Source organism: Dreissena polymorpha, chromosome 15 (assembly GCF_020536995.1).
Source record: "Dreissena polymorpha isolate Duluth1 chromosome 15, UMN_Dpol_1.0, whole genome shotgun sequence".
NCBI classification, from domain to species: domain Eukaryota; kingdom Metazoa; phylum Mollusca; class Bivalvia; order Myida; family Dreissenidae; genus Dreissena; species Dreissena polymorpha.
The window spans coordinates 21,655,252-21,724,693 of record NC_068369.1 but is presented as its reverse complement, the minus strand read 5'-3'; the positions used below and the strand labels follow the sequence as shown (position 1 = coordinate 21,724,693).

General features: G+C 38.2%; 1 protein-coding gene across 50 annotated transcripts; it reads right to left on the bottom strand.

Moving 5' to 3' along the window:
• Positions 1–14,287: 14,287 nt before the first annotated feature.
• Positions 14,288–53,184, bottom strand: LOC127860601 (fibropellin-1-like). 50 transcript variants are annotated; one of them, XM_052398747.1, is made up of 32 exons: positions 53,108–53,180; positions 48,557–48,608; positions 47,512–47,619; positions 46,738–46,851; positions 37,890–38,102; positions 37,461–37,658; positions 37,130–37,261; positions 36,365–36,502; positions 36,081–36,194; positions 35,512–35,625; positions 34,941–35,027; positions 33,933–33,959; positions 32,798–32,911; positions 32,217–32,330; positions 31,056–31,169; positions 30,487–30,600; positions 29,504–29,617; positions 28,966–29,079; positions 27,985–28,098; positions 27,447–27,560; positions 26,693–26,806; positions 26,109–26,222; positions 25,227–25,340; positions 24,192–24,305; positions 21,966–22,085; positions 21,490–21,635; positions 21,236–21,384; positions 20,814–20,947; positions 19,675–19,765; positions 18,291–18,459; positions 17,091–17,229; positions 14,294–16,459 (listed from the first exon to the last, which is right to left on the bottom strand). In XM_052398747.1, exons 1-32 carry the CDS (start codon positions 53,126–53,128, stop codon positions 16,404–16,406), a joined length of 3,690 nt encoding a protein of 1,229 aa, XP_052254707.1. In that variant the 5' UTR covers positions 53,129–53,180; the 3' UTR covers positions 14,294–16,403. The 50 variants fall into 50 exon arrangements, with proteins under 50 accessions (XP_052254755.1, XP_052254723.1, XP_052254754.1 ...); XM_052398743.1 differs by having other exon boundaries at positions 14,295–16,459; positions 33,933–34,046; positions 34,914–35,027; XM_052398751.1 differs by lacking the exon at positions 27,447–27,560 and having other exon boundaries at positions 14,292–16,459; positions 33,933–34,046; positions 34,914–35,027.
• Positions 53,185–69,442: the final 16,258 nt, after the last annotated feature.

Genomic DNA, 69,442 nt, shown 5'->3' with positions numbered 1-69,442 from the left:
ATAATCCTAGTATTCTATTTATCCCATTGATTTTTTTTTTTCAACGTGACATTTAACATAAATAGATCTAATAACCTTAAAAATAATTTTTATTCATTCTTAAAAGGGCTTAAAATCTAACGAATGTAACCATGCGTAGTGATATAAATGTATTTGTTCTGGTACGCAAAATAGTCTTACAAAATTTCACACAAAATCTGTTAAACGAGAAAAAATATCACCATATGTCTCGATTCAATTTTACGCAGCATGCGAATTTAACACATTACGACCGCGGAAAGAAGATTTTACTTTACTGTAAATGCATCCACTTACCCCTAAATACTTATTCAAAAAGTTTATATTTTCTTTGCAACAACTGTTTTAGTCTAAATTTGATTTACTTGAAAACGAAAGTAGCCATCGCTCTTGAACCCGGCTTACCAGTGAATTATACTGACAGAGCCTGGCACAGAAATATCCAATCAACAACAACAACGACGTTGACGGTTTAAAAAATATAAATAAATGAAAAATACTTATCATTCTGATTGTATTGGAATTAGTTTTTTGGGGTAAGTGGTTGCATATACATGGATTATTTTTCACGCCTCGTTGTTTTAAAGAAATATGACGCGAGCTATCGATTAAAGGGCAAAAACTAAAAAATATTGTTTGAAAATCTGTCGAAGATTTATTCGGGTTGACAAACGGACTGGAAATATTGCTTGGTTATCGACCGACTGTGAGTTAATGGCTGGACAGATTATTTTGAAGTTAACATTTTTTGAAAGGTTGTTTAATTGCCCGTAGGAGGATCAAGGGATGCTTTAGGATTAAAGCTATTTTTGACCTGTTTGCGGCCCTGCGAAGACAGGTCTGTGATAAATTCAAGTTAATGACCTTGTAATGATTCCAATATCAGAGGTTGGGGATTTTTTTTTTCATGGCTCTTTGTCAATTTTTTTCTCAGTAAACATGATTTTATATATTTATTTGAATATATTGGGCTCATAAAAAATACTATCCAGGGTACGTTACTTCCACCTGTGATTTCGACCAGTAAACAGACAATTGCAGCGACTGACACTTTATTTGACTTAATATACAGGGATATACGTTTACGACTTCGGACGACGAATTTAAGGACGCGCAGAACGTGTTTTTTTATATAATGTGTGGTGAAATTTACTGGTGTGTAACCGGAACAGTCAGGCTGTGGATAATCGATTGACCGAAAATCGGGGCGTAGAATCGTCAGTCATACTGCAGCGATTCTACTTGACAGACGTCTACATTTTGCATCCATAATCATCTTGCGTATTTGTGTCTCCATACCTTTCCTGAGGGATCTTGGGAACAGAGACATAGAGAATAACAGGTTACTGCCTGATCGTTTTGTAATATATCAGGCGAGGCTTAGAATAAAATAACGGCGAGGCTTGCCACTGACACCACTCACCCCGTTTTTCAAGAAATAATGGAAAATAATCGCTACGCCCTGGAGCCGCTGCATTCGTTGATCGCGCATGAATTTTTCTAAAAATAGCAATGTTCCTTGACACGAAAAGTAGCGCCATTTATTGTAAATTAATAACGCTGTTTCTATCTCTTTCTTCTTTAATTCTGCAACAAAACTTTAAGCATCAATACCTTATTACACAAAATGAAAGTATAAATTATACATTTTAAAGGCAAAACTTGATAACCGTTGTAACATGTCAAGGCCAGTGCAGTCGCTCACGTCTTCGCAGTGTGTCCAACTCGTGTAAAGAACTGAATTATGTTTTTATTAGAATTTGGAATATATACTGCGCGTTTGGTTTACTGTGGTGGTTGTGCGCAAATATTGAGGCTCTGCACGTTAAGTACAGCTCCAAAAACATGCCATTTATTGGATTTTTGCCAGGAAATTGTGCTTGTGAAACCATAGGGATCCGGCACAAAATTGTATATGATATATAATATATAGAAAAGGGGTTGAACATGCCAAATAGGAAGAATGTCACACATTAAACAAAAGTTCAAATTACACTGTCATTATCGTATAAAACTTATAAACCTATTTATAACGTTTGCAGATGATATTTAGCTACAATTGTATATATAGGTTTATAAATTTTAAACGATAATGACTTTGTAATTTGCACATTTGTTGAATTTGTGACATTCTGCCTATTTGGCATGTTCAACGCCTTGCCTATGTGTGAAACTGCCGGGTGGGTGGGGATAGAAATGTATATTTCGGAAGTGTTGACAGAAGTGCATGAAACAGATGGAGTTGCAGTAGAACATGATGCCAAACGATTTGAACATCTTTTTTGTGTTTATTCGGAAATTTCTGAAATGATGAACAAGCTCGGTTGGACAACACTTGAATCCAGACGTCAAACAGCTAAAGCCCCAAAGATGTCATGATGTATAGGATCATTAACAACTTAGTGGACATCAATGCCAGAAGTGTACTTATACCAGCAGGAGTGCACACAAGAGGCCAGGCAAACTACTACATAGTGCCATTAACCACCGTCAACGCCTACCAGTTTTCCTTTTTCCCAACTGGAATACGCCTCTGGAATGGTCTCCCAGAACAGGTGGTCACTTCCACGTCCATAGAAGGCTATGATGGGAGAGCTATACAAATAAATCTGGACATTAACCGAGAGATAGAGATAGATATTTCACTGTAATTGATTATTGACTGTACGTTTTTGTGTCCTGTTATTTGCATGATTTCGGTGGGTGCGATATTGGAATCCCTTAGTTTTTTAATAAGGCGTTTTCTAGCAGAATGATAACTTATGGTTTTTCAAAACCGGCCATAGTTTTCAACATCTTGGCAATTTTTTTTTCACCAAGTTTCTGCCATAGGTACCACTGATCAGAACTGTCAGTTAAGGGCACGGTTCTTGTTGCCAGGTAGAATGGGCTATCATCATTGCTGAAGCCGGGTGGCCTTTAATCACTGTACTGTTTGTAAATGTAAATAGGGCCCCTATTTCTTAATTGTGGGGAGGAAAAACATCTTAGGATGAATTTTTCTGGCATCTGATGCATTTGCTCCAATTCGAATCTTTGTCTGTCGTTAATTGAACTCCAGAAATTCATTTCCTGAAGCATCTGTCTTGAGTTTGACATCACCCCATCTTAAAAAATGTGTATAATAATCAGAAGTTGTGTTTATTATATTTAAGTAAGTATTCAGGACGTTTCATTTAAAATTCAAGATGTTGAGGTTAAACAAATTAATTTGGTTTAATACGGGATTATATAAAGATATGCATTCCCAAAAATTTATCAAATTTTCACTCTAATTTTTAGCACTGAAAGTCTGTCATTTAATAATTTAGCTAACCTTAAATTGTTCTGCTCATGGGTTCCTCGTAGGCCGAATTGCACGGAGTTTTTTAACCAAATGGTATTCAGGAGTGATTTTGGTATTGTTGCACCCAAAATGTTGTCTGTGTACAGTTTTTGTATTTCTTAGTCAGATAATGCGGCAACCTTAAAAATTATTTATAATTTAAAGTTAAATCATTATTAAATGCATATTACATTGGGTTTTATTTTGAAGTGTGTTTCTATTTTATTTTTACTACTTTTTATTGTTTGGTTTATTTGTTTGGTCTGTTTATAATAATTGCTGAACTTTTGACATAACGTTTGACATTTGATGTTTGCATATGAAGGCGTGTCAAAAAAGTAGTCCGTTTGTTACATGACGTCATCAGCATGTACTTATTCATTCTTAATATTTGAAAAATACGTTTTTTTCTGTTTTTGTTGCTGTTTGTGGATTAAATGTAATATCTCTTGGTATCAAATTGTTTGCTTTAATAAATCTGATTCAGTTTTACAATAGAACAAAACATTTTAATTAAGTTGCCTCCATACATGACTGATGAATGAACTTCCTGTTGACCGTGATATAAAAAAAGATATCAGGCAAAAGGATATCAAGCAGATATCAATGTGGTGGTATGATAAATCCCTATTTACAGGTAAGTACTACAAGAATTTACTTCACTGGCGCTGCGAGCAATATTTTTGCAACTTTCGCAGTTCCAAAACTTAAACCTTTGCGGGAACATACCCGTCATTGTGGTTTGATTTTATAATTGTTTCCGCTGTGGTGTGACTCGCATATTTTATCAAGATTGTGCAGAAACTGCACAATAGTGACAGTAGTTTTTGCATTTTCTAAAAGTTCAACATTAATTTGATATTTTTGATATTTTAACGGTCGCGGGAATATTGTCCGCCATCTTGATTTTGCAGTTGTCGGTAGTTACTATTGACGATTGCATTGTACAATTTGTCATATATTTTGTTTATTTTGTGAAGTAATATTTTATTTCACTAGTCTGGATTAGTTGCATTGTTTCAGAATACTTTCTGGACTTAACTCACTATTGAACAATAAAAGTATTTGTATTTTCATTCATTTGTTACAACAATCAAAAGTTTATCTCAAAGTTTGCGGCATTATTCTTTTAAGACCTGTTTCCATTGGAAGCTGTGATATATCACTGGGAATTTTTTAATTTCCCGGATTAAACAACATCTATTAATAGCTTGGGACACCCCGTGTTTCATTGGTTGTTGCCATGAGCTAACCGGAAACGGAAATCGTTCAATTGTTTACATTCCGGTGAATGGAATTTCGGCAATAACTTCTTTTGTTCATTTATATTTAGTGTAACTAATAATTGTAATTAGTTGCACTAGTTGATATTAGATTGCAATAGCAATTTCAGTTTATTTCAACCGATATTTTTTCTGAAACAGAAAATAAATACTTTGGAAATTGTGTCATTTTTATTTCATTGTAAGAATATTGCAGATATTTTATCATGATTTGTTGTTACACCACTGATAAGGATTATAACTTGGTTAGGCATACTTGAAATTGGAAATTTTCTGAACGACGGGATATATAACAAGCATACTTTGGTTTACCGTAAAGCTTTTCCACTTCACAATAAGCGTACCTTGTGCAATACCGTAGTTACTCTTAAGCAATTGGTAAATAATAAAGTTCATTAAAGCAAAGTCAGTGTAAAGGATTTAAGATTTCGTTCTTACTTTCAAGCTAGTGCTATCAGTGTAATTAAAACTTTGGCATTAATTATTTATGAAAATAATCATTTATTGTCTTTATTTTACATCAGTTGTGTCCTAGCCTAGCCAGCTTCCTGGACCTGGTATTTCTGGGATCTGAGGGGATAGAGGGGACCGACCTGCAGCGCGGTTGGAGCAACGACAGTTGCGGAAAGACATGGACGCGGTTCTCCGGCTTTTCTGGGGATCAGATCTGACATTTGCCAATCAACTTCACCGGCTCTAGCTGGTTTAGTGGAGGTTATAGGTATATACCGGTCCCAATTTAATATATTGTTGTCGTTTAGATAACCACACAATTGAACAATAACTTTACTTGGCCCTTATTAACAATCACAATCATTAACGACCAAATACCCGGTACAATATATTGGGTGTTACATTCCTAAAATATATTTGAGTTGTTATGGCCATTTGTTTGACTACACCATATCCATTTACTCCCAGTTTATGCTCCATTTGTTGATTGTGAGGAGAAAGAATATTAATTAATTGTATGGCGGGGTGTGAGTGTGATAAATTTAGAGATAAAAAGCGTGAGCCAGAAATATTTAAATAAATACTGGTTTTAATATCAGTTTAATATATAATTGCATTCAAATTGCAAGTGTGGGTGTGTAGTATACTTTAAGTGAAACTTGACCTGAACAGTAACTCGACATTCCCTATGTTTAAATTGACATTGACCTTCTTATTTAGTACGTAGTGATCCTTAATTTTCCCCTTAACATCTTGTGCTTCTATTTGAAATCATGGCAGGTAGAATTATTGATGTAGATACAGCGTATTTTTTGGAACTGAAATCGCTCCCTGGTGTAAGAGACATAACAGCACAGGCAATAATCAACTTAAGGGAGCAATTTGGTTATGTACCAAAGTTGCACCTGTCTTCGTTAAGAAGTTTCCAACCAACTCCGGAGTTCTGGAATTCTGTAAAATTCTCGAACCAACCACCGGAGGAGTCTGAGGACGCCTAACCAGAGCAAACACCCTCTGAAACATTTGCGGAGCAACCGGATGAAACTCTGGTCGCACAACCAAGGCAAACACTGACACCATTGGAGGATTTCTCCGAAACAGAAGAAAAAGATGCAGAGGAAAAAGAAGTGGTGCCCATTTAAAAGGGGCATTGTTGGTGGCATAATGAGGAAAATGCAAAGGAAACCATGGAGGCAGACAGTCATGATCTAAGGACACAGACTCCGGAAGACAAAAGTCAGGAAATTAAGCAGTATTGGCATCGGTGGAACAATTCAACAAAACCGAGGTCACCGACTCCTGAAGACAGAAAACCGGCAGATAAAGCAGTGGGTGCAATCTACAATCAAAACCATTAAACCAGCTGTTAATAAACTATCTGGACCTTCTCTTTCAGTAACAATTAAGCAGGGAACTCGACAGAAGGCTAGTAAACGAGAAGACTCCCAGATAGTCGATACAAGGTTGCAGCATCTGATACTCAGCGACACTCAAGGGATCGGCAGCGACAATATTCGAAGAAAGTGAGTCAAGTGCAGACGCAACCAATTTCGGAACCACAACAACCATTGTCATACCATTACCCATTAGCGCAACCAACTCAAGTACAGACCCAACCAATTACGCAACCACAACAACCATTGTCATGCCAGTACCCGTCAGTGCAACCAACTCAAGTACAGACACAACAAACTACACAACCACAACAACCATTGCCATACCAGTACCCGTCAGCGCAACCAACTCAAGTACAGACACAACCATTTACGCAACCACAACAACCGTTGCCATACCAGTACTTGTAAGCGCAACCAACTCAAGTACAGACACAGCCATTTACGCAACCACAACAACCGTTTCCATACCAGTACTTGTCAGCGCAACCAACTCAAGTACAGACAAAACCATTTACGCAACCACAACAACCGTTGCCATACCAGTACTTGACAGCGCAACCAACTCAAGCACAGACACAACCAATTGCACAACCATTGACATACCAGTATCCGTCTGCGCAACTAATTGGTCCGTACCCCCTATCCCAACCAAGTAAACAGCCATACCAGGGGCAACTAATGCAACCAATGCAGTCCCCACTATGGCAGCAAGGGACAAATGCGTCTTCATACATGGGGTATCCTTATCCACATGGGTACCCGGCCCAAGGACAGGTCCAGCCTTTCACTAATATGGAGAAGCACCAAGGGATTGGAATACAAGCAACAAACCATGGATTTGCACCGGCAGTTACAAATGTTCGACCGGTGGGTACGAATGTACAACTTAATGTCTTACCTGCAGGTACAAACAGACGAAACATACAACCAAATGTTCAACCGGCAGCTCAGGGTGTAATCGTTCCCGAACGAGAGAATAATGCTGGTCGAAATCAAAGACCTGACGACAGGAGACAAAGGCTAACCCAACAACCAAAGACACTGTTGTATAGTGGAAAGGGAAGTTGGAAGTCTTTAAGAAGCAAGTTTTACCGCTATGTGGTGGTGAATGATTGGAGTGAAAGGGAGAAAAGGGATTATTTGTGCTTGTATCTCACTGACACGGCGAGTGATTACCACACACTTATCACGGATAAGACACCAAATATAACTTACAACGGAATCATTGAGAAATTGGAAAGGCGTTTTGGTTGTCAGGAACTCCCCGAAACTGCCATGATTAAGTTCTCGAATGCATGTCAGCAGAAAGACGAGTTTTTGGATGATTGGGCTGACAGAGTGATGACCTTGGCGACTCATGCTTTCCGGGACCTGCCAGATGAACACATGAATCGTCAAACCATACTGCGGTTTTGCCATGGACTAGTCGATGAACATGTCGGGGAAGGAGTGGCTAATATGAGGCCTACTACCATGGAGGAAGCTATTGATAAAGTAAAGTGGATGAAATACACCCGCGGCTTTATCTATAATAAGCAAGAGACGATAACTAAAGGCGTGGTGGCGGAGGTACAAGTGGCAGCAGTCACAGCACCAAAGTCACCTCCAGGAATATCAAGAAAAAGAGAAGAGGACAGAATGGAGGACTTTGAAAAGAGGTTCTGTCGTCTCGAGAATAAATTAATATGATTGCAGAAAAACTGGGAGAGAGGTGAATATAATGGCTGAAAAACTTTATCTTCAATATCAAGACGAAAAGCTTCTCCATCACCTACCAGAAGCCCAGCGGAGATGATCTGTTATAAATGCAATCGGAAAGGACATTTGCAGAGGAACTGTCCAAATAAGCAATCTCCATCGGGAGAAAACAGATCACGTTCTTCTGAGGGTGATGTTTCAACTGCCAAAACACTGGGCACTGGCGGAAAGATTGTCCGGAATTGCAATGTGTTGCGAAGAAAGACAAACAAGTTTCGTTTGTGGGAACTTGTCTGTCCAGGAGTATCTAGTAGTAACTGGACAGGCAAACCTCTCCAGGAGTATCTAGTAGTAACTTGACAGGCAAACCTGAACTTTTAGCTGTGGTCCGCTTTACCCGGCAATATCGTCACTATCTTCTTGGTCGTCATTTCACTCTGCGCACTGATCATAGCAGCTTGACCTGGTTACTCCGCTTTAAAGAACCACAAGGACAGATTGCACGATGGCTAGAGGAACTTAGCCAGTATAACATGGAAGTTCATCATAGGGCAGGTGCAAAGCACGGCAATGCTGATGCTCTGTCCAGGGAACCCATCGTTGATGATTGTGAGGGGTATCTCCTAGGTCGTGGTTTGGAACACTTGCCTTGCGGGGGTGTAACTACTGTCCACGGGCAGAAAGAAACTGGGGACAATTTGTTGAGGATGTAGATGACGTAGTCCCTTTGGCGAAATCGATAGCGAAAGAGCATGAGAGGACACGGGAAGTATGAGATCCAGGTATAGACAATACGGATGAGGTTATAAACACTGTTCGGGAAGAGGAATTGAGCAAAATATCTGCGACCGAGTTCTGCGAAGCTCAAGCAGAAGAACATGAAATTAAATTGCTGCAATGCAGGCTAATTACCCAAGTTACTCCATCAGAGGGGAAATTATTTTTAGCTAGTGCTACAGAGAAGTTCTATTGGATCAACCGAACATGCTTCACTATGAAAGACGGGTTAATCTATCGGCTTGATCCGGAGAGCGGTCTGGAACAGCTGCTGGTGCCAAAGAGTCTTCGGTCACCGGTTTTGAGTTACCATCATGATATACCTTTAGCTGGTCATCAGGGAATCGACCGGGTAAAAACGAAAATCAAAGAAAAATACTACTGGAAGGGAATGGCTAAAGACATCGAACGTTACATTGAAAAATATTCCGAATGTGCTCGTAGTAAGATGCCAAATCGAACAGCCATATGGGAAATGCAAATTTATCATTCTGGGATTTCTATGGAAAGAGTTCATTTGGGTTTCCTGGGGCCGTTACCGAAAATACAAGGAGGCAATGAATACATTTTAATGATGGTTGATCAATTTACAAAATGGGTTGAATGTATTCCGCTACCGTCACTGTCCGCCGAAGTTACAGATGAAGCAATGGTAAATCAATTCTTTTCCCGGTTTGGTATTCCGCTCGAGATATTCACAGATAGGGGCACACATTTTGAAAATAAACTGTTTAAGGAAGTATGCAGTCTTCTGGGAATACATAAGAAACGGACTACGCAATACCGCCCTTCTGCGAATGGTCAAGGGGAACGTTATAATAGAAAGTTAATGGAGGCTGTACGGTGTTTGCAGCAAACCGTCAGGACTCTTGGGATGTGAATCTACCTCAGATAGCAAGTGCGTTACGCTCCTCTGTAAATCGTAGTACTGATTATACTCCAAACAAATGAATGTTAGGAAGAGAACTGTATAGCCCGGCCGATCTAGTATTTCCATCATCGAAGATCAAATTTTCAGCGGAATATGAGTATGTGTCTCAATTAGCACGAAAAACGCTGAAGGAAACGCAGAAAACAAGGAAAAAAGATTACGATCTTAGACTTAACAGCAAAAAACTTACAAGGTGGGTGATCAGGTTTATATGCTGGATACCGCACACATGAAAGGGACATACTCAGTACTACAAACTGTCATTCAACTGGGACGGACCAGGGATAGTGAAACAACAAATATCTCCATATCTGTACCGAATACGACATAAGAATTTGGTCAACACAGTAAATCATGACCGTCTGAAAATCTGTAAGGAAACTGATCTACCAAAATGGGAAAGTCAAGAAATTGACCGACTGACTGGACAATTAGGTGTTGACAGTGACGAAACCTTGTATTGTGTGTGTAGACAGTCTGATGACGGTTCTTTTATGATCGAGTGCGATTGGTGCGATGAGTGGTTTCGCGGGAGATGTGTGAATGTGAGTGAGGAATAAGGTGTTAGAATAAAGAAGTATAAGTGTCCGAATTGTTGTAAGACGTAACTCGCTCGTGTGGCTAAAAATGCTTTAGAATTAAGTTTAAAAGCGGTTATTTGTTTCAGCATGTCTGACTCCGGCTCCGCAACCGATAGTCCTAAACGAGGGTAGAGGGAGTATTTGAGAAGACGGCCCGGGTAGTACAGGAGATAAAACAGGCCAACGCAGAAGGCCGACTCCAGTATGGCACGGCGAGAGAGCTGGTGCATGCCCTGGGTCAAGTCCACTCTTCAAGGTTTGGGCAAGACAAGCGTCAGGAGCTACTGAAAGGGCAATACGACATTGCAGTGAGGCAACGGAAGCACCGCTTTGTTGCTGACCTGCGCTACAGAGCATATGTCATTTGCTCCAAGGACTTCGTTGAGAAAGCGTTCGGAAAGCCTGCGGCTAAGAAATCTGGTCTAGGGGTGTCGCTGAATGCGCGTAGAAGAGGTGGTCAGGCACTTAAGACAGCTAGACGACCGAGGACCTTCTCGGATTTACAGTCCGGGTTTCCTGCCTTACCCACCATTGTATCTTAAGTCCCGGCAACAGTTTCGCTGGGAGTGATTTAGATGGAGAAGACTTCAGAGGACGACGAGGAGCTGCCCATGGAAACCGAAGTGTCGTCGGTAATAGCGCCAGATGAAGATGATCCATCAACGTCTTCTGTCTTCACGGCGTTGGATGAAGTGGGACAGTTCTCCGTCGTTGATGAAGTGGGGCAGTGTGAAGATACCCCACTGATCAAGGCTGAAGTTATTTCTGTTTCAAGCGACTCTGAAACAGAAGACAGAAGAACTTGCTCCGGTGGAGGGGTTTCCGATCTCGGTTGGAATCTCTAATACTGGGGTAACTAGGATCCCGGTCGAGGCTGGGAACCTTGCATCTTCGGTTATTTCCACGAAGTCCTCACCAACAGTTCCTATGTTGAGACGGGGCAACGGAAAAGGAGTCACCAGATGAGGGAGGAACCAGTAAGACCCACGCCAACACTGCGAGAGTGCTATCCGGCGAGGAGAGTATCGGTTTGGACCAGACTGGGAAGTCGCATGGAACAGACCAGACAAAAGAAACGAACGTCCCGTTGTCCGTTGATGGTATATACATCTGAATCTCGCCATTTAAGCCGACATGTCTATTTGAGGCATCTTCCTCGGCGATTTCAGTTAGCTAATTTGGCGGATCCGGCTTGGCAGGGAGCTCGGTTGCGAGGGCTCAGATGGCTAGCCTTACAGATCGTCGAAACCGACAGGCTGGGCATTCTGCTGGATTTTGCCCAGAATCACGACTTGGGGATCAACTCAGAAGTATTCTTATCTGAAGTAGATAGACAATGGTTGTCCTCGTTCGCCCGTCAATCAGGATGGCCGGAAGTGGACTTCGACATTCAGCGCCTGATTTCGCAGGCTCTCCTTGCCCATTGACGCGTTCTTGTCGGTCTGCTGAAACACATTCCAAGGGATCGACAAGTACACTTCTTCAACTTGGACAATCAAGGTACCTCTAGTACAATCCCTGCTGTGGCTGGGTTAGAAGTACAAATCCCCAACGTGGAGCATTCAAGTACCTCTACACCCCCGGTTGTGGCTGGGACGGAACCTCCAAGAAGTGAACCGGCTCATGCTGGTCCTAATGTACTGAACATAACTGTCCAGGAGTATCTAGTAGTAACTGGACAGGCAAACCTCTCTTTGGTTAGGGGGAACACATCCCAAGCGTCAGTGCGACCGGTAACAACGAAGATTTCGGCCTTTGATTCTCACTTTCATCTGGACTATTCTTTGGTGAAATTGGGAATGTCATATTACTCCGATATCCGGACTGTTCTGGATGCAGATGTAGGGACCAGACTTCAAGTTGAAGTGGATGTGGTAGGAGGTGTCCTAATCTATTGCGACCCCGAGACCTACCCGACATCTTTCCCGGCTCAGGCTGGGTTTGGTGTCGCGGTGGGATTACATCCCCGGAGAGTGGCACGGTTCAACTCTGAGCTATACCGTCGTTTGAAGCATCTCCTTAGGAACGAGAGAGTAGTGGCACTGGGAGAATTGGGGTTGGACCGAACAGAGCCATCAGAGACTCGGGGGCTGCAGGAAGAAGTTTTGACGAGGATATCACCTTGTCAACCAGTAATCCTACATATCCGAGATGAGGAGGATCGGCAGTCCGTTGTACTATATCTGGAGTGTCTGGAATTAATGAAGACCAATGCTGCTCGGACGCAAAAGGTGGTGCTGCACTGTTTCATCGGCGCACAGGAAGTAGTTGTTAGCTGGTGTAAAGCGTTTCCTAATTGCTACTTCAGCTATTCAGGACAGGCCCGGCATTTCACAGAGTCGCAGAAGCAGGCAGTCAGAAGAGTCCCGGCAAATAGGCTGTTAATAGAAACAGTCTCACCGTATTTTCGTCCAGCTGGGGCTCGGATGTGTACTCCATCCTTTTTAGGGGAGGTCGCCAATGTCATAGCGTCGTATCGAGACAGCGAGGTCAGGGACGTGTGCCAGCTGACCTTTAGGAATTCAACTCAATTGTTTGGGCTATAATTAGTGTGAATATTTAATGTCATTTGTTTGGCCAATTATTAAATTTTGAATATGGAGTATAAATATTTTAAAGTTAAGGACAATTATGTTAACGGAAAGGAAAACCTGGAGTGCATAGAGTATAACTAGTTTCACAATGAATTGCAATGAAAGTTTGGAAAGACTCCGTTGTTAAAATAATTTTAAGGACATAGAACTATATGCTGAGCCCATTTAAAACTGACACTTCGTTAATATCATTTATGTAAATCCTGTTTATTGATATGGTGTCAAATACCATACTTTTTCTTACATCAGTTATGGATTGTATGCCTTGAGCGTATTTTCTATTAATATATCAATTACGAATCAATTTAAGGTGAATTTACTTAAATAATATGAACGTTATTTTTTCAAGTCTTCACAGGTCTTCCAAAGAGATGTTTTCTCATAACGTCTGCAACGGATTTGTTAAGATAACTACGTCATTTTAACAAATGTACACTACGAAAGCGAAAGTGCGTTTTTATTTATGCCCCTTACATTGAACTACAATAAGCGCTTAATACTTATTAAGTACCTCCTTATCACCCCACTTTTACTTATGATTTTAAATATAAACATCAGGTAAGAGCTACTATGAACATTTTACGCCACAGTATACAAATCAGTGTTGACGAGTATTTTGCGTGTGCATTTAATCATTAAATTAATGAATACACTATCTACTCATGTACATGTAACACTCTCGTCTGGAGTTAATATGTAAATGTAAACGAACGTGTGCAAGTGGTATGTTTTGCACTAAAGAGACGGTCATAAGATTTCAACTGTGCCAGAGATTCATAGAGTTCTTTCAACGATAAGTGTTTAATGGCTTTTTTTTATAAATGTTTTGGGATGTTTAAGAAAAAATGATTTGCGAATAAACGTGATAGTTTTTAATAATAGATTATATCCATGGGCTCTCTGTTCTCGACCAAGATTGTATATAAATGAGCCACGTTCTGAGAAAACCGGGTTTAATGCATGTGCATAAAGTGTCGTCCCAGATAAGCCTATGCATTCCGCACATGCTAATCAGGGACGACACTTTCCGCTTAATAGTATTTTTAGTTTCAAGGAAGTCCCTCTCTAACGGAAAATCAAGTTTAAGCGGAACGTGTCGTCCCTGATTAGCCTGTGCGGATTGCACAAGCTAATCTGGGATGGCACTTAACGCACATGCATTAAGCCCAGTTTTCTCAGAACACGACTCAAGTAATATGACAAAATGTGTTTATATTCAAATTTTGAAGTTTATTTAATAACACAACATTTAAAACCGAACATTGAAAATTCGTCCTTGTTAAAACAATAACTTTGAAACAAATAATGAAAAATATTTTGAAAAACAAACACGTTATTTATCAGTCAATAGTGTTAACATTGAACGTTTGAAATATTTATCATGTCGCTGTCTAATTTATGTGCATAAAAAGTACATTTCTTTGCGATAAATCGTTATTTTATCCTCGATTCTGTACACATTTGTACAGGAACAACACTAACTTTCGTTCAGTGACAATCACAATTCTGCTATTAAAACATATGTAATAATTGTGCTATTCCATTAAAATCAGTTCAAAGGCATTATACAAAAGCTTTGGATTCCATCGTGTGCCTTTTGTTAACCCAGTTTTGGATTTCTTTCCGACGCTTTAAACATCATAGTAGTGTCCGAATGTAAAATTGGCACAATTATATTGCAGCACATCGTTATCAAACCATCACGTTCTTAGGTGCATCGTTCCCATAAATACCACTCATGAACTACTTGCCGTCGACTTTTATTACAGATCTTAAGAGGGAGACGACGGGAATCTTGTACGTAGAAGCCAGTCCCAAGTATTGCACATTCTTGTATGCATTAGATCACTTAACGACGTGGTAGAAAATAGCTATATTCAAAAAATGCATTTAATAAGTTTGAATTTTGCATGTGCATGCAGCTGCATGACTTATTATTCTAACTTCGTAGCTCACGAACAGCTTTCATAATGCGATGTTCAACTCATTTAAATAAATATTTAAACACGACCAAAATTGTTTTTCAAACTTATCGCAAATTAAGACCCAACCTACGAACATAATAGTTAATGTATAGTTCCTATTAAACTTGGACAAATAATGATAGTCGAGTTGGAATCGAGATGTTTTATTATTTATCGTTATGTACCGTCATTTTAAACAAGTTTTGCCTCTTGCGTGTGTGTATGTGAAACAGTTTCGACTAATCCCCTCATACTAATACTGGGCCCGTATTTACCAAACTATTCTTAGACTTAACATTAAAAAAGTCTTTGACTTCAAAAACAACCTCACAGTGTGCTTTCATACATGCGCAAGTGGATTTTATTTTCTTACCCGAGAGTTCTAAACGAAGAATTAAAAACTTTAGAAGTGTTACCTGCAAGGCTAGATTTGATTTTCAAGTAGTTTTAGTGTAGTATTATGTTTATGAAATAAATTATTGTTCAATTTAAACGGTTGGTGAAAATGAGCCCCGATCTAAGTCGAAGTCATTCAATCTCCAATCGTTGTTGATTTACTTTTACTAAACGACAAGTTCACCGTTAAGTCTTTAAATTGCACACTCAATGTACGAAATATCAACTGTGTTTTATTTAAACTTTTTCAAACAACTTAAACTGAACATAACAAGAATATGACTGCAACAACCAGTCAATGAATTTTATATATTGGTAAACATGTATGAATACAAATTATATGCAAATATTCAAACATCTGTATATCAACTGAACAACACAACAAAACAACAACAATGAAACATAATTTATGTATATGTTTTTACATACATAGATCAAATTTGACAACACAACAAAACAACACATTACAAATTATCATGTAAAGGGATGAAGCTTTTAATTATGCTTTAACATTAAATATATCTAACTGAACAATAAAACAAGAACAAATGAATATAATTGATGTATATGAATTTGTTTATATAAATAGATCACATATGAATTAGTAAAAATATAAATAATTATATTAACAATTTATGAATATGAAATAGATTAAACTGGACAACAATACAAATCAGCAAATTACCAGCGAGAAGGTTCAGGGATAACGCATGTGGACATGTCATTAACAAGGGTATTCATAACTGAACAATAAAAATATGTCGAAGCAGATCACAAAACAAACCAAATCATTAATAACTATCTCAAACATCAAGCATGTGAATATGCTTATGACAAACATGTAAGTATATCGAACTGAACACCAAAACAATAACCACAACACATAGATCAAACCGGACAACGCAACAACAAAAGCAAGAGATCAAGGTTGTGTATATGCTATTAACATGTCAATGTCTTCATTTCGAATGAGAGTCATGAAGTTGTCATTCGATGAGCAGTAAGCCGAGGCACGTAAGAAAATTCCACATATATCTTGCCTCTGAAATTAAATGTATTGTCATTGACAACATATGATCACTATTTTTATTCATATCATTAAATAAAAATAATACTAGATTAGTATTATCTGTACAATACCGATCGTTACTGCTTACCACAGAAAGTGCACTATTTCCCTTTTTTTATTGTTTAATGTGAGTTGCAATATTATGATGTTAAAATGTATGTACACTTATAGGTAACATGAATATTGCTGGGCCAAGTGTGAGGCTCAGCGCTCTCAAACCGGTTTAAACCCCCAATGCTTTGCATTGACCATTCCAAGGCGGTGATCCCAGATTTATTCTTCTATATGTGTACGTTGTTTCGTATTGTGTTGTTTCGTACTGTTTTGACAATTGGTCACTTGCCTTAAATAAAGGACCAACTAATTGTTTATAATGAGAATGCAATAATGATCAAGCAGCTGGAGTTTCACTTCTTTATATTGACTGAGTCTCCAATAGCGCATTGACATCGATCGCAGTTATCTGATAGCTAACATACCTTAATTTCAGTTTTTTATAGCACAATAGCCTTACTTGTTTACCATTGAAAGCGGTCATGCATTGATTACCTGGTCTCTGATAGCGCATTGATCTTTAATGTGTGGACCTAGACAGCGCACTGACCTTTTTTGCTGACCCCAGCTAGCGCATTCCACTCCTGATACTTGTCAACCACTTTGATACTCGTCGTAACAGACATCAGTCGTTCTGTTTGGAGTTCAGACATTGCGTTTTCAGCACGAGGTTTTCTGTTACTGCAAGACTACAAAAGGTTTCAGAATCTGGTTAAATATAAACGTAAATCATACTGATATGATTATAGCAAGTGCTGGCAAACGACAGTGTGCTCGACCTTTCTTGTACTACTTAGTGTTTCTAATTTTCTCAAACTCTTAAGATAGACCAAAACATTTTTGCTTAACCATAATTCAGTTAATATACTGTTTTGCAAAAAAGCTATCTCGAGCGTACCACTTTGAATGACCTTATTCTTTTTTCATCAATCCTTTATGCTGATCGAGGCAACATCTTGATCGTTAGTGTAATTACAAGTATGTCTTGGGAAATGAAGTAAGACACTCGTTTTGAAAACTGTTTCATATTTTGAGCATATTTGTACAAATTTTAAGAATATAAAAAGTATGCATATGTTAAAGTCAAAGTACTGGTACCAAGCTTTAAATTCAATGAAATTCTTTAATAAAGCAAACAATAAAATTTCAGAAAATACGCTGACAGAACTAACTATATTATACTTACAGAAAAAAACAATATGGTTGAATACAATTTTCACATTTTTGAATAAAATCACTGAATTATTACAAAACTTTTGAAAAATCAAGCTTTTCCTTAAACATTATTGTAAGCCTGAACCCGAGCCCTCACGCAGACACGAATGTCGAGGCGAAGTAGAGTATCTGATGTACATTAACATTTTTTTAGTTAACCGTTTGTGCTAAATTAATGTCAGTAAAGGTTATTCCAGCACCTAGTTCAGCTCTTTTTAATATTGTCGAGGGATAACAATAGTCTTTTTGTTCATCATCATTGCTTATAACTTTATAAATGTATACTGTAACTGAAATTTAGTTACTTGAATAAATTAGATTACATCCCATTTGCTTACTACTTTATGAATGTATATTGTTACTGAAATTTAATTATTTGAATATATAAGATTACACATGTTTTACTTACATTGTCATTACCATGTGGACACAAGACCTTTTGTATCATATGTACACATACTATGAAGACGATGTACTATGTGCAAGTCTTAATAAATAATTTGTTCTGTTCTGTTCAAAAAGTAAAATTTCTTACAATCACACAGTTGTCTGGATGATCCATCAGGCACATTCGCATAGAACACACAATAGTGATGAACTCGGATCCGTAGAACTTGAAACCCTTTAGCACCATGTTAACTTTGGTGCCGTTCTTAGGCGACTGCCAACCGAAGTTGAGGCACAGATTTGTGTCCAGGGAACATCTGCAAAACACAGACCCATAGTCAAACTATACTATCACTGTTGCCTCACTAGACATATATTTTATATAAAAAAAACCTTCATGATCAACAAAGCAAAACAGTTAAAATTGTTTCCAGCCTGTATTACTGCCAAACATGTGACTTGAAAACCGCAACTTTAAAATTTTAAATAAAGACACTCATATAGTGTATTGAAAAGTCTGTCTTAAGTTATGTAGACCAAAATAAGCAATATAATTTTGCAACTCAAGAAATTATGAACAAGGTGATTCATATGGTATGACCACAGGGGCACCGTATGAACATACTACGTAGAGTACATTTATAAAAAGTTAATTATCACATATAAAACATCTATGCATTTTCAGAGCAGTTCTTTTGCTATTTAAGTGTGATGAATATTGTGGCCCTGCGATATGGCATGTTTTCCTCAAGGGCCATAATTTGAGCAACGTTAGTTCTGTATGGTACCAAACATCAAAGCTATTGGTTGGTTCATTTTATATCAATTAATTGACCACTGACGTTAGTTAAGTTTTGACCGAACAACATGCTATTTCTGTACCTTAGTAAAGGACTGAAACATCATGCCCTCCGCATTATAGTTTTGGAGATTTTCTATTTCGTAAAGGTAGACATGTTCGTCCAATCTGTAGCCAAGGTAGACATGTTCGTACAATGTGTAGCCAAGGTAGACATGTTCGTCCAATGTGTAGCCAAGGTAGACATGTTCGTTCAATGTGTAGCCAATTTTAGCACCAGGTGCATTATGTGAATGCAGTTGGTAGATGAACACTTAATTATGTTACAAACCAATTACCAGTTGCAGGGATAGGATTCCTGCTTGTAAAGCTTCTATAAACAACGGGATCAGAAATGACTGCCATTGGTCGCAGGATAATAATTTTAATGAACTTTTCACACGACTACTGTATTGAGCTTCATATCAAGTGCATGTATCTAAGATTTGAGATGTATAATTTTTAAAACAATATACATATAAACAATTTTCCCTCATTACAGGTGCAATTTTAAACCCATGGGAATAAGCTGAATAACGATGGTAGAGGATTATAACGTTGTTACAATCCTAATACGAATTTCAATACATTTCAATACATTTTTCTTTCACCACGAGCTTGCACAATGGACAAAAGGTGATCCGAAAAAGCTCGCCCGAGAAGGTCAGAAAGAAAGCTCATTGTATTCACTCACCCTTGCTCTATGAGTTTACTTTTGGGTGCAGATTCATTGACCGCTTGGCCACCATAAGCCCAGCACGCCTCGGGCTTCAAGAAGTAATTCACTGCGGACAAATCAGTAACCTCAGAATACAGCATATTTCAATGAAAGAACAAGAATAATTATGCACAAGGGCACACTTGGAAATTGATGTTCGAATTCGGCGGCAACATAATATCAGTTATTTTCTGGTGGTTCATTTTTCTTAAATACTGATTGTAATTACAACGTTTTGCTAATATTCAACGTACAGATCGGCAGATACAGACTTTCTGTTTGTTAACATATAAAGCTAGGACAACATAGTAATACAAAACCACTGGGAGCTTATTTAATTTTAAAAAAATATTTAAATGCCGCTACCTGAATACAAATGCAATGATGCAACGGTATTTACATTAAATTTATGAGATGGCAGCTCACACGTATGTTAGGACGTGGTAAAGACAGCGCAACATTGACCCAATTAGAGCAGATACAACTATAAATGGCGCGGCAGAGGCCGTTTGCGTATCCCCATTCCGCATGTTCGACCCAGGGGCGCACCAGGGTTGGTAATGGAGACATGCATAGTTGAGATTGACCGTATTGTTATAAGAGAAGTTCAGTATCAATTAGAAATGAATCGGTGTAGAAATGAAGAAGTTATAGTAAAAGGCAATTTTGGGTGGGTGTGGCCTATGTGGGCGGGGCGCCCCAGGCTTGATAATGGGCCCATGCACAGTTGAGATTGACCATTATGTCATAAGAGATGTTCAGTATCAATTTGAAGTGAATCGGTGTAGAAATGAAGAAGTAAATGCAAAATAACCTAAAAAATTAGTGAAAATATCTGACCCGGTCCCACCCCAACACCCATAACTTTTGACCAAGGGGTCAGATCAAAATTCCAAATAGTGCAGGGTCGCACATATGCTCATAGCTACCATGTGTGTAAGTTTCAAGGTTCTAGTGCTAATAGTGTATGAGGAGATAGTGGCCAGGACGGACGGACAGACAGACAGACACACAGACGGCGGAGATAACCACAATATCCCCACGCTTTTTGAAAAGCGTGGGGATAATATAAACTAATGAAAACCTGTTTTAAGAGAAATACTGATGATACGTACTGGTTGTGTAAATGGTGAGAACGACGGGCTGTCCGATGCCCATGGTGACCGCTTTCACAGTCTCCATTGAGTTCGTGTATATGGCCGACCGAATGTCCACGTACGGATACTCGGCCTTGTCATGTATGACCAACCTATACATATTGCAGAATGTTTTAGAAGTTTGAAATAGAAGAAAGTTTGAATTGTTCGTGATCGACTTCAGCATATGTTCGTGTGAAATCTTCACTCAGAGATACATTATTCCTGGCTCCATGTTTTTGAACCTGAGCATTAGACAAATAAAATTCATGGACATGCAGGGGCTGGTTTGAAGATAAATAAACATTGAATGACATAACTCGTGAATAATAGAAATTAAAGATCAATAAATGAGTATGGTGCGGTCAGTCACCTGTCTGAGAAGACCTGAGTTTGCTTACGAGGAGTTGTAATAGACTAGTGTATTCCTGACGACACCTTCTTCTGGTATCTCCTTGCAGTTGACCACGTGGGTTTCGACGTTTTCACCACCAAGCAAATCAACGCCGTCGAACACGAAATTGGAGAACGTCACATACACGTAGAGATTCTGCAACAGAGAATTATGAGCCCGGATACGCAATGGTATTACGTAAGCCTTGGTGACTGAATTGAAATTCAAAATTTATGAATGAATGCTGTAGCGTTTCCGCACCTTTTCACATCCGGCGATCAATGCGACATTCTGGTCGTAGTCGGAAAACCCAGCGACACACTTGCCCTTGCTGTTGTAGGCGAACACACTTGCCGCAAAGTTGGGTTTCTGCATGCTTATTGTGCCGTTTGCGACACAGTTTATACCTTCAATGAAGGAATATATTAGGAACAGTTGAAATAGAAGTACGCATATTGATCAAATATGCATTATCGTTTATTTAAATCGACAAACACTGAATGAATAGATCCAGTTGTAAACGTTCAATAAACAGGTTATGAAAATACAAAAAATAAAATTCAACTCCCCTGTTTACATCTATGTTAAGTGTTTGCAAGCGTTCGTGCGTGCGCGTGCGTGAGTTTTACATTTTAAGAACTACATGATTAAAAAATGAAAAATAAGTTTGCAAATGTTTGCATGAAAATGTTTGCATTTAAATAAAACAAAAGTTGAAAACATATTTAAAGATTTACTTTGATTACAGTTCTTTCCAAACCAACCGGAGGGGCAGGTACATGAGTATGCATTATGAAGATTGCTGCATGTGGCGCCGTTTTTACATGGTTGATTGTTTGTCGCACACTCATCGATATCTGATACGAGAAACCATAAATAAGGAATGATTACATAGACCAGCGAAAATGGAAATTCAGCAATTGGTTAAACACTTGTGAGTTTATATTCCCATGTTGATTAAAAGCACATAAATTAATCATGATTATTTACCTCAAATCATTGGAAACTTAACATGGCACAACTGAAAAGCTGACCCTTTGTTGTTGGACTAATGGTTCACTGGGAGTGGAAAACATGCGACGAAATTTGAATTTAGAAGCAATTTCAACTAGAAATGGTGCGGCAGAGGACGACGCGTATCCCCACGCCGCATGTTTGACACAGGGGCACCCCAGGGTTGGTTATGGGGCCATGCATAGTTGAGTTTGACCGTATTGTCATAAGAGATGTTCAGTATAAATTTGAAGTAATTCAATGTAGAAATGAAGAAGTTAATGTAAAATAACCTAACAAATGAATGAAAATCTATACCCTAATTTCTCCTCCTCATCCTGCTCTCCTTATAAATCTAATAATGAATCAACTTCACTGTAGTAAATTATGTTCACGTCATCCTAATTGGAATGACTTATGAGATGGCTGAACATGCTCTCTTATAGCCAATCTTCTTGCTCCTGTTTTGGAAAAGTTATGTTTTGAAGTTAAATGGTTGACTAAATAATAGCGTCTCCGAAATTTGTTATCGCAATCTTGTACACAACAATGTCCATCTTGCTTTAAATTGTTTCTCACATTTTTCCCACTTGAACATTTTGACAGATTTTCAGTAACGAGTCTAAAATTTTAGTTGCACAAATTGAAAGTTTCAGCCCTTTTATAGATTCTTGAGGCTCTATTCCATGAGTTTCTCATGCTTTTTATGCTTGATTGCATTCTATCTCTTCCCTCATATACAGGTGTCCCTTTGCGCCAATTTTGTATAATGCCTTGTATAAACATTTGATGGATGAGCTAAACCATTTCACAGATGAGTTAACACAAACAATTGAATACTTAATACATCTCTGCGCCACTTCTGTGTACTCTATGCGCCACTTTGATTTATTTTAATTTTTTTATTATTTGGCAGGTTATTTACTTACCACCCTTTAAAGCTTATTACTTCCCTTGGATTTGTTTTTTTGACCTTTGACCTTGAAGAATGACCTCGACCTTTCACCACTCAAATTGTGCAGCTCCATGAGATACACATGCATGCCAAATATCAAGTTGCTATCATCAATATTGCAAGAGTTATGGCCAATGCACCATACCGGGGGCATAAAAATAAGTGAAAATCTCTGACCCGGCCCCACCCAAACCCCCATAACTTTTTACCCAGGGGTCAGATCAAAATTCCGAATAGTGCAGGGTCGCGCATATGCTCATAGCTACCATGTGTGTAAGTTTCTAGGTTCTAGTGCTTATAGTGTAGGAGGAGATAGTGGCCAGGACGGACGGACGGACGGAAGACGGAGATAACCACAATATCTCCACTTTTTCTCCGAAAAGCGTAGGGATAAATAGTATGACACATGCTACAAAAGATGTTACAATTTTAACTAGACTAACAAGAAACCGTCGGAGACGGGTGATGCTCCCCAAAGGTTTTTTTGTCACAATATCGCACTATATTTTCAGATAAAAGGAAACTTCTTGAGGGCACAGTAGTTGGGGGGACAATAATTTTTTTATAGAAAATTGCAAAGGGCCATAAGTCTGTGAAAAATTATCCGACCAGAACCCGCTGATAATATGCGCATCTCTTGGTAAAGTTTCATTGAATTCCGGTCATAAGTTTCTGAGAAATCGCCCGGGCAAGAATTGCACTATATGTACAGTTAATGGAAAATTTATAAATTTCAAAGGGCCATAACTCTGTGAAAAATCGTCCGACCATAACCCGCTGATAATATGCACATTTCCTCTTGGTAGTGAAGCTTCCCATAGAGTTTCATTGAATTGCGGTCATTAGTTGCTTAGAAATAGCCCGGACAAAATTGTGCACGGACGGACGCACGGACACACGGACGGACAGACGAAGCGGCGACTACATGCTCCCCCAAAAATAAATTTTGGGGGAGCATAAAAACTGACCATTTTCCTGAGAAGTTGTTTTTACAAAACAACAGACCGATACTCACCGACATCACATCGTGTCCCATGCCAACCCGGTGTGCAAGTGCATTCAAAAAATCCGGGAAAATTTGCGCACGTGGCCTCATTCTTGCAGGTTTCCAATGCACACTCGTCGATATCTTTAACATGTCATAAACAAGTTGAATAAGGTACTTGCCAAACACCAGGGTACCGTTTTACTAAGCTACTTACGCAATTCGTAGACTTACGCACATATTTTAAATTAAGTATAGTTCCTTCAAATGTTTGCTACATTGACATATGGTATGTTTTGATAGAATTCAAAATGTAATGTTACATTGCCAAGTAAAAATTAATTTGCATCAATCTGCAATGATATTCAATTATTTTAAAATATGTGCGTAAGTCTAAGACTTGCGTAAGTTGCTTAGTAAAACGGTATCCTGCGTTTGTTAGTTTTCTCATATTACGTACATATGACTCATCTAGATAAACCAATAAATTGGGGTGCTGTTATAAATGTGTTAGCTTATAGTAAAGAATGTTTATGAATTGATATTTCATAGACCATTTTAACCGTCTGACTAAAATAATTTATCCGGGATATAAGCATTGTAGCATTTGGTATTGAAGCCCCTAAGCCCATAAGCCCATCCTCAAAATCAACGATTATTTCGTTCAATAAAAAGTTAACACATAAAAAAACATTCCATGTTCTTTGTAGCTATAGCCATAATACTAAATGTGGTCTGGTAAGATAGATTTAAAAAGATACAAAATGCTCTTTTTTGTTTTTTATTGACAATATATTCAACACATGTTCATGAACCAAGTATGTGTTCGTGTCTCGTAGGAAGAGATATCATAGCGGGAAATTAAAATGGAATATACTGTGCCACCAAAAAGTAAAAACAATCAGTACGTATCTACACATGTAGTTAAATCTATGTTACTATACGACATCCAGCGTCTACATTTAGGCTATTTCTATAAGAAACACTGCTCTTTTATGGGTTATTTTATAGAATATTTGGCGATATACTCGTTGATTTTTTAGTATTTATTTTACTTTAAGTTACCTTCCTGGCAGTTATATCCGGTCCATCCTGTCACACAGTCACATGTGTACTCGTTCGTAAGATCCCTGCACGTGGCGCCATTTTTGCATGGGGCCGATGCGCACTCGTTCACGTCTTGAAGATAGTATAACATACATTAAAGAACATGTTGCATAACACCTTGCTTGTTTTTTAAATGAAAAATTTATCGTTTTAACAGTATTAATATAAAATGTTTGTGTTTAACTGCAATAGCTCGTATTTATTACAAAAACCAAATAGATAAATTATATATATATATATTGTATTGTACTGCAATGGCTCGTATTTATTCCAACAAGAGCACAACATAACGGGTGCCACGCTCGGCTGCGAAAGCTTTTTATATTATTTTTGTTTAGAAGTCACAGTGACCTTGACCTTTGACCTAGTGACCCAACAAGAGATGAGTTTGTCAGAAACACAATGCCCCCCCCCCCCCCTACTGCGCCGCATTGAAATAAAATTTCTATTTATCATTTGGCCGGTAAAGAAATCATCTCTTTTTAAAGGTTATTACTTCCCTTGAATTTTGTCCAATCTAACCGGGGGGGGGGTCTCACAGTCAATTATGACCATGTCAGACATCACTGACAACCAAGGCCAAGTATATATATATATATATATATATATATATATATATATATATATATATATATATATATATATATATATATATATATATATATATATATATATATATATATATATATACTTGTGAAATAGAAATACAAATCGCAATTTTATAAATTAGACTACCCGTTCACAGACTATTTATGAAATAGATTTGCTACATGTTTTCAAAGGAATTGCTTAAAAGGGAATACAAAAGTATGTTTTTTGTAAAGTAATTTATTTACATACCCTGATCACAATGTTTTCCTTGCCAGCCAGGTGCGCACATGCACGAGTACGCGTCCTGCAGATTTGTGCACGTGGCGCCGTTTTCACAAGGAGCTGGTGCGCATTCATCGATATCTAAACGGTAAACCGAATACACTCGAATATCTCAAATAATCAGCGAAGTTTCTTTATTTTTTAACAAAATGTAACATATTGACACAGCTAAAGATATGTGCATACATTCGCCTTAAAGGTGTCATCTTGAACTGGCGACAATACCGCGCCTTCACGCGAAATGCCTGCAGGATTTAAGATTGTGTGGGGATCTAATATTATAATTGTTACTCAGATAATCGAAAATATGTCCACATGTCCTAATTGAGTGTCTGTTCGATTTCTACGACTGAAATTATAGGCAGAAAACACATCAATGATATAGTGCAGCTCATGTTCTTTTGAAATTATTGTCAGATTTTAAATTAAATACAAAACTGGAAAGCGATGTCTTTTGAATCCCTGAAACTTTGTAAAAAAAATATGATGGAAATAAAACTTAAGTTCATCGCTATTTTTCTGGTTACTTGCAAACATAAGTTCACACCTACCCTGATCACAGTTCTTCCCCTGCCAGCCTGGTTTACACGTGCATAAATACGCGTTCTGAAGATTGCTGCAAGTGGCACCATTCTTACAGGGGAGTGGCGAGCATTCGTTGATATCTGAGATAATGTATAGATTGCATATTACCTATGATACAATGAATTGTTAAATGTAGTGTTGAATTTAACTTATATTGTCTGAATGCATTGCACGGTTTAAGCATGTATAAAAGGCTGAAGACCATGAGCATAAAAACGAGGCCTAAGCCGTTATGTGGACTGTACAGTATTTACTTTACGGCATGAATATTATTTAACAAATATATTAACTTATCAAAGGAAAATATGATTCGAAAAGACATTAACTAGAATGACAATATCTAGTTATCAAAAGGTAGACCACTTTATAATAGACTTGATATGAAAAGGCTGCAGGATATATTGTTACAGACACATGGCTTAAATGAAACGAAGCAAACATGTCAATGATAAATTAATTTAAAGCCACATCCAGTCACCAGCAGCAGCCTTGCAGGATTGCAAAGCAATCAGTAACCTAAGAATCAAGCCCCTATGTTTTATTTAATATTGCATAGGGCACAGCACTTTTTTTAAAGATTGACCGCTTTATTCAATGCACAAACTAATTTCAAGTTGATGTTTTTTTCATTCCGGAAACCCTTAACTAGAATGTGCCTGACAATCCAGTTGATTGCAAATATGTGGGTCTGTTTACTTGCATAAATATGATAACACTTACCCTGATCACAGTTCTTTCCCTGCCAGCCTGGCACACATGTGCATGAATACGCGTTCTGAAGATTGCTGCACATGGCTCCATTTTTACACGGAGCAGTTAGACATTCATTGATATCTAAACGATAAACGTACATGTAATACAAATGAATATCTTAAATACTCAGCGCGGTGATTTTACTATTTAACAAAATAACGTTTTGACAGGTGACACTACCGCGCCTTCACAAGAAATGCCTCCAGGCTTTGAGATGTGTAGGAATTTAATAGTATAATTGTTGCTCAGATAATCTTAAATATGTCCACATGTCCCAAATGAGTATCTGTTCGCTTTCTACGAATGCAATTATACGCAGAAAACACATCAATAGTATAGTGCCGCTCTGATTTGGTTGAAATCATTGTCAGATTTTCAATTAATTACCAATCTGGAAAGCGATGTCTTTTCATCCCTGAAACTTTGTACAGAAATACGCTGGAAAATAAACTTCACTTGAACATTATTGTCTTGTTACTTGTATAATACATATGTTAATACCTACCCTGATCACAGTTCATTCCCTGCCAGCCTGGTGTACACGTGCATGAATACGCGTTCTGAAGATTGCTGCACCAGGCTCCATTCTTACAGGGGAGTGGCGAGCATTCGTTGATATCTGAAATAACGTTTAGATTGCATGTTACTAATGATTCGATGAATATTAGAATGTATTGTTGAACTTAACTTATATTGTCTGAATGGATCGAACAGTTTTTGCATGTAAAAAAGATTGAGGACATTGAGCATTAAACGTAACCTAAGCCGATATGATTACTGTACAACTTTTACTTTACGCCATGACTATTATGTAACGAATATATAAACTTGTGAAATGAAAATATAATTCGCAAAGTCAATGATTGGAATTGCAACATCTAATAATAATAGGGTACACTTTTTTATTATAGGCTTGTTAAGAAATAGCTGTGTTATATTATGTAACAGAAACGGGACTTAAGTGGAAAGAAACAAGTATTCTAATGTCAAATGAATGTAAAACAACATTCAGCCAACAGCAGTAGCCATGTGAAACAAAAATAAAATTCGCAAAGGCAATTTTTGGAATGGGGATATCTGATAATCATAAGGTAGACCACTGTGTTAAAAGCTTGTTATGAAATAGCTGTATAAAAGGTTGTCGCAGAAACTGGACTAAAGTTGAACGAAACAAATATGTTAGTGTCAAATGAATGTAAAACGACATCCAGTCAAAAGCAGTAGCCTTGTCAGCCCGGAAAGCAATCGCGAAATTCCCTAAGACTCGAGCCCATGTGTATTGTCGACGGATGCTTTTAATGCATAGGGCACACCTTTAGTATGTTACAGCCTTTGGTCCTAAAGATTGGCCGCTTTATTAAATGCACAAGCACATTTCAAGTTGATGTTTTTTTTCATCCCGGTAACCCTTTACTAGAATGTGCATGACAATCAAGTTGATTGCAACTATTTAGGTCTGGTATCGTATAAATATGATTACACCTACCCTGATCACAGTTCTTTCCCTGCCAGCCTGGTTTACATGTGCATGAATACGCGTTCTGAAGATTGCTGCACGTGGCTCCATTTTTACACGGAGCAGTTAGACATTCATTGATATCTAAACGATAAACGTACATGTAATACAAATGAATATCTTAAATAATCAGCGCGGTTACTTTACTATTTAACAAAATAACGTTTTGACAGGTGACACTACCGCGCCTTCACAAGAAATGCCTCCAGGCTTTGAGATGTGTAGGAATTTAATAGTATAATTGTTGCTCAGATAATCTTAAATATGTCCACATGCCCCAAATGAGTATCTGTTCGCTTTCTACGAATGCAATTATACACAGAAAACACATCAATAGTATAGTGCCGCTCTGATTTGGTTGAAATCATTGTCAGATTTTTAATTAATTACCAAACTGGAAAGCGATGTCTTTTCATCCCTGAAACTTTGTACAGAAATACGCTGGAAAATAAACTTCACTTGAACATTATTGTCTTGTTACTTGTATAATACATATGTTAATACCTACCCTGATCACAGTTCATTCCCTGCCAGCCTGGTGTACACGTGCATGAATACGCGTTCTGAAGATTGCTGCACCAGGCTCCATTCTTACAGGGGAGTGGCGAGCATTCGTTGATATCTGAAATAACGTTTAGATTGCATGTTACTAATGATTCGATGAATATTAGAATGTATTGTTGAACTTAACTTATATTGTCTGAATGGATCGAACAGTTTTTGCATGTATAAAAGATTGAGGACATTGAGCATTAAACGTAACCTAAGCCGATAGGATTACTGTACAACTTTTACTTTACGCCATGACTATTATGTAACGAATATATAAACTTGTGAAATGAAAATATAATTCGCAAAGTCAATGATTGGAATTGCAACATCTAATAATAATAGGGTACACTTTTTTATTATAGGCTTGTTAAGAAATAGCTGTGTTATATTATGTAACAGAAACGGGTCTTAAGTGGAAAGAAACAAGTATTCTAATGTCAAATGAATGTAAAACAACATTCAGCCAACAGCAGTAGCCATGTGAAACAAAAATAAAATTCGCAAAGGCAATTTTTGGAATGGGGATATCTGATAATCATAAGGTAGACCACTGTGTTAAAAGCTTGTTATGAAATAGCTGTATAAAAGGTTGTCGCAGAAACTGGACTTAAGTTGAACGAAACAAATATGTTAGTGTCAAATGAATGTAAAGCGACATCCAGTCAAAAGCAGTAGCCTTGTCAGCCCGGAAAGCAATCGCGAAATTCCCTAAGACTCGAGCCCATGTGTATTGTCGACGGATGCTTTTAATGCATAGGGCACACCTTTAGTATGTTACAGCCTTTGGTCCTAAAGATTGGTCGCTTTATTAAATGCACAAGCACATTTCAAGTTGATGTTTTTTTTTTCATCCCGGTAACCCTTTACTAGAATGTGCATGACAATCAAGTTGATTGCAACTATTTAGGTCTGGTATCGTATAAATATGATTACACCTACCCTGATCACAGTTCTTTCCCTGCCAGCCTGGAGTACACGTGCATGAATACGCGTTCGGAAGATTGCTGCACCAGGCTCCATTTTTACACGGAGCAGTTAGGCATTCATTGATATCTAAACGATATACGGAATACAAATGAATATCTCAAATAATCAGCGCGGTTACTTTATTATTTAACAACAAAACGTTTTGACACAGCTGAAGATATTCGCATACAATCGCCTTAAAAGTTTCATCTTGAACTGGCGACATCACAGCGCCTTAACGCGAAATGCCTTGAGACTTTAAGATTGTGTGGGGATTTAATATTATATTTGTCACTCAGATAATTGAAAATATGCCCAAATGTCCCAATAGAGTGTCTGCTCGCTTTTACGTCTGCAATTATACGCAGAAAACACACTAGTACATTAGTTCTGCTTTTGGTTGGTTAAGTATTGCCAGTTTTTTTATTAAAAACAATGTTTTGTCAACCCGTCAACTATATATAGAAATACGCCGGAAATAAAACTTCATTCCAACATTATTTTATGGTTACTCTCTTGTATACATTTATGTTCACACCAACCTTGATCACAGTTCTGTCCTTGCCAACCTGGTGTACACGTGCACGAATACGCGTTCTGAAGATTGCTGCAAGTGGCGCCATTCTTACAAGGGAGTGGCGCGCATTCGTTGATATCTGAAATAACGTTTAAATTTTATGTTACGATGATACAAATGGGATGTAGCACGAGCTGTCATATCATACCATATTTTATTAAACGAGATCAGGAATTTTGTTAGTAAGCGAGCCTTAGGCGAGCTTACTAACGAATTTCCTGGACGAGTTTAATAAAAATATGGTATGAAATGACAACGAGTGTCAGATATGTTTTATCAAATGCTTTTAAATGAGCAAATTAAATAAATATTTACGCTAACATAATGATAAATCCCGAATGTTGTTTACATTTCGTGACGTCATTTGACGTTGCAACGTCATTTCAGCAAAATAACAAAATGCGATTGGTCAATGGAACTCAAAATAAGCCAATGAAAACGCTTAAAAGGTATATTACACATTTGTAAGATAAACATATGCGTAATGGTTATATTACATGGGAAACAGGGTATGGCATGTGATAAAATGAATTGTAAAATTTACTGTTGAATTTAACTTATATCGTCTGAATGGATTGCAAGGTTCTGGCAGGTGTACAAGGTTGAGGACCTTGAGCATTAAACGAGGGCTATGCTATGGTAACTGTACAATACTTACTTTACGCCATGAATATTATTTAACAAATAAATTAACGTGTGAAAGGAAAATATAATTCGCAAAGACAATAATCAGAATGACAATGTCTAATAATCGTTAGGTAGACCACCTTATTAAGAGACTAGTTATGAAAAAGCTGTACAATATATTGTTATAGAAATATGGCTAAAATGGAACGAAGCAAACATGTTGACGATAAATGAATGTAAAGCCACATCCAGTCACCAGCAGCAGCTTTGCAGGCCCATAAAGCAATCGCGAAATTCCCTATCAAGCTCCTATGTTTTATTAAATAATGCATAGGGCACAGCACTTGGTCTTTTTAAGAGTGACCGCTTTATTAAATGAACACACACATTTCAAGTTGATGTTTTTTCATCCCGGTAAACTTTAATAGAATGTGCCTGACAATCAAGTTGATTGCAAATATTTTGGTCTGGTTACTTGCATAAATATGATTACACCTACCCTGATCACAGTTCTTTCCCTGCCAGCCTGGAGTACACGTGCATGAATACGCGTTCTGAAGATTGCTGCACCAGGCTCCATTTTTACACGGAGCAGTTAGACATTCATTGATATCTAAACGATATACGGAATACAAATGAATATCTCAAATAATCAGCGCTGTTACTTTATTATTTAACAACAAAACGTTATGACACAGCTGGAGATATGTGAATACCTTCGCCTTAAAGGTTTTATTTTGAACAGGCGACAATACCGCGCCTTCACACGAAATGTCTCCAGGCTTTGAGATTGTGTTGGGATTTAATAGTATAATGTTGCTCAGATAATCGAAAATATGTCGACATGTCCCAAATGAGTATCTGTTCGCTTTCTACGACTGCAATTATACTCAGAAAACACATCAATAGTATAGTGCCGCTCTGGTTTGGTTGAAATCATTGCCAGATTTTCAATTAATTACCAAACTGGAAAGCGATGTCTTTTCATCCCTGAAACTTTGTACAGAAATACGCTGAAAATTAAACTTCACTTGAACATTATTGTCTTGTTACTTGTATAATACATATGTTAACACTTACCCTGATCACAGTTCATTCCCTGCCAGCCTGGAGTACACGTGCATGAATACGCGTTCTGAAGATTGCTGCACCAGGCTCCATTCTTACAAGGGAGTGGCGAGCATTCGTTGATATCTGAAATAACGTTTAGATTGCATGTTACTTATGATGCAATGAATATTAAAATGTATTGTTGAACTTAACTTATATTGACTGAATGGATTGCACAGTTTCTGCATGTATAAAAGATTGAGGACATTGAGCATTAAACGTAACCTAAGCCGATAGGATTACTGTACAACTTTTACTTTACGCCATGACTATTATGTAACGAATATATAAACTTGTGAATTTAAAATATAATTAGCAACGTCGATGATTGGAATTGCAATATCTAATAATAATAAGGTACATTTTTTTTATTATAGACTTGTTAAGAAATAGCTGTATTATAGTATGAAACTGAAACTGGACTAAAGTGGAACGAAGCAAAGGCAATTTTTGGAATGGGGATATCTGATTATCATAAGGTAGACCACTGTGTTATAGGCTTCTTATGACATAGCTGTATAAAAGGTTGTCACAGAAACTGGACTAAAGTTGAACGAAACAAATATGGTAGTGTCAAATGAATGTAAAGCGACATCCAGTCAAAAGCAGTAGTCTTGCAAGCCCGAAAAGCAATCACAATATTCCCTAAGACTCGAGCCCATGTGTATTGTTGACAGATGCTTTTAATGCATAGGGCACACATTTAGTATGGTACAGAATTTGGGCTTTTAAGTGATTGACCGCTTTATTAAATGCACAAACACATTTCAAGTTGATGTTTTTTTCATCCCGGTAACCCTTTACTAGAATGTGCCTGACAATCAAGTTTAATGCAAATATTTACGTCTGGTTAATTGTATAAATATGATAACACCTACTCTGATCACAGTTCGCTTTCTACGACTGCAATTATACGCAGAAAACACATCAACAGTAAAGTGCCGCACTGGTTTGGTTGAAATTATTGCCAGATTTTTAATTAATTACCAAACTGGAAAGCGATGTCTCTTTATGCCTGAAACTTTGCACAGAAATATGCTGGAAATTAAACTTCACTTGAACATTATTGTCTTGTTACTTGTATAATACATATGTTAACACCTACCCTGATCACAGTTCTTCCCCTGCCAGCCTGGTGTACACGTGCATGAATACGCGTTCTGAAGATTGCTGCACCAGGCTCCATTCTTACAAGGGAGTGGCGAGCATTCGTTGATATCTGAAATAACGTTTAGATTGCATGTTACTAATGATTAAATGAATATTAAAATGTATTGTTTAACTTAACTTATATTGTCTGAATGGATCGCACAGTTTTTGCATGTATAAATGACTAAGGACATTGAGCATTAAACGTAACCTAAGCCGATAGGATTACTGTACAACTTTTACTTTACGCCATGACTATTATGTAACGAATAGATAAACTTGTGAAATGAAAATATAATTTGCAAAGTCAATGATTGGAATTGTAATATCTTATAATAATAAGGTACACTTCTTTATTATAGGCTTGTTAAGAAATAGCCGTGTTATATTATGTAACAGAAACTGGACTAAAGTGGAAAGAAGCAAGTATTCAAATGTCAAATGAATGTAAAGCAGCATTCAGCCAACAGCAGTAGCCATGTGAAATAAAAATAAAATTCGCAAATGCAATTTTTGAAATGGGGGTATCTGATAATAAGGTAGACCACTGTGTTATAGGCTTGTTTTGAAAAAGCTGTATAAAAGGTTGTCGCAGAAACTGGACTAAAGTTGAACGAAACAAATATGTTAGTGTCAAATGAATGTAAAGCGACATCCAGTCAAAAGCAGTAGCCTTGTCAGCCCGGAAAGCAATCGCAAAATTCCCTAACACTCGAGCCCATTTGTATTGTCGACGGATGCTTTTAATGCATAGGGCATACCTTTAGTATGGTTCAGACTTTTGTCTTTTTAAAGATTGGCCGCTTTATTAAATGCACAAGCACATTTCAAGTTGATGTTTTTTTTCATCCCGGTAACCCTTTACTAGAATGTGCATGACAATTCAGTTGATTGCAAATATTTAGGTCTGGTATCGTATAAATATGATTACACCTACCCTGATCACAGTTCTGTCCCTGCCAGCCTGGCACACACGTGCATGAATACGCGTTCTGAAGATTGCTGCACCAGGCTCCATTTTTACACGGAGCAGTTAGGCATTCATTGATATCTAAACGATATACGGAATACAAATGAATATCTCAAATAATCAACGCTGTTACTTTATTCTTTTACAACAAAACGTTTTGACACAGCTGGAGATATGTGCATACCTTCGCCTTAAAGGTTTTATTTTGAACAGGCGACAATACCGCTCCTTCAAGCGAAATGTCTCCAGGCTTTGAGATTGTGTAGGGATTTAATAGTATAATGTTGCTCAGATAATCGAAAATATGTCCACATGTCCCAATGAAGTGTCTTTGTGCTTTCTACGACTGCAATTACATGTATACTGCAATTATACGCAGAAAGCACACCAATAGTATAGTACCGCTCTGGTTTGGTTGAAATCATTGCCAGATTTTCAATTAATTACCAAACTGGAAAGCGATGTCTTTTCATCCCTGAAACTTCGTACAGAAATACGCTGGAAATTTAACTTCACTTTAACATAATTGTCTTGTTACTTGTATTATACATAAGTTAAAACCTACCCTGATCACAGTTCATTCCCTGCCAGCCTGGTTTACACGTGCATGAATACGCGTTCTGGAGATTGCTGCACGTGGCTCCATTTTTACACGGAGCAGTTAGGCATTCATTGATATCTAAACGATAAACCGAATACCCATGAATATGTCAAATAATTAGCGCGGTTACTTGATTATTTAAAAACAAAACGTTTTGACACCGCTGAATATATGCGCATGCAATCGCCTTAAATGGGTATCTTGAACTGGCGACACTACCGCGCCTTCACGCAAAATGCCTCCAGGCTTTGAGATTTGTGTAGGAATGTAATATTATAATTGTTATTCAGATAATCGAAAATATGTCAAAATGTCCCAATAGAATGTCTGTTCGCTTTTACGCGTGCACTTAAACGCAGAAAACACACTAGTAGAATAGTGGAGCTCTTGTTTGGTTAAGTATTGCCAGATCTTCATTTAAAAACAAATGTCGTGTCAACCCGGCACTATGTATAGAAATACACCGTAAATAAAAATTCATTCCAACATTATTTTCTGGTTACTCACTTGTATACATATATGTTTACACCTACCCTGATCACAGTTCATCCCTTGCCAGCCTGGTGTACACTCGCATAAATACGCGTTCACAAGATTGGTGCAAATGGCGCCATTCTTACAAGGGAGTGCCGAGCATTTGTTGATATCTGAAATAACATCAAATGATTTTGACATCAGCATGGTTTTAACCATATGTTTAATTATTCTCTAAAATACCGTTGTAAATGCAAGATCTAATCACAATAAGTTTATGAAGAGTCAATTATTATTTAATATCTAAAGCACTGTCAACCGAAAAATAAAAAAAAGAAAGTACCGTCTTTGCAGAGAGAACCAGTATATCCTGCAGCACATCCAACTGGACATACACCGGATGTCTTATTACAGTAAGCGTTGTTCAGACAATAACCACATTTCGTCAGACAGTCTCGGCCGTACAATCCGTTGTCGCAGGCTGTGTATATAAAGTGAAAGTAACACGGTTTTCTTAAAGGACGTATTGACCACTAAAATTTAATGGATGACAACAAATGAATAATCTTTACGTTGTCGTGAAAGATATAAAATTGTTGAATTTAAGTATAAGTAAGCTTCATTATTATAAGCACACAAAATAGCATGTATGCGTCTGTCATGATAATATATGTTAATGTTCAAACAACGTGGTACCAAAACAGTTTAAAGTCGCTCCACGGCGATCTTCAATTTGTTTTAATTTACATTTGTGTGCATACGGCCCTTTCCGTGCACATATGCACATTGGTTCTACTTTTTAAAAGGCATATGATGATATATAAAGACTTGTTGTGTCAAAGTTTTCGGAGCAAATAATGTTCGTCACATGAATAAATTGTTAAAATATCGCACATCAACTATAATAATAACAATTTAAGTGTTTTGTCAAAAGACCTATTCTACTTTTTAAAGGTTTTAAATACATTTAAGCAACACAATTATAAATATTATGGATTCTTATTGAGGGTTGTTGCTCGTGTTTTTATTGACTTTTATTTCATTACCATGCATTAATTACCGTTCACTGTATTTTGTAATCGGCCTTGACAATAAATAAATAGTTTACTTTCGTTGCATGCGGCTCCTCTCCAGCCATCCTGACATCCTGACCCACAGGTACCATTTATCGTGTAACAAGGTCCTTCCCGACAATTACATCTGTTTTCACAATTAGGGCCATATTTTCCATTCACGCAATCTAAAAAAAGTTCAATTAAGATAACTAGAAACATTTTGTCTTCAGAAGAAAATGCGTTCATATCAAGTTGTCAATCCTAATCGTTTCGTTTATATTGATACTTATCTACATTTATTTCACATAATTGTAACAAAAACTATTAATCGCATAACACCAACATTATAATTTAATTATTGCTTGATCAATTAAGATGCTTTACCTTTTTGTCGGTAAACTTCTATTTCGCATATTGTCATATAGTCTATTCCATTGCCAATCACGCGTATTGCTTGCATAGCCTGTGGCGGACTTATCTCATAGGTTCGTATGGTATCAGAAAAACTAGTGGCCTGTTGTTCGACCATGTGATGCTCGTCATAACCACCAAGCATTACAATATTCCTTAGCTGATGTCTAACTGAAATTTAGGCAGCCTTATTTTCAATATATTTTAATAATTTTAAAATAAAATATTAATTTTACAAATTTAGATTCACTTGTATACAAACTATAATTTTACCTTTCGTGCCACCCTACATGTCATGTTCATTGAACACCATATAAAATAAGTGTATGTACATGTATCATACCATAAACAATACAGCTAGGGTTAAAAAAACACATTCATTAATCTTAACTAAAATACTACCTTGGTCTGTACGCCCATAAAGTATAACCCACTTCACAAAATATGTTTGTGGTAGACTTAATTGAAGCCAGGTCGGCCTTTTCATGGCGGAACAACATCCACATTCGTCAGGTTGACCAGTTCTTCCATCGATGGCTAGGTTGGGAACCCAATCAGCCCATATTAATCCGTTTGTCGAAAGTGTAGCTCCTTGCATTGAAACTTTGACATCACCTTATAAACAGCAGGCTTTTAAATTTATTTTAGTGATCATTTTTTTTATAATTCGAATGGAAACATTGGAAATCTGCATCAGCTACCAATTATAGCAAATGTGTTATCAAGTTTTGAAAGTTTCAAATGACTTAATAATGTATCCGTGTTTTGATTCGGTGTGACTAATATGATTTTTTTCGAACGTTTTAGAACATATCGATTTTGGTTAAAACATTTATAATTTTTTTGAACACAAATGAATATTCAAAACATAATTAAAGGGGCCTTTTCACAGATTTTGGCATGTTTTGAAGTTTGTCATTAAATGCTTTATATTTATAAATGTAAACATTAAATTTTAAAAGCTCCAGTAAAAAATCAAAAATAAAATTTAAAAAAGGAAAAAAAAGTAGCCCGCAGCAGGGCTCGAACCAGTGACCCCCGGAGTCCTGACGTAAAAACGCATTAGCTAACTGAGCTATCCTGCCAAGCATGCATACGATGCGTATTTTATACGTTATATAAGCAATCCTTGTAGTTTCACAAATTTAAACGACAACAGAACTCTCCAAATTATTCAATCGTTTCGCGTTGCAACGCTTTATAATTTTCAGGTTTTTAAATCGTCAAAATATGCATATAATGGCTATATTAGACCATGCCAAATGTTAAGTAATACGGTTTCCTCACAAAAATCATAACTAAACCGAAAATTTGCGAATCTGAAACAACTTTTCTCAATTTTTCAATTTACCAAACCGTGAAAAGATCCCTTTAAATGATTATTATCCGCACGTAAAAAATATATATACGAAAGAAAAGAGCCATAATATAGAGTGTTGCTGCATAAATATCTGAGGTATTCAAATTAAGTCACATCAATGAAATATGAATCAAATTTGATATAATACAACGTCTTCGAATATAAATTTAAACCATGTGTTATCGTTTCAAGGGAAAATATGCATTACAGATAGAAACAGTTATTTAATGGAGTATTGTCAAGACAACGAGATAGATAAGAACAGACCAAGGTTTAGAAGCAAATGTTGAACCAGAAGAGAAACTGGTTTCTATGACAGCAAGATTGGTGTCGGAAGGTTTGCTTCCTTTTAAGTAAAAATTAACTGCATCGAAAGTACCCGTATTTTGTAATGGACAACTAGAACTTCGCCGTATAAAGCATGTTCAATTGTTTAAGCTCTGATTTTATGAATATTACTTAAAATAATTTATTTCTGATTGTCGCCGGAATGAGACGTATACACATAAATAATGAAATACAAATTTTCTTAAAATAAAATTCATTTTAATTATTAAATACTTACCTGCTATCCCTAGCTATACCTTTTCAAGGTGGGTTAGCTCCTCCAGAAATCCTTAAGCGTCGAAATCGGCCACCTCTCCAAATGAACACAGATCAGGTTAAACATAGCACAACGCAACCTAACCGGAAATCAAGAACCGCAACTCATCTTCCTTTTCAAAATTATATGAAAATATTAAACGATGAGCGGGGTGGGAGGTGGAACTTTCCTATAGCAGGTAAGTATTTAATAATTAAAATGAATTTTATTTTAAGAAAAATTGTTTTAATGTCATAAATACATACCTGCTATCCCTAGCTGAATTTGTAGCTGTGGCGAGAAGGTCTCGTTATATTTTCCCATCACAGCAAAACCCATATTCAGGTTTTTCAGCCAATGATAATAGAACTATGTCCTCAGATAATCTTTGTAAGTACAGTATTGTACTTTAGTTTCCGGATAGCGCCAGCACATTTACGCCATGGAAGAAACTACTGTTTGAGCCACCACAAGAGGACCCAACATATATAAATTGTCTTGTTGACACTCAAGAGAACGAAGATAGAATAAGGAAAAGGTGGTCGGATTCCTCCAGAAAGCAGCTTGAAGCACTTCAGAAAAGTGGAGCATTATTAATATATGTCCACAAAGCCGAAAGAGCTCTTTATTCATGCGGTCTAATCTTAAAAAGGGATAAATACCTTGATGAGAGAGATGAATAAGCCTTCTTAATAGTCGAGGCTACCCAACGAGAAATAGATGCCGCAGACACATCCCCCTTTTTTAACGGAAAGAAAAGTCTTTTGCGAGAACCTCGAATATTCTTTACTCTTTTAAGATAGAACTTCACGCCCTGACCGGGCAAAGAAGTCTATCATCATCTTCATGTCCACAAGTATTAGAAAGACTTGGAACTTTGAAGGGTTTAGAAGCCATAGATGGGAGTTGATTTTTAGCAAGGAATCCTGGCTGACATAACAGCGTTACAGATCCATCTGAGGAATAAAAACGAAGATGACCATTCTCGATAGAAAGAGCATGATATTCTCCAATATTTGAGGAATCAGAATGGGTGGGGGATATGTGTAGGCGTCCAGTTGGTCCCAATCGAACGAAAGCGCGTCTACTGCCCGCGCTGCTGGATCGTAAACTGGATTCACAGTGGAAGTCTGTGGCTGTGTCTGGTCGACCAGAGGATAACCAATCATGAGAAAAATTGGATTGGTCTCTTCTTGATGAAGTGTCCACTCCGATGGAAGTAATTGGTGTTTGCGAGACAAACCATTCGCCAGGGTGTTGAGGCGACCTGGAATATATTTGGCCAGAAGAGAAATGTTGAGCGTCTTGCAAAGAACAAGTAATTCCCTGGTTTCCAGATACAGGGAGTGAGAATGTGTTCCTCCCTGTGCCTGAATGTAAGTCACAACTGATGTGTTGTCTGTTGACACGATCACACAAGAGTCTTGAAGATGTGACTGGCAATGAGATACAGCTAGAAAGACCGCTCGTATTTCTTAATTGTTGATATGTAGATGTGACTCCTGATGAGACCACAACCCTGAAACTATCAGACTGGGTGGTTCTAGATGAGCACCCCACCCTTCCTTGCTCTCGTCCGTCATAAGAAACAAAGACGGTTGCGGATGAAGAAGGGGCACTCTTGTCAAGAGAATCTCCTTGTCTAGCCACCACTGAAGATGAGGTTGTTACTCTGGAATCTGCGATAACAGATTGTCCTTAGATCATGTCCAACAAGTTGAGAGGTTATGCTGAAGAGGACGAAGAAACAGACGTCCTAACTGCACAAAGTCTGCTACTGAGCTCAGGAATCCGTCGAGAGATACTCTTGAGCTGTTATATGAGATTAGGGAAAAAACCCAATGGACCTTCACCAGAAGGTCTGATATACATTGACGAGACGCTCTGACCTTGTTGATGTGAGTTAAGAAATTCATTACCACAAAGATGAATTCTTGAGACGGAATGAGATCTGATTTGTCTGCATTTAGAAGGAGCCCTAATGATAGGAGATCCTTCCAAGAAAATTCCAGATGGTGCAGAACCAATTGACGATCGAGCTGGTGTAGCAGCCAGTCGTCGAAGTACTGAAAAAGCAGAATACCATGAACTCTGAGATGTGCTCCTACTGCAGCCATTAGATTGGTAAAGACTAGCGGAGCTGTTGCCAACCCAAATGGCATCGCTCGGAACTGGTATACCTGGCCTCGAAAGGCGAAACGAAGGTACTTCCGGTAGTTGGGATGTGTAGGAACATGGAAGTACGCATCTTCCAGATCCAAGGACACCCCCAGTGCAGAGGTTTGATGGAATTCCTTATAAAGGAAGGAGTCTCCATCTTGAAAGTTGGTTTGAGTAGATACATGTTGAAAACGTTTAAGTCTATTACGGGTCTCCAGGAACCATTTTTCTTTTGAACAAGAAAAAGACGACTGAGCAATCCTAGAGAATAAGTGTCTGTAACCCATTCTACCGCCTGTTTTTCCAAGAGCCCGAGAATGGACTCTGGAATATGTGGATGCGGAGATACCAGCTCTATATGGACGCGAGAAAATGTCTGTTTTCGAATTGAAAAGTCAGGCCTTCTTTATCAAGAGAATGAACCCAAGCGTCCGAAGTTATACGAAGCCAACTATTTGAAAAATGTAGAAGTCTGGCCCCTACTGGTATTTCCGGCATCGGAGGAGAAGGGCTGATAAGAAGGAGGTCCGCCCCTGCCGGAAAGAGGTTTGGAATAACTCTTATCCGGCTGAGGCTTGTTCTTTCTACCAGATTTCCTAACAGAAGATATCTGAAAAACAGAAGGTCTGTTAAATGAAGACTGTCTATTAGGAACTAACCGAGAATTCACGGAAAGCCTTTTAGAAAAAAGGGTTATTCCTCTTATCCTTCTTAACTACTGGATTTGCCGTTGGTCTAGAAGCTGGTCGCTTAAAGGCCCATTGGCGTTGTCAAGAGTTGTTTCTAGCTATAGAAGCATGAAGTTGGTCATCTTTGTCCGCTGAGTTTGCGTCTTGTATCCTTCCACCGAAAAGAAATCCTAATTAGAGAGGTACCTTTCTGAGAGAATTCATACCTGGTTCTAATAGAAAATCTTTAGGTAAAGATGAAAGGATAAGATCTATACGAATCCTCAGCATCTCCGACATTGAAGAAGCAGCTTTATGTGAAATGCACAATGTCGTTCGAGAAAGATGAATCAACAAATCACGAAGTTCTTCAGGGACCGAATCCGACCAATCACACACCAACTGCAAAATAGTTGCAAGCATGAGATTTATCTGGTTGGTAAGACCTAAAGATCTGCGTTCTCTCACTTCCATATGTTCCAACATGGAATAAGGAACAGAAATAGATGTTGAAAAAGTAGGCATATTAAGCAAAAGCTTATTGATGTCAGGATCATGAACCGGTAATTTGGCAAAATCCAAGTCGGAAGTTGGATCTGGTACCGAAGGCTTGTAGCTTCTAGTACGTTCCTGCTGTTTAGGATCAGACAAATCCTAAGGCATTTTCCACAGTCCTCCTCGTTTTGGAATGGCCTTATTAGCTGATTATAACGATTGAAAAACTGATAAAACAGTAGAACCAATAGGAAGGCGTGTATCAGGGCGAGAAGTAGCCTTAGAAAGCCTGTTGGGATCAAATATACGAACTAATCAGTAGACAACTCTGCAGGTCTTGGGCAATAATCATCACCAAGAGTTGAACTATCAGTTCATAGATCTGATTAATTGATGCCAAATATTGATCAGTGTCATTATTGGAATCTGCATCAAAATCGGCCTATTTGTCTACAACACCAGCAGTGTGCATTGAATCAGCGGAAACAGAAGATGAAATACTAGGCCGATTATCATGCACCAGATTGGGAGTATCTGGTAATGATTAATGACCATCCACAAAATCAACACACTGATAATTTAACCCGGAAATCGACGGTAAATTATCAGAATTGACCGGTAAAAATTGTCCAGAAGAATCTTGAAGCCATAAAGTTTCCAATTTCGACGGTGTAGCAGCAGTAGGAACCCAACTAGGTAGCGTAGACGACACCCGTGGTGCAGAGTAAGTATTCGTAGTGGTGTGATAAACAACAGAAGACAAGTTCTGCGAACTTGTACCAGTCACAGCAACATGTGTTAATGTTACACTGGAAACTGGAACTGGTACAAAGGGTATGGGTATGGAGACATTACCATCCAAAACAGGATAGTTTGTTGAAGGATAAGAGTTGTCGGAACGACAATGCCTACGTGAAGCATGACGACGAGCTTTATCCCTGCGATGCCGAGAAACAGATCGGCTGCGATGGGAATGATGTCTCTTAGAATAACGTCTCCTAGAATCTCGAGATGATCAGTAACGATCATATCGACGCCGTGAATGAGGACTGCTCGATAAAGGAGAGCGTGTACGATGTCTACCTCTATTGTCGGTACTAGTTGACGACCAAGATGCCTTTGAAGAAGATGAAGAAGAGGAGGAACAGTCCGATGATGATGAGCCTGACCGGTGACCGGTAGTCTTGACCGGTGACCGGTGAATGGACCGGTCCCTGATGACCGGTGGTATTGACTGGTGACCGGTGTCGGACCGGTCACTGTTGATAGATGACCGTGTGACCGGACCGGTCCCCGGTGACCGGTGCCATGGACCGGTGACCGGACCAATTCCCGGTGACCGGTACCACGGACCAGTGACCGGTACCACGGACCGGTGACCGGACCGGTGACCGTCGACCGGTGCCATGGACCGGTGACCGGACCAGTCCCCGGTGACCAGTCCGTTAACCGGTGACGTACCGGTCATAACATGACCAGTGTTGTCACCAGGTAATTACCGTATTGCGGCTGCCAAATGGTCCGGCATTGGTCGAAGTCCTTGACCAATGCCATCGGGCAAAGACCGGCTGACGGGGGTCGTCATATGGTCAGATGTTAACCGACTGTCTAACTGAATAAGCACAGTATGATCTCCATCTTGACCTATACCCGGTGACTGATGCTGCAATCTGTCATCCGTGGACAGCAAAGTCACCTGGCATTTATCATCTGGTGAATGTTCATCTGCCCGTTTCCTGCTCAGAAACGTTCTGCGACGGATTGCTTTCTGCCACGTCGCATCCTCCCACGCACTGCAAACAGAGCATTTATGATCAACGGTACAATTAGTACACGACAAACAAGTCTTGTTGGAATCCCACGAAGCCTTAATGTGACCACATGAACCTCTAATTTGTAGATTCATTATTATTCTGAAAATAGAAAAAGAAAAAGAATCTATGTAAGAAAACAGTGTTAAAAGAACAAAATAACTGAAATAAACAGTAAAACAATGTATATACACTGTACAACATAGTCAATAACTTGTTGACAAATAACACGAAATGCAGGTGCCCGAGTGCATGAGCACGTATCAAAACCCGGCAAAGTCTGAACATAAATTAATGTTCAAAAAAATATTTACAAGAAACAATTTCTGAATAGAGCAGAAACGATAAATCACGCAATTGATCAATTCCAAACAACCAGGCAGAAGTGAGTAAAAAGACTAAATTTCAATGACAACGAAAAATGGCGATCTGCATGGCGGTCTCCAGAAAAGGTAGATGAGTTGCGGTTCTTAATTTCTGGTTAGGTTGCGTTGTGCTATGTTTAACCTGATCTGTGTTCATTTGGAGAGGTGGCCGATTCCGGCGCTTGAGGATTTCTGGAGGAGCTAACCCACCTTGACAAGGTATAGCTAAGGATAGCAGGTATGTATTTATGACATTTAAATTGTCTCGACTGCATAACAGCTACGTAATAATAGTTGAACACCTTTGCGCATACAAAGGTGTTCATTAGCTTTACTGAGTTTAGTTCTGAGTGCAATATACAGCATCTGTTTACGTCTCTCGCAGACGTAAAGTAAATACGGGTTAATTCGATCATTTTTTCTGTCAATAGACCAGCTAATTCTTATTGTTTACAATTGAGATTTTCCGCACATATTTATTGACTAGTTTAAGCTCCTTTGTGAGTACCACCACCGTTTGCCAACAAGTGGGTGAACTTTAAACTTTGTAGGTGCGTATGACGTCATTATTCATCTCGTTTTTATAATCAGCATTACTTGTTTCGACAAACAGGTTGTTCGAGTAGTTTATTGTTTTCTCTATGGATAAAATTGAGTATATTTCGCTCCGACTTAATCAGGAGCAATACATTCGAGATACGTAGTTATAAGATCTGTGTATATTGTTTGAAAAAGAACTAATTATGTTATTCGCTTCGCGTATGCACAGCTTCTTAGCAAATCTGTTAGTGTTACGCATTAATTGAAGACGTTTCTAGCAACCCGACACTATGCGCGCAGCGTCCGTTCAAATAGCTGATAAGTCAACTTTTTTTATACCGACAACTATCAAATGTTACACCAAATTCGAATGTAACCCCTATGAATGAAAAATATATATCCTTTAAGGATTTTCAACCAAGTATTTAATACGGCTAATAATATAAATAGTCGTTTCCATGCCATGTCTTTGATATATATAATATGTTAATGGTAATAAAGTAATTTGATAAATTTAACCTTAAATGTTTATCGGCAGTGCATTCAATCGAGTATGGGTTGATGGATTGGTATCTTGATTCCTGTATTTTATCATATTGATTCTGGCTTTCTAGGATTAAATTGGACATACCATTGTTCAGCCCACAATTTTATTTTGGATATGATTCTTTGCATTATAATTTTATTTTATGTATATAAAAGATTAACAGGATACAATTATAAATACTGTATCAAATATTCAGCGGACCGAGACAATATACATGAGGCGTATATGTCAGCGACATTGGCTGACGCACCTCGGCTCACAGCAACATTTTATTACGTAATTTTATCTTGTCAGCATTAAACCAAAGACGAATAAAACACCCACGGCGTTTTCCATTCCCATATTCGTTTTGATGTGCGTATATTTGTTCACTATCTAAGTACAATCACAAATTATTGAGCGATATATTTTGTGTATTTATAATTTATAATTATTATTTTATATAAAATCTATATAATTTAATAGTATAATTGTTGATCAGATAATCGAAAATATGTCCAAATGTCCGAATGGAGTGTCGGTTCGCTTTCTACGACTGCAATTATACGCAGAAAACACACCAGTGCAATAGTGCACTCGTTTGGTTGAAATTATTGCCAGATTTTCAATTCAATACAAATCTCGTGTCTTCTCGGCAATTATATACAGTCATATGCTGGACATAAAACTTCAGTTCAACTAAATATATTCTGGTTACTTGTATACATATGTTAACACTTACCCTGATCACAGTTTTGTCCCTGCCAGCCTGGTTTACACGTGCACGAATACGCACCAGGAGAATTACTGCAACTGGCGCCATTCTTACAAGTTTGTTCCAAGCACTCGTTGATATCTGAAATAATGTTTAGATTGAATATTACCTATGATACAATAAATTGTTAAATGTAGTGTTGAATTTAACTAATATTGTCTGAATACATTGCACGTTATAGCATGTGTAAAAGGTTGAGAACCTTGAGCACAAAACGAGGCCTAAGTTGTTATGTGGACGGTACAGAATTTATTTTACGTCATGACAATAATTTAACAAATATATTAACTTGTGAAGTAAAAATATGATTCGCAAAGGCAATGACTGGAATTGCAGTGTCTCATAATCTTAAGGTAGACCACTATTTAATAGGCTTGTTATGAAATATCTGTATCAAATGTTGTCAAACAACAGGGCGAAAGTGGAACAAAGCAAATATCTTAATGATATATGAATGTAAAGCCACATCCAGTCAACAGCAGCAGCCTTGCAGGCCCGGAAAGCAATTGCAAAATTCCCTAAGCCTCAAGCTCATGATAATTATTTAAGAATACGAAGGGCACATCACTAGTATGGTACAGCTATTGATCTTTTTAAAGATTGGCTGCTATATTAAATAAACAAGCTCATGTCAAGTTGATGTTCTTTCGTCCCGGACACCCTTTACAAGAATATGCCTGACAAACCAGGTGATTGCAAACATTCAGGTCTGTTTACTTGTTTAAATATTATTACACCTACCCTGATCACAATTTATTCCCTGCCAGCCCGGTGTACATATACATATTTTCCCCCAAACATCATTCCTACACCATGCACCGTTTTTACATGGATTTGGCATGCATATACCTGAAACATACGATGGTATACTTCATGTGTAAATATGAAAATAATTTTGCAAGTTTACGGATGCTTTTAACTCATATGGCACAACACTAGTTAACCCATTTATGCCTAGCGTCTAGAAAAAAGGCCTTGGCAAACAGCGTAGACCCAGATGAGATGCCGCATGATGTGGCGTCTCATCTGGGTCTGCGCTGTTTGCTTAAAGGAATTTCTGTAAGAAATATTATAAATATAAAAATAAATATACTAAACATCCCTAATTTTGGAAATAAATTTATCAAATTTAGAAGGATGGGAGAGTCCACTAGCACTGTCACCGTCGCACATATGCTCATAGCTACCATGTATGTAAGTTTCAAGATTCTAGTAATAATAGTGTAGGAGGAGCAGGTGGCCAGGACGGACGGACGGACAGACGCACATCACCACAATAACAAGAGCACCGCATAACGGGTGCCACGCTCGGCTGCGGATGCAGTTTTGAATAAATGAAAGGTTGTCAGAAATTTTTAGAATTTTTTTAGAGGTCACAGTGACTTTGACCTTTGACCTAGTGACCCAAAAATGGGTGTGGCATGTAGAACTCATCAAGGTGCAGCTACATATGAAGTTTCAAAGTTGTAGGTTGAAGCACTTTGATTTTAGAGCCAATGTTCAAAACCTTGACAAAATGTTAAGGTTTTAGCTAGACGCGGACGGCGGACAAGACAAGCTATCTATAACAATACCTCGGGTTTTCTCCGTAAAATATCGAATATAATATATATTTTTTATAAACAACTAGTAGCAAGATGAGTTGTGGATAATTGGCCATTTACCACATTTTAACTTACTCTTTTGATCTGCTAATTCTTTTCAGCTCAATTCAACAGTGAAAAATGCGCATACTATCACATTAAATAATGTGTGTGTCATTATCACATGCATTACAAATACCTACTGCCCCAAAATCCTCCATGTACTGCTCTCAAAAACAACAGGAAAGGGATGATCTGCAAAAACAAGGCATTAAGACTGGTCAGCATAAAGAACATTATTGTAGTAAATAAAGTGTGGGTGTTTTATTTAACATTAACAATCCATTTGCATCAATTAATGCAAAGAAAAATGTGCATTTGATAACAAATAGTCAGAATTTATTCTTTCTTCGTTGTTTTACGTGCACACGAAATTAACGAAGTTGTCCGACCTTATGAATTCGAACAGCATTAATGCCTTTTTTATATAGCTTAGTTTCTCCGATACATAGGGACTGCATATTTTATAATCTTCGCCCATTAACAAAAACGCTAATATATCATTTTCCTAGATGATTTATTACTATAATGGTTGTGTTATTTGTATACATGTTCAACTCATTATTTGTGTTAACAACCGCTGTTGCTAGAACTCGGGGATTGCTTGTTCATTCGCACACTCAATTCCCGACATCAAACATAACAAATCATCAGACGTTAACCCATGAATGCCTAGCGTCTAAAAAGGTCTTTGCAAATAGCGTAGACCCAGATGAGACGACGCATGATGCGGCGTCTCATCAGGGTCTACGCTGTTTGATTAAAGGAGTTTCATTAAGAAATATTCTAAAAATAGAAAATATACTAGACATCCCTAATTTTGGAAATAAATTGATGCAATTTAGAAGGATGGGAGAGTCTACTAAGCATAAATGGGTTAAACCGAGATGCAGTATATCAGGTGCTTCATATCGTGCATCAACATACCATGGGTCGTCTCTGAAACACCCTGTTTATAGCATATTCCCAAGTAACCATATTAACAAGTATTTGAGGGCAAATATATTAAAGGGGCCTTTTCACAGATTTTGGCATATTTTGAAGTTTGTCATTAAATGCTTTATATTGATAAATGTAAACATTGGACCTTAAAAGCTCCAGTATAAAATTAAGAATAAAATTTTAAAAAAAGGAAAATAATGTAGCCGTTACCCCCAGTGACCCCCGGAGTCCTGGAGTAAGTATGAAGTAAAAACGCATTAGCCTTCTCGGCTATTCCGCCGGGTTTACACAGTTGAAGTATTTTATACTTTATATAAGCAATCTTCGTAGTTTTGTAAATTTAAACGACAACAACAGAACTCTCCAAATTATTCAATCGTTTCGCGTTGCAACGCTTTATAATTTTTAGGTTTTCAAATCGTCAAAAGATACATATAATGGCTATATTGAACTATGGTTAATGTTCAGTAATATTGTTTCCTCACAAATATCATAACTAAAACGAAAATTTGCGAATCTGAAACAACTTTTTTCAATTTTGTCAATTTACCAAACCGTGAAAAGATCCCTTTAAGAGAAGGTATTGGTGTCTCGATAAAAAGCGAACACCTTTACATGAAGGCGGTCTTGAATTAAGATAATATAGGCGATAGGCTTAGGATACGGTTTCATCTGCGCGACAAATATTAAAGTGATATTTTGGGAATCTAACAGTTTACAGGTGTCTATCGCAACCGTTGTTTATTTTTGGTGTTTTCACTTCATATACCCTTATATTTGTTAATGCAGCATCAACATACAAAAACAATATCCCAGAAAGAGAAAAATAATGCATTTGAATATCAACAAATCGTTTGACAACTGATCATGCATGTACGATGTGAACCTAAATTTAGTTTTAGTGCCAATTCGTTCATAGGACACAAAGACACAATTTTGTTTTACGGTTCATTTCTGCTTACAGGACTGGGTGAGTCATGTAAAATATCGAATATATAATATATTTTTATAAACAGCTGGTAGCAAGATGAGTTGCAGACAATTAGTCAGTAACCACATTTTAACTAACTCTTTTGACCTGTTAATTTTTTTCAGCTCAATTCAACAGTGAAAAATGCCCATAATATCACTTTAAACAAGACTATTGTCAAGCAATATGGACCTCTACCCTTCACCATTGTCATATCTTTTATATATTTGTTGCCATAGCAACCAGAATTTTTAACGTTGGAACAAAATGAAATGACGTGCATATTATCCATATTGCCATCTATCCATGCTTAAAGTTTCATGAAAAATATTAAAAACTTTTAAAGTTATCGCATGATCCAGCAAAATGTGACAGACTGACTGACTGACGACTGACTGACATATTGACGGACACACAGAGCGCAAACCATAAGTCCCCTCCGGTTTCACCGGTAGGGGACAATAATAATATCGTATGTATTTTGAAATTGGTAGCTGAATGTTTTTTAATTACACATGTACCTAGTAAGATTTAAATAGAAAATTCCTGAAATAGCGTTAAAGCGTTGAAACATGTGCACATGCCAATATAAATATGCGTGCGCAGCATTGTGATAATTTATACTTTTTCGCACTATAAGACAAACATTTGTAATAAGTTTGTTACTAAAATGAATTGATTATGAACCTTAACATCTTGACATGCATTATTTGTTTTTCATTATTTTTACAGAACAGAACAAATATTTCAATCACTTAAGCATTTCACAACTCATCGTGATCAAAATAAAACAGCCATACATGCGTGAACAAACAAATAGTAATACAAATAATTATAAATTATGCGTGAGAGTGTTGTGTGTTTATATACACACTGAATTGAGAATTTAAACTTTATATTATCAAAATACAGATATTAACAAAATACAGTGGAAACAGGCAAAAAATCACATTCATATCATAATCAGTTAACAAAAAACTGTACGTGTTAACAGAAATCGGCGTTAACAGAAAAGAAGTAGAATCATTTCATATTTAGATCTAACTGTTAATAAATTACAATAATTAAAGTTGAGTTTAAGAGTTAAAGGCGCAGCCACTCGTGAAAATATATATTTTCAATGATCACTCGTTAATTAAAATCGACATTTCACCGAATTTAACCAATTTTCTTTTTATTAAAATTATTCACCGTTTATATACATTGTTAAGAGTTTAACTAAAGAATTACGCTGGGATAATGACGTCATTTCGTAAAAAAATGACGTCATTTCACAGTAAACAGTGAAAATTATCGATAAATTTCACTGTTAATTTCGCTGTTTGAAACAGTGAAATTATCAGTTTTAATTCACTGATATTTCTCTATAAACCACCGGAAAGAATAAAATAAATGTTTAAAATATTGTTCACCTCGTTTAATTAGGAAATAAGTGAACTCCGATAATAAATCCGGATCGCATCGCGAGTGAACACCTGATTGTTCTTGAGTACCGTTTAATATGTCGTGCACGAAATTATCTCTGTACTCTGGTATCCATTTAACGTATACGCACTGATTATTTTTAGAGTGTGTAACCGGGTTGTTCGTGCTCAGAGCAAATGTCACTGGGTCATGATTTGAATATTCCGTGAAATCGTGCACCTTAAAATCGGGTACATCGTGAAAGTTTTGAATGATGTTAACAAATATTCTACTGTACTTTCCCCATTACGGGTAAAACAAGTTAGTTTGCCAACTCCTTTTTTGAAATAGTCTACCGTTTACAGTTCTTATATAAGTTGATTTACATGCGTTTAACAAATAATCATCAAATCTGTTTGCGCTTTCCACGAAGTGAATTAAGATGAACACACTCTTTTACCTGTTTGTGTCACGATCGATACTTCTGTCAGCATTGCAATTACAAACAGAACTATGACTACGATAACATCTCATGCATAACATATGAGCAGCGTTCTGAGAAAACTGGGCTTAATGCATGTGCGAAAAGTGTCGTCCCAGATTAGCTTGTGCAGTCCACACAGGCTAATCAGGGACGACACTTTCCGTCAAAATTGGATTTTTGCTAAGAAGAGACTTCATTTAAACGAAAAATGTCATTAAAAGCGGAAAGTGTCGTCCCTGATTAGCATGTGCGGACTGCACAGGCTACTCTGGGACGAAACTTTACGCACATGCATTATGCCCAGTTTTGTCAGAACGCGTCTCATATTGAAAAACGTCTTAACACAACACACGTTTTTAATATATGTAAAAATAAATTGTTATTGGTATTTCATTAAATTTATTGTATTTTGTTTTGTTCCCACAAAGGAATTATATACTAACGAAATATTTTTTATTAAGTGTTAACTATTTCGTGTTGAAATCTGATGACGGATTGACAGTCAAACTGACGGACGGGCGGACGGACTGTCGTGTAATGGAGGGAGGGAATATTTCGAAAAAAAGGTCAGCATATTGATTTCACTCATTCAAATTGGGTCCAACCATGTACAGAGTAACAACAACATTAAGTTAGGACCCTTACCACGAAGTCACATTTCGGTTGTTGGAAAAAATGCTGCCAAAGTTAGCGCTATTTTTTCAACATTAAAGATCGGTAAAGCAATATGATTGTATCGCATATGAAAAGAAATACATTTTTTTCTGTTTTTTTCTTGCGATGAACTTATCACAATATGATTCAATTATACGAGTGAAAAGTAGCTAGTGTTCCGTTATTGGCGAAATTAATGTACATCAGAATAATGTTTCAGGAATAAAAATAAGTTATTACCTTAATTGAAATCATCCTCATTCTATGCCCACTCTGTCCCCTACTACATATGCGACCAAAATGACAAAGGTATTGATATCAATGTAGGAAATTTGACATCTGACAAAAACTCGACTTGCACGTGGAATTTCGGTGCACGTAGACGATCGGTTCTTCCAAGAAATCAGTTATTTTTAGACTAAATTGTTCGACAAGACGACAATAGTTGACGAAAGGATATTAATACCATCCGCAATACCTGTTTTTTATTAAATATTACAATTGCAAAAGAAGTATGTTGACCTCCTATATATTTAAGTCATAAAGCAGTTTACATATTCAATATCACGTAACAGTGAATTATTGCATTCCCTTCGTGTTTTAATATGTTCAGTTTTATCAAAACTCGTTTTCAAAACATTAATTTAATCATGTGATTAATAAGTTTAATGTATATTTAAGTTTGTAATGTTTAAGGGCATGCTTTTGTGTGTAAGAGAGAAATCAACTCGGGCTTGTTCCATGTATATTGTTGTGTATATCCGCTAAAAAACTTAATGTTTCCATGAAATTTCTATCCCTAATTATGTATTGAAATGGTTTTCTTGATTTGTATTGTTATTAAAAGATAAATAAGGAAATTCGTCCTTAGCAACATCGCATATAATGTTTAAATCAACACACACACACACACGCGCGCGCGCGCACGCACACACGTATACCAGTATTACTTATGTACAGAGGTACACAGACCGAGGTATGTGTGTGTGTGTGGTGTGTGTGGTGTGTGTGGTGTGTGTGTGTCCGTATGTGTGTTAATATACGTCCGAGGTCCACACACCGATATACAGACAACATACCACCCCCCCCCCCCCCCATTGAACACACTTTATGTCTTTTTACGCACGAAAGAGATACACATACCGAGGTAATCGGAAAAAGTACCTCAGTAGTTTTTGGTACCTCAGTACATGCGTGTGTTTTCCAATTAATTACCTCGGTGTGTTAGGAAAACCGACGCGCGCGCACGCACGCGCACGCACACACACACATAAACACACACACATGCACAAATGTATTAATTTCGATTTTTTTCTAATTGAACTGTAAAAAATGCTGGCATATTTTAATAGCGCTGTTTAATTTGCATAAATGAACCTTTTTCAGCGTTGGTCGTTGCTAGGCATATATATATCCATTCAGTCTTTATTACGATAGGTAAGTGTTTTTGAAAGATAATAAAAAACTATTGAATTTTAGGGGTCAAAGCTTTAATAGCACCCCCTCCATGTTCTCAATATTTTTTTCTCTTCAAAAACACCGTAAAATGGTAATCTTGCAGGCATAAAACATGAGCCTGTTTTCTCTTTTTTATCAAAGATTACGACGATTTGTATTGCTATTGACACTCCGATAATTTGAAATATCTTTTGTGAGTAGCAATTTATATAGATTTAAAAAAAAACACATATTTTGCTGATAGAATCGATTCAGTGTAAAATCAATAAAAACGAACGAATAATATTTAATATCAGATCGAGGTATACGCTGATTGTTGTTACAATATATGCATAGCAATCATTCGATGCACGAGATCGACATTGAACCTATTTGTGCACGGGAAAAGGGAGGAGTGATCTGAGTATTGATCAAATTATTCACGTGCAACTGTATGGATTAGGTGAACTGATCTTATCTTTACCTAGAGGAAAACGACTTTAACGACTAAATCGAATAAACAGATAGATATATAGATAGACTTTTATTTTCCTACATTCATGAAGAGCATAACATATAATACAGATTATAAACAATTAAACGCAATCAAGTATATACTCATACAAGAGACCAAAATGAAGCAACTCAATACAGACATTATTTTATTTACAAAGATAAGGAACATAACTAGAGTATATATATATAATTATAATTGTTCGGTCAATGACATGAATAAAGTCAATGATAGTGATTTTAGTTCACACACACACGCACGCACGCGCGCACACACGCATAAGAATACATACGTTTACATGTACATAAAGACACAGTATACGTTATGGACAATCAAATGCGCAAAAGAGATAACATAAAAAAAGAAATGTGTTTGTCAGAAACACCATGTCCCCTTCTGCGCCGCTTTGACTTTTTTTACCTTTGACCTTGAAGGATGACCTTGACCTTCCACCACTCAAAATGTGCAGCTCCATGAGATACACATGCATGCCAAATATGAAGTTGCTATCATTGCAAAAGTTATGGCAAATGTTCAAGTTTTACCAAACCAACAGACCAACAGACAGGGCCAAAACAATATGTCCCCCACTATAGTGCCGGGCGACATAAAAAGAACAACATAAAACATCTGGATGTATTTCTAACCATTGGCAGCATCATCGCTGTGTCGGACCGTATTTGGTACAAAAACGAATATGGTACAAGTTTGTACCATATTCGGCCGAATATGGTACAACTGTCTAATTGTACCATATACGTATCTGCAGTTTTGGGGTAAAATGCCTGACCGAATATGGTACAAACTTGTACCATATTCGGATGAAAAATGTACCACATTCGTTCCGAATATGATACACACTCATCATCGTAATCATCATCATCATCATCATCGTTATCTCATCATCATCATCATCATCATCATCATCGTTATCTCATCATCATCATCATCATCATCATCATCATCATCGTCATCATCATCACATCAATTATCAACACCCCAATGATCATCATCGTTGTTATCTTTACCAACACCACCATCATCATCACCATCAAAACCAACATCATCATATCCATTATCATGATCGTAATGGTGATCACAAAAGTTTTTTTTGTGATGATAATGACAGCGATGTTTTCGGTCGATAATGAGGATGTTGTGATGATGATGACGACGATGAGAATATCATCATCATCATCGGCCAATAAACATCGCCATCATCATCATCACAAATATTTTGTTATCATCATCATCATTATCATCATCGTCGGCCGATAAACATCGCCGTCATCATCATCTAAAAACTTATCATCATCATTATAACCATCATCATCGTCCGATAAACATCGCTGTCATCATCATCCCAAAACGTTTGTTATCATCATCATCATTATCATCATCATCATCATCATCACCACAATCATCAAACCCCAATCATCATAACCACTGTCATCATCATCACCAATACCATCATCATCACAATTTTTTTACCATCATCATCATCACAAATGTTTTGTCATCATCATCATCACATATTCATTTTACATTTTGTATTTTATAATTTGTTTCATTCAAGAGATTCAACAAACTTGTACTTTTTTCATTTATTGGTATACTGACAGGATTTTTCAAAGTAATATTGAAGAACATAGAACAGCATTTAAATTTTAATCCAACTGTAGCATTTTGACAAGACATAATATACATATATACATTCATTTTAGTAGCAGCCAAAATATCCCAAATGTGCTTCGTAAAAAGTTACCAGTAAATGAGCAAATGACAACAAATTTCCGGTAGAAGAACATAATCATCAATCACAAAAATAACATAACAGGTTTCCAAACACCGATATACATGTATATTTCACCTGTAATGACTGTACATGACATCTATGATATCATACCAACCGATTCCACTAACACGCAAACGCAGCCATGCGTTTGCCCATTTTGGCCCCTTGATGATTCCTTTTATTGCCGAAATAAGACCGCTGTTTCTGCCCGCTCTTGTTAATAGGAAACGAACGCTAACAGGATTTCTGTTACTAGTATCTAGTCCAATATCCGGCCGAATGTAAATTCTAGGTGTTTGCAAACTCATTGACCTTATTAAATCTCTAAAGGGTTTGCCGACCTTCGCCAACACAAACTGGATTGACGGGTTTGATTGTATGCAGAACTTAAAAATTTCAACTTGAATGTGAAGTGGTAACATCAGAAATGGAAAAGTCGTTCGCTTCTGTGCCCTCCTATTGTTTATCATATCTTGAAGCTCTTTCAGGGCTGAACACACAGAGACGTCACCGTTGTCGCCAGAGTCACCGTTGTCGCCGGAGTCACCGTTGTCGCCAGACGCAGCGTTGTCGCCGGAGTCACCGTTGTCGCCGGAGTCACCGTTGTCGCTGGAGTCACCGTTGTCGCCGGAGTCACCGTTGTCGCAAGAGTCACCGTTGTCGCCAGACGCAGCGTTGTCGCCAGATGCAGTGTTGTCGCCAGACGCAGCGTTGTCGCCGGAGTCACCGTTGTCGCCAGACGCAGCGTTGTCGCCGGAGTCACCGTTGTCGCCGGAGTCACCGTTGTCGCTGGAGTCACCGTTGTCGCCGGAGTCACCGTTGTCGCAAGAGTCACCGTTGTCGCCAGACGCAGCGTTGTCGCCAGATGCAGTGTTGTCGCCAGACGCAGCGGTGTCGCCGGAGTCACCGTTGTCGCCAGAGTCACCGTTGTCGCCAGACGCAGCGTTGTCGCCTGACGCAGCGTTGTCGCCAGACGCAGCGCTGTCGCCAGAGTCACCGTTGTCATACGACTGTTCTAAGCGTGATATTATGTCCTTGTACACGCGTTGATTGATACGGATACTAACGTAATGCATGCCAAATCCTTCTGGGAAATACCCCAATGCAATTGTTCCAACATCACCATCGAACTTTCCATCTGCTGACACAATTGATGAGTGTTCTAGTCCTCGGGTAGAAACTACCAGGCACTGCAAATTATATTCTCTCATAAGTGCAATGAGCGTGAGGTTGTCGCCGTATGTCCCATTCTTAGACATATTCTTAACGTATTCATCAAATGTTTCATCATAGACAAAAGTTTCATAGAAATATCTGTTTTCTACAATGTGATGGACTGCTTCCTTACGTAAAGCATCTACGTCTTTGTATATACCAATTTTACCAAGTTGATGCGATATAGCAGCAAATTGACAATTTCCATCAGGATTTGGGTCCATGGCAATATTCACCCCATCCAACAACTGCAGATTTTCATGGTGTGTTAAAACATGATAGTACTTAGTTCTGTGATTTTGTTTCTCTGAGCGGTTCTGTTTTAATGAATGTTTTTTAATTTTTCGTTGTTTCTCTAACGCAACAGTTAGGCTAGTCATGTTTTCGACCCCAACCGATTTGCTTACGAATCCAAGTTCGGGTTTGTTCGGTACTTGAAATGACACGATATAAACACCATTTCGTTTTACTTTTTCTACCTTGCCTTCGATAACATATCTTTTGGTTGGCACCCTGGATTTTCGAAAGGGATAGCGAATTAATACTGTCTCTCCTACTTTGTACTTGCTTGGGGAAGTTGCGTTTTTCAACAGCGACCTGTAAGCCTTTTTATTTGCTCGCCGTATGGTTTTCTTTATTTCACGAGGTAAAAACATGACTTCTTCCGTAGTAGGCTTCAAAGGGCGTGAGACCCCCAAGAACTCGTTTGAAACTTGTGTTTATGGCATAGGCTAAATCTTGAAGCCCTTCGACCCAGTTAAATCCACGTTTACTTTTTGTTGCAAATAGAATCTTGGCCTTTATAACACTGTTTGACCTTTCACACTTGCCCTGTGATTGAGGATGATACGGCCTACTATTGATCATTTTGATGTTGTACTTGTTCAACAAAAGTTTCATACTAGGGCCTTTAAATTCCAGTCCGTTGTCACATTGGATGATGTCAGGGGCAAGGTTAACCATCAACACGTCCTCTAATGCCTTTGCAACTTCACGCGAACTCTTCGTTTTCAGGGGTTTTGGCATAACGTACCTAGAATAAACGTCCACGACTTGTAGAATATAACTGTATGTGGACCCCTTGTAGCTAACACTTTGATTTTTCATGTTAATTATGTCAATCTGCCATCTTTTGCCTGGTTCCTCTTCTGTAATTGTCTTTGGCTTTGGCTTGTTTGTAAATCTCGGATACTTCTCATGGTAATACTTGCTATTGTACAGTATTTCAAGGATAGCTTGTTCCGAGAACCCCGTGTAATTTACTTTCAGTTTGTTGTAAATAACCCTTGCTCCACATCCTTTGTTTTCCATGAACATCTTCTCAACAAATCTAGGAAGATCTTCTTTCACAAGGACTTGCTTTCCGCCACACAATAAAGAACCCCGGTCACCAAGCTCGAAGTCCTTACGTTTTCTAATCATGGCCAAACAATTATTCTCTTCAGGTGTCCGTTTCTTCACAGGGACATCGAACGATCCGTTTAAACATCTGACAATAATGTCGTACTTCGACCTGGGCAAGCACCCTAATTGCTTCCTTTTTCTCCTAATTGCTTCCTTCATCTGAAATAATATAATAAGTTATTATACATTTATACTTCATTAGTTAATAGAGCTTGTATTGAACACCGCGTGTCGAAAACGAATGTCTCACGACATGAGCTGAGCTAAAATCACTCGTCTGATAGCTCCGCTAAAATTTACAATCCGAACTTCCGGGCAATATGCGCAATGAAAGTAGCAAGTACTTCATGTAAAGTTTCATTGAAATCCAACCGAATTCAAATTCAGGGGAAAAATAGCGGGCAAACTTATGGCGGTCAACGGACAAACGGTCTGTAGAAACCAATGCTACGTGGATGGAAGGGATATAAAGAAGGGGCCCTGGGGGCCTAGGTCGCTCACCAGAAGTCACGACTAGGCAGGGTTCGAAGGTCAAAGACCTATAAACTCCATAAAATTTAAAATGTTCAAATCTACAGATTACAGGAGCTCGATCTGATTTTGGTGGAAAATACACTTTCGAAAAAATGACTGAAGCTTAAATATTTTAGCAGTTTAGGAGTTACGCACCCGGAAGGAATGCCACGGATAATTGGATAGACGGACGGACAACTGCAAATGCACTCTGAGGGGGGGGGGGGCATAAAACATAAAAATCAATGCATGTTAAAACATCAATGCATATTAAGACAACTGAAAATTAAAATTATGTACAGTACTTACTGTCAAGAATTCTTTTGAAGTTTGAAGAAAGTTTGGATTTCAATTCTTTCTAGTCGAAAATCACAACTTTTCTTGCCGACCGCCAAGTCAAATATGGTTACTGACTTCTGAGTAAGACTCGTGTGCAAAATTCCCGCCTTTTTAAAGCGGCACGTTATCAAAGAAAAAATCGGAAACTTCAAAGCTTTGTCGGCTTCTCAGCAATATGACGTCGGAACGACAAATCAACTTTACAAAGTAATGTTTAGGAATACAGTCACACCTGTCTAAAGCAGCCAGTCAAACATCCTTATTTTTGGAGAGATATATTCATTTAAAAGAGCTCAAAATCTCTTAAATCGGATTTTGGTGAAAATACACTTTCGAAAAAAAAAGTTTTAAAAATTTGAAAATTGCTATTAATGATCTCCACGAAAGTATCTGGCCCGCCCGGGAATCGAACCAAGCCTGCGTGCCAATCTGACGCGCAACCGACTGAGCTAGCCGGCGAAATAATTACACAACCAGCAAAATCCATGTAAAGTGTGGTTAGGTTAGCTGTTTCTGTTACTGCTAGTTACGACGACGACGACGACGACGACGACGACGATGATGATGATGATGATGATGATGATGATGATGATGATGATGATGATGATGATGATGATGATGATGATGATACTTTTGTCACTTCCAATATTAGGTTAATACAATGTATTTGAGTTTGAAAAAAAGTTTACACATCGGCAGACTATTTCATTTATTAAGAAATACATAATTTATGTACCATATACGTAGGCCATTTTCATTTTTATGAGTTTTTTTGGTATGTACCAAATACGTTTTGGCGAGCATAGAAAAACTTATTCCAACCGAATATGGTACAATGTTTGTACCATATTCGGTCGAAAATTGTACCATCTTCGGTCCGAGTATGGTACATTTGTACCATATTCGGCCGAATATGGTACAAATGTACCATATTCGTTTTTGTACCAAATACGGTCCGACATCGCTGTATTAATGAAGCAATTTGCAAATTGAGACGGCAATACCAAGGGGCAAACAAGAGCACCGCATAACGGGTGCCAACGCTCGGCTGCGGGTGCATTTTTGAATAAATGAAAGCTTGTCAGAATATTTTTTTAGAGGTCACAGTGACCTTGGCCTTTGACCTAGTGATCCAAATATGGGTGTGGCGTGTAGAACTCATCAAGGTGCAACTACATATGAAGTTTCAAAGATGTAGGTGGAAGCACTTTGATTTTAGAGCCAATGTTCAAAACCTTGACAAAATGTTAAGGTTTTAGCACGACGCGGACGGCGGACACGACACGACGAGCTGGTTATGACAAAACCTCGGGTTTTCTCCGAAAACAGCCGAGCTAAAAATGCTTCTGAGATGTTTCAAAGCCCAACTTTGATATGTTCACACATTGCTCAAAGGCACTGATCTGGATGAAGCGTTAATAGTCTTCAATCCCACACCTCTCAAGTATAATGTCCACACTTTCTCACGTTCGGCTTCAGTAGCAGTACAATAACACAACTTGAGGATAAACAGGCTTCCCGTTCTGAGGTAACAAAGTTTGCATATCTGCATGAACCAATTTGATATTAATAAGCCGATGCAATTCATTGGGGTTTTGCACAAGGCAAAGAGTTTTTTAGTGTCCTTTGTAATTAACCATAAAAGAAGAGTAACCGTTAGTTTCTATAACATGCGCCGTTACGCCTCATATGAGTCTCTAGCTTTTAAACATTGTACCATTCCTTTGTTGATACGCGTCACGATATTGCGTTCAATGATTTGCTGCCACTGCCCCTTGGAAGTGAATGTTCCGTGTTCAACATATGAATGTAAATAGTTGGTAACATTGTATCTTTGTAATATTCTGTACACATCAGGAATGAAGCCGAAACATTGACGGTCTATATCAAGGAATCGTATAAGTCTGTTGTTGAAAAGATCTTTTGCAAGATGCTGTGGATTAAATCTGCAAATTTGCTCTACTAATTTGAGTTTCTGACACTCGAGTATGTAAACAATTGGTATAGCATTTATTGTTATTAGACAGAAATCCATAGAAATGCATTTCTGGTAACCTTGCATGTGTTTAAACAGAAGTTTTGAGTAATTTGCCATTTCAATAGGTCACTTGATGAATTGTTACTCCAAAGCTCACTGCCGTAGATCGCCATGGGTAACACTTTAAAATTAAATAATGTGATCATAGTGGGCTTAGTCTCTCAGGCCCCATAACTTTAGCGCATACGCTTATATACGTCCCTCTGAGCTTCAAACATGCTTCGTGAATGCAGTTGCCTGTTGACAAGCATGAGTTACATTCAATGCCAAGATGAATGTAACTGTTATTTATAGGACTAGTTTCTGTTCCTAGGTAAAAATTTTGAGTGATCAAAGTCTTATTGTTATATATCACAACAGAACATTTGTTTGCATTATATAAAACTCGCCACTTATTGGCGTAACTGGTGCAAACTCGGAGCATATTGTTGAAGTAAATACTGGTAGTACTTACCTGAAATAAAGCTGTATCTGTTCCCGGATCCCTCAGGCCAGGAACGTAGACACAAAACACATAGGATGAACACCGATACAAAAGTAGACGTCCGTCCAGATGTAAAGCTACAGTATGACTGCCGATTATCTGCATTCGTTTCCGGTCAATCGATTAGTCTCTGTCGTACCGTTCCGGTTACACACCAGTAAATTTACCACACTCCTCCCCATTTTATCCAACGGGAAAGAGCCATAGAGTCCTTTTTCAGTCTTGGTAACTTGTTACTGCATCAAAAATTTGGCCTACACTAAAGTTCCGGGCCCTGGTGATACTTTATTTTGTATTCAATTCTGCAATGCTCCATTAATTGTCCACTAACACAGACTAGAGGAGTAAATTGTGCCCAGTATATAGTTTTTCTTTAAACTTATAATTAACAACGGAGTTTTTCCAAACTTTCACTTCCATTCATTGTCTATACACTTCAGTTGCGATCCTTTCTGTTAAAATTAGTGTCCTAAACATTAAAACTCCATATTCAAAATTCAATAATTGGCCACACGAATGTCATATTACATTATGCTATTTATAGCCCAAACAGTTGAGTGGAATTCCTCAAGGTCAGCTGGCACACTACCCTGACCTCGCTATCCCGATATGACGCAATAACGTTGGCCACGTCCCCTAAAAAGGATGGAGTGCACATCTGAGCCCCAGCTGGTCGAAAGTATGGCGAGTCAGTTTCGATCAACAGCCTGTTCGCCGGGACCCTCAGGATTGCCTGTTTCTGCGCCTCCGTGAAAAGCCGGGCTTGTCCTGAGTACTGAAGAAACAATTAGGGAATGCCTTACACCAGCTGACCACTACCTCTTGCGCGCTGGTGAAACAATGCAGCACCACTTTCTGCGTCCGAGCAACATTGGGCTTTAATAATTCAAGACATAGAGCACTCCGGACTGCCGATCCTCCCCATCCCGGATATGAAGGATGATTGGTTGACAAGGGGATGACAACTCTAGTATCCTTGTCAGAACTTCCTCCTGTAGCCCCCAAGTATCTGCTGGTTCGGTTCGGGGTCACAATAGATCAGGACACCTCCTACCACATCCACTTCAACTTGGGGTCTGATCCCTACATCTGCATCCAGAATGGTCCGGATATCTGAGTAATACGGCATAACCAATTTCACTAGAGACCGGTCCAGGTGAAAATGAGAATCGAAGGCCGAAATCCTGGTCGTTACTGGTCGCCCTGACGCCTGGGATGTGTTCCCCCAAGCCAACGAAAGGTTTGCCTGTCCGGATACTGCCAGATACTCCCTAACAGACATGTTCCGTACATTAGAAACAGCATGAACCGTTCCACTTCCTGCAGGTTCCGTCACTGCCACAACCGGGGGTGTCGGGGTACTTGGATGCTCCACGTCAGGGCTTTGAACATGTAACCCAGCCACAGCCGGGACGGTACTAGAGGTACGCTGATTGTCCAGGTTGAAGAAGTAAACTTGTCGATCCCTTGGAATGTGTTTCAGTAGACCGACAAGGACACGCCAATGGGCAAGAAGAGCCTGCGAGTTCAGACGTTGAATGTCGAAGTCCACTTCCGGCCATCCTGATTGACGGGCGAACTCGGACAACCACTGTCTATCTACTTCAGATAGAGACACCTCCGCGTTGATTCCTAAGTCATGCTTATGGGCAAAGTCCAGCAGGGTACCAAGCCGAACAGTAGACCCGAGAAAGTACTCAGTCGTCCAGCTGGCCATGGTACATGACTACCTATAGGAGGCTTCTCAACTTCCAGCTTTCGCCGGACGCCATTCTTCCTAATGACCCCATGCTATTTCTCCTCCTCTTCCCTTCATTTTTGGTTTTGAACCCATATTGTGAGTACAAATAGGGATAACAACGTATGAAGGAATTTTTGTCCTCCAATTGCTTCGGATGTAACTGGAGAACATGAATACAATTATGTCTGATAAACCCTGTTGAAAAGTCATGTCGTAACCAGCGGTCTACGGTCACTTTCAGCTTGCATTAAACCTCAAGCTTGGAGGAAGATGACATTCTCAGCAGCCACACAGGGTAGTTTTAAGAATCTTGATTTCTAACACCTGAAGCAAGACAAATGCATGCTTAAACAGACAAATGGTGGGATTGATACCTCCAGCCTTTCACCGGAGTAACTATCCTGAACATATATAAATGTACGTTAAGTCGTTATATAAAAATTATGTAGCCTCCAGATAAATCCGGAGTGCTAAACGTACGAACATCACTAGTGTCTTTTCTGTGATAATGCTTATTTAAGATCTTATTGCCAGATTCATATTGTTTTTAATCAAATAATATTTAAACAACACTCAGCCCGTTTGCCGAATGAAGTTGTACATCAATAATCTCGTGTTTATACAATTTACAGACAGACATGTATCTGTGTACATTTCCAAAAGAATTAGTGTCTTTTCTCAGCCTTTCAGAATAGTACTGGTACTAGTTAAACACGGAACCAAAGTGCCTTAAGAACCATATGTGGTTTTGAAGTATGTTTTACAAAATTGCTCTGAAACATGATCAAAACTGTAAAATTCAATACATCCAACTATTTTATTGTGTCGAGTTGGACATTTTTATTCTTGAATTGGGAAAATTTGCATCCTAATTGTATTGCCCAAGATGAATTTCTGGAGTACCCAGTACCCATTAAAATGAGAAAACACACCACAGCATAATAAGAAACTAATCAGAATATCTTAGCAAACATCAGCAATTAAAACACATGTGCATATAACTTGCATGTGGCTTATTAGAAATCAATCAAGCAATGAAGAAAGCATGTTTTAACTGACATTAATTAGTGCATATTCAGTAGTCAGATCAGTTTCTAATGTAACAATGGCTTTGTTATAATATTCCATAAAAGATCAAGGAGCATTAAAGGCTATAAAACTCTGAATTCTTAACATACTTCTTCAACTACAGATTTTACATTACATGTATATTATAATTAAAACCACTTTTCGTGTTACATTGTGCAATAATGGAGAGCATATATAATCCACTAAACATCAACATTAATATATTATCAAGTCAAATGGTACCAGTACTTCCTTGAAAATATGTGAAATAATTTCAAGACTGAGTAATCTATAAGAAATCCATTATTACTGAAATGGTTAAAAGGTGTACACAAAGTATGAACAATTGCTATATAATTCAGCATGTGCCAAAGTTGTACAAAGTATAATGAAGATTAATAATAAACAATTTGTTGTATAAAGCCAATCATAATTTCTGTAACTTATAATAATTCTTAAGAGTTCTCCTAATCACATTTAATATTAACAAGATATTTCGAAATAGTATAAAAGCATTTACTCCAAATATTCCTTTTATCAACAGATTAAACATTATGATTTTGATACAGTAGTCATAGTTAAGACAATACTTCACACAAATCAACTAAAGGAAGAATACATGGTATTTTAAAACATGTTATTTTACAAGTGCATATCATAAACTTAAATGTACTGTCTAACAGAATTATCTACTAGCTAATTGACACACTTTTTATATTCTCCAGCAACAGAGCCGGATTCAGACATGCTAAAACCTATAACCACTATAAAACTAAATTTTCAAGCACACGAGCGAGTTACGTCTTACAACAATTCGGACACTTATACTTCTTTATTCTCACACCTTCTTCCTCACTCACATTCACACATCTCCCGTGAAACCACTCATCACACCAACATCACTCGATCATAAAACCGTCATCTGGCTGTCTACACACACAATAGGTTACATCACTGTCAACAGCTAAGTGTCCAGTCGGTCGGTCAATTTCCTGACTTGGGAGATAAGTTACCTGACAGATTTTCAAACGATCACGCTTCCTTGTTTTGACCACATTCTTATGCAAGAAAATAACTAAATAAAATAATATTAAGATACAACACAGTTTATTTTCCGTTTCTTGTTCTATGTGTGTGACATTTAAGTGACATGTATTTAATGTTTTTGATATCCGTCACATTGTTGACTGATTGCGATCATTTAACAATGCAGAGCGTGAAAGACGGCTAAAGTGTGAATTCTGTAAGTATGCATATATAGATAAGAAGATAATTATTAGCCGTGTCACCATCCCCGGTCCGTTCTATTTAACCAATAGTTTGTATTATTTCACTTTCTAGTGTGCGATATCCAGCATATTGACCAGATCACCCATGGATAGTTGGTATTATTTCGCTTTCTAGTGTGAATTATCCAGCATATTGACCGGATCACCCATGGACAGTTTGTATTATTTCGTTTTCTAGTGTGAAGTATCCAGCATATTGACCGGATTAACCATGGATAGTTTGTATTATTTCGCCTTCTAGTGTGAAATATCCAGCATATAGACCGGATCACCCACCTTGTTTATAACCTCCTTCGTATTGACTATACCCGGATCCCATATTTCCCTAGTCTTGTCATGTCCTTTATTCCATGTTTTTGTTAAGAGGATCACATCATCTACGTCCTCCAAATCAAGATCCAGGTGATACTGGTTACACTCACCCACAATGGTTTCCCTGGCCAAAACATCATGATTGCCATTCTTTGCACCTGCCCTATAATTAACCATCTTTGTCCTGAACTCCATGCTACTTTGCTCCAGCTCTTGCTCTTTGAGAAAGAGGTCTGCTCTGGGAGTGTTCAGTGTGATGATGAGTTTGTCCAGCTGCACTTGCCCCCCTACCGGAGCCTTCTGTAACTCAGTGGCCGGACTGGCTGACTCACTGACCCTCGCTTGGTCTCCACTAGCAGCCTTTATCTGAGCCTTGTATCCACTGACAACCTCCTGATGGTCTGCTACATGTTCTTCAGCCTTCTCCTGCGCACTGGTCTGAGGCTGAGTCTGCATCTCAGCTTCATCTTTCTCATGGTACGCAGCCAACTGGGCAAGACTAGCATCTGACATGTGACCAGCTTCACTAACCGGTCTCTCGTATTCCTCTTTCTGTCTATCGGCCTCAACCTGCATCTGATGGACCAACATATCCAACTCACTTCTCTCCAGAATTGTGTGGTTGTGTTGTTCATTCATCTTTCTGAAATTTTCCTCACTTTGTGCCAGTCTCGTTTGCAGTTGGTTATTTTCTCGTACCCCATTCTGGAATTCATTGCCCTGCTTCTGCAGGTTCTCCTTCTCCACTTTCATTTTGTTCTCCGTCAGTCTCGACTTCCTCTTAGCAATGGCCTCCGACTTCTCTGCTTTCAAACGCTTGAAGATTGCACGAGCTTTCGCCAACTGATTTACTCGGGCTTTCTCCAACTGATTTGTTGAAGCTTTCTCCAACCGTTTAATGCATTTCTTCAGCTGCATGTTTTCGTGACCAAGTGATTGTGCCTCTGACCTTGACCTTAAGATTTCTCCATCTTTTCTCTCCATCTCCTCATGCACTTGCTGCTTCATCTCTGCAATAGCTATCTGTCTGTCTTTCTTCAACTGTTCTATCATCTCCTGTGCCTGTTGTACCTGCTGCTGTAATTTACTCTCGATGGAACTCTGCAGTTTTTGAAACTGGGCTTGCAGCTCCCTTAATTCTTGGTCAACGCGTGCTTTATCAGTGAGCATAGCCGCCTGCTGTTCTTTGCTCTCTTTCAAGAGTTCTATTATCCCTACTTTGTCTTCTATTTCCTGGTTGACTTTCACCACCAGGTCTCTCTTTGCCTGCTGTTCCATGGCTATCTGATTTTTCAGCTCCGAGATACGTCGGGAAGCGCGGTCTTGACACTGAATCATCGTCGACTTTAACTTATCTCGTTCTTGTACCACGTCTTTGTATACGCCAATCAGGTCCCTCTTGGAGACGTTTTTCAGGTCCATCTCAACTTCATCCATCTCTGAGTGTAGATCAGATGAAAGGCTGTCCTGCATATGACTGAAGCTAATGTTGGCGCGGAATGAGCCCTTGTTTGTCGCAGAGCTGATGGTTGAAGTGCGGGAACCAGAGGCCCGAGACGCGACATCACCTTCCCCTGTCTGATTGTTGGGTGAACAAACAGGTATATCAATCTGCTGCTTCACAGGTACACTGGCCGGGCTGCCTTCTAAAGACTGTTCAGCCGTAACATAGCCGGACGAATAAAAACTACTGAACTTGTTACTGTCTTCAGGGACTGCTTTTGTTCTCGGCGTGCTCTCTGCGATTGGGAGGTCACCCTCTTTAATCTCAGCTGTTTCGGGGATTTCCTGGCAACCAAAACGCCTCTCCAATTTCTCCATGATTGCGTTGTAGGTAATATTTGGTGTCTTATCAGTAATAAGTGTATGGTAATCCCTCGCCGTGTCAGTGAGACACAAGCACAAATAATCCTTCTTCTCCCTTTCACTCCAATCATTCACCACCACATAGCGGTTAAACCCTGCTCGCAGCGCCAGTGAAGTAAATACTGGTAGTACTTACCTGAAATAAAGCTGTATCTGTTCCCGGATCCCTCAGGCCAGGAACGTAGACACAAAACACATAGGATGAACACCGATACAAAAGTAGACGTCCGTCCAGATGTAAAGCTACAGTATGACTGCCGATTATCTGCATTCGTTTCCGGTCAATCGATTAGTCTCTGTCGTACCGTTCCGGTTACACACCAGTAAATTTACCACACTGTCAAGTCCAGCTCGTGAGTATGACACCAGAACCATATCATCAGCAACAGTTTGTGCGAACATGTTTATGTCATATAGACAAACTCCATTCCCACTTGCTTCCAGCTCTGAAATGAGACCGTTGATAAATACGAGGCAGAATAGCGGCGAGCTCTTTCCGCCCTGGCGTACCGTAAGTGGCCCTGATAACAGTCCCTGGTAACGCACGCGGCTTGTAACAT

Bases quoted from the DNA above. Each gene is read 5' to 3' on its own strand.
- LOC127860601 (XM_052398743.1), bottom strand. From the start codon at position 53,128: ATGAGGATGATTTCAATTAAG. The intron at 35,626-36,080 runs GTAGGTGTAAAC...TTTATCGTTTAG, and splicing joins AGGGATGAACTGTGATCAGG to ATATCAATGAATGCCTAACT. The intron at 21,385-21,489 runs GTGCGGAAACGC...TCTCTGTTGCAG, and splicing joins TGATCGCCGGATGTGAAAAG to AATCTCTACGTGTATGTGAC.